At 36.6% G+C, this 72,089-nt stretch overlaps 2 pseudogenes; one reads left to right on the forward strand and one right to left on the reverse strand.

Moving 5' to 3' along the window:
• Positions 1–31,025: 31,025 nt before the first annotated feature.
• On the reverse strand, positions 31,026–32,108 carry LOC138160377 (WW domain-binding protein 11 pseudogene; annotated as a pseudogene).
• Positions 32,109–33,196: 1,088 nt separating this feature from the next.
• LOC138160378 (small ribosomal subunit protein mS27 pseudogene) lies at positions 33,197–34,539 on the forward strand (annotated as a pseudogene).
• The last annotated feature ends 37,550 nt before the right edge of the window (positions 34,540–72,089 follow it).

Consider the following 72,089-nt stretch of genomic DNA (forward strand, 5'->3'; position numbering starts at 1 on the left):
TGACATTGATATTTTAGTATTGTGACCTCTCAAAATAGATATCTGGATGGTTAGGAGCTGGCACACACCTGGCAAAAGTTATACTCCTATGCAAGAGCATGCCAGGGAGAGAGATGTTAAAACATAGCTGGTCAGTGAATATTTGAATTTTAGCAATAGACAGAAGTTGGGAGGTAGGGATGGGGAAGGGAAGACAAGGAGCAGGAGTTATCATTACAAAAGTTTTCATCAGTTGTACCTCCCCCCTTCCCAAAACAAGGTCGTGATCTATAAAAGTCAATATAGTAGGACCTGACACTGGTGATCTCATCTCACTGTTGGTCTTCACACACAGCAAATCATGGTTGAGAATCCTTGGTGGATTCTTCATTAGAAACATTTACAGAATGATGTGAAACACAACCTACTTGCTCATAGTATTGGTGATCTTTTCCCTATTCATCATAGTTAGTGTAGTCCATTTGGAGCATGCCTATTTAGGCCTGGGCCTGGGGTGAAGTATATTGTTTCTGCATTTTCTAGGACAGCAGGAATCCCAGGGGGGAACACAGTTCCACTGGAGGTCTCTGTGGGTATCAGGAAGAACCTAGGGGTCAGGCATGAGTTTAGCAAGTTAAATAAAGGAAGGTACCACTATTGGAAAGTAAGAGGTAGCATGGTATAATAGAGTGACAGACTTGGACTCAGGATAACTTTGGTTAGAATCCAGCCTCACATGCTCTATAACTTTGGACAAATCACAGCCTCTTTGGTCCTCAGTTTTCTTATTAGTAAAATGAGGGGATTGGGCTACTGAGGCTAAGGAGTTAAGTAATATACTCAGAGTCACACAGCCAATATGTTCCTGAGATAGGATTAAAAATCAAGATAGGATTTGAACTCAGGTTTTACTGACTCCAAATCTAGTCTTCTATTCACTCTGCCATCTCTCCCTATCCCAACTTGTTTCCTGGTGAGTTCGACGTACTTTCATAGATTTTTAAAAATAAGATTCACCTAACCTAAGTCTGCTTATAGGAAGACATATATGAATCTTAGCAACAATAATAATATATATTCATATAGAATTATATATAACAATATAATATGTTGTGCATATTATAATGTTATATATAATATTTGTCATCTGGGGATTTCAAAGCACTTTATAAGTATATAAAGTATAAACAAGGGTTTGAGGGAGAGGGAAGTTGCCACTTAGAAATCTTTGTTAGCAAATGTTTCTCACCCATTTTGGTGATTCCTACTGTTGCATGACATGCAGAATGATTGCTTTGAATATCATGTGTTATATGTCACAGGATATTTATGGCTGGTTAATCTGTTGTCAGACCATTTTTATTTTTTTAAACAGCTCTCAACCTAAAAATAGATTTGGAACTTGATTATAATTACAGCTATTTTTAATTATTCCAACATAACAATGGGAGGATTATGCAAAGATTTCTGGGATGTCATCTATTCTCATAGTACAAGAGAGGCTATGAGATAACTGTGATTTTTAGTTGTTACTTACAGATAGGGATTGTAACACTTCCTTTAGGGCTCGAGAGACAACACCAGAGATGCCATCAGGTGATTCATGGCTGAAAACATGGCATTCTTCAACCTAGTTGAGACAAGTTGCTGCTGATTGAAATGATGTGGGCTTACATGCTGATCTTTTGAACTAGGGAATATCTCAGCTTCAGTGTTTTACTGATTGTTGTCTATTGACCTGTTGTTTATCTGTCTCCCTTGGTATCTATCCTTTTGGGACAGGGCTTAAGGAGGTAAAGTCTATTACTCTGTGTCTGTCTATTAGAGGGAACCAGTGGACTGAGCTGATTCCTAGGGGTAGTGACTGGGACTGGTACAAGCTTTAAGTTATGCAGTCTGTAAATAAACGTTTATTAAATGCTTACTATGTACTAGACACTATACTAAGTGCTAGAGAGACAAATGAGAAAAGGAAAGACAAATCTCTGCCTTCAATGAGCTTATAATATAATGGAGGAAGACAGCATACCAAAGGAAAGCTAAAAATCAGAGAAAAGGAGAAGGTACCTGATGTGGGAACATGTGGAGGACAGTCCAAGGAAGGCAGCTCCTTGGAAAGTGAGAGTTGGTTGGTCTGTGAGCACTCTTTAAATGGAGGCTTTGAGAGTTCTTTGCTCCATTCTCCAATCTTCCAATCAGAGGGGCCAAAGGTCCTAAGGCTATTGATGAGGTGTGAATATCAAAGCTGAGAGAATATCTCAGGATTCAGAAGTTTCTCTGGCAGATTTCACTCTCCCTGGTGATTCGGTTTCCTGGGAGCATGCTTATGATAGAATCCAGTCCAAGAAATGGAGCTGGTAGTAAAAACGATCAGGTCACCTTAGGTCTTGTCTGAGAAAGTGACTTTGAGGCTCTCTCTGACTCCACCCACAGAAAATAACACCTGGAAAAGATGATAGGGCATTTGTAGATGTCAGACAGGTTCCTTGTATCCTTATTCATTCCTTTTGCCCTTTGTGTCCAAGTACAGATGTTGAATAATCTTGAGCATTTAACTGGGGCTTTTGCTGTATTTTCCTGTAATCTAAAGGTGAAAAGATGCCAAGACTGGGAAGGAAAGATCCCTCCGGGAATTTGTGTCATACAGTGAATATTCATGGGAAATACAGATCTTTGCAGATGACATTACTCTTAACAGCTGCTGGCACAGAGGAGTCAATAATTTATAGAGACTTAGAATCCTAGAGCTTCAAAGTACCTTATAGATGACTTAATCCAATTCTAACTCTTCTTTTTCCTCCTCTTCTTCCTCTGCCTCCTCTTTATATCACTATACAAGATGTCTCACAGGTCTTAGTGTAATTTTAAGCTACAAAAGCTTAAGGGATAAGGGACAAAGGGTGTCCCAGGGAATTTTTGTCATTTAATGAATATTCATTGGAAATCCAGATTTTTGCTGATCAGTTGACTCCTAGAAGTTGCCTGCATAGAGAAGCTAATAATTTATAGGAGTCTAGACTCCTAGAGCTGACTTCAGGTATTGTCAAAGTATCTTTTTTGAACAAACTCCTGTCTTTTGCCATAGAACATTACCTTTTGAACAATTTAGAATGTAACACAATGTAAAAGATTGTTGTTTTCTACAATCTTCTCATGCCTCAGCATAGCATGAACTTGACACTGGGTCTCTAAATCCTTGCCAGTGAGACACAGCCTCAGGTGCATCCTATCAAGCTGAAATGGTTTTAAGCCTGGACAGGCCCAGTTGCAGTAAACTTTGGTTTAAGGACCAATCTAGATAAGAAAGGAAAGACTTGTCCTCAGAATGTTGGCCACCAGGGGATTTTTTTGAGGGGCGTGGTAGAGCACAGTAACTCTTGAAAGTATTTACTAAGGTATGGAGGTAACCCTCTTCCTTTTTATTGATGGTCGAATTAGCCTGTTCTAGAGAATGCATAAAGACAGACGAATTGCCAAAGTATAGAGGTCAGAAATGATGATGGGAAAAAAGATGGTTGACTCCAGTATGAGAAAACTTAAAAGGCCATTGGATTTTTGACATGACAGAAGTCATGGGGAGGAGATTAGGGAGCAAGTAGAATTCAGTGGGAGAGGGAAAGGGCTTATTATTCATAGAGTCTGAGATGGAATAAGAGTGAATAGCAAGTGGAGGACTAGGGAGGGGCCGTGCAAATTTGTCCTGTAGGATTGAAAAGAAAAGTGGTAAGAAGCAATTTATCATACTAGGTCTTAGGTGGCAAAAAAAAGAGTAGTCTAGAATTAAAGTGTGGTTAGACCAGAGAGGCCTGACAGATGTCAAAGCTTTGAATAGTAGGGGACCATGAGTAGGACATCAGTTAGCCACGTGTCCAAACAAAAGAATCAAAGGATTTGTCCACTTGGGGACAGGGAAATGAGTAGTTGATAGCAGTTACAAATAGAAATGTTCTTGAAGGTCTTCTATATCAGTGTAAGGGTCTTCTATGTCAGTGTAAGCACCAGAGGGGCAGATAGCAAGAAATTAAAGTAGACTAGTATGGTTCAGAAATCAAGTGGGAATTATCAGGAATTTAGGAGTTCAGCACAGGTTTGAAAAAGACCAATAGGTCAGCCTAAGCAGTGGAAGCCACAGGATTTTGACTACTGACCAAAGGCAGAGACCATTTGGTCTCATCACTGGTTTTATGCTCCTGGCTCTTGTTGGATGCGGGCCACATACTGGAAGCCAGGATGAGAGACTTAAGCATCATGGATGCTGATTTCTCTTGGCTATAGTAGAAGAAGTGACTGATCTTCTAAGGGAGGTCTAAAACAGTCAGAGACTGTCAGAGTAGAAATCATGATGTAAAAGATTAGCCTAGAGAAGCTACTGATAAAACCCATTGGTGGATTCCAAAGTGGGAATGGCAAGAAATGAGAAAAAGCTTGAGAATTGCTGGGGGCAGGATAGAAGAAAGAGAGATGAACAGCAAGGTAGTAGAGTGGGGGAAATACTGCAGGTTGTATAGGAAGGCAGAGTGCCATGGTTGAAGTTGAGAATGACATGGGGAAAAATAGCTACAAGCGGGGATCAGGGTTGCGACACCTATAACAAGATCATATATACAGTAAAACTCTTCCTGATTAGGAAAAGGAAGAAGAGTCTTGGGCAGAACCTAGATGTAAAAAGAAAAAAGGAGGTAGAGTTTGTGGGCAGTGACTGTGGGCTCTGACAGTCAAGATAGATAGAATACGGCAAGTAGCAGGCAGAAGATGGAAGGATTATGGGTAGCTCTTCAACTTTCCCTTTATAATATTGGCCTATTCATCAGATGCACCTTATCTTTTCCTCATTTGACTTTCCTAAGAAATCATGTTTTAAGGAAAAAATAGTATTGAGGGCTCCAGGCATATTTTCTATATTTTGATTCTTTTGCTCATATCTCAGCCACCATTTTATGTGAGTTTCACAGTGGAGGATCAGCTAGCAAAAAGATTAAGATCAAAGATTATTCATCTGGGGTGGCTAGGTGGCTCAGTGAATAGAGCACTGGCCCTGGAGTCAGGAGGACCTGAGTTCAAATCCAGCCTCAGACACTTAACACAAATACTAGCTGTGTGACCTTGGGCAAGTCACTTAACCCCAATTGCCCTCCCCCCAAAAAAAGATTATTCATCTGTGGTCATGTTTCCCTACCATTTTTCACTTCTTTTCCCTTTTTGGTTAAGATTCTCTACTTGTTTGGTTTGCTGGACCAAATTTAAGAAGCATTCTGCTTGTCACTCAAAGTGATAGAATTGATCGTGACTTATGTATTCTTATGTTCTCTCTCCCAAATTTTTCTGAAAGTTTTTGTCTTTTTTGGCTGATTTCTACTGTGCTTTCATTATACTATGCCTTGGACAATGCTCATTTTTCTTCATGTTGTATACACCTGAGTAGACAGACCATAATCTCTGTGAGGTCAGGGACTGTGTATTTCATCATTATATTCCTAGCACCTAGGAAAGAATCTCAGACATAATACACATTTATTAAGTGTGAGTTGAATTGAATGACTCAGGCTGTGCATGCATGTTTCTGACCTTGAGTTTGGCAAGTAAGGCTTCATGCTGTGTTAAGATGGACAGTGATGGTTGGAGAAGAAAAGAGGAGAAATCTACTTGAATTATATCTACTCTAGCCATTGATAGCTGGGGATTTTCAGGGTATAGCTTGTTTTAGCAAGCAAGAACAAAAAACATTGAGGGAATGAATCTTGGTCATCTGTGTGATAGTCTACTGAATACCAAGGAAAAGAATGGCACTTCTGTTTTCCCATCTCATCCAGAGCTTCCAAACCATAGAATCTTAGGGATGGAAAGGACTTGAGGGTGAGTAGTTTAATGTCCTCATTTTGCAGATGAGGAAACGGAGTCATGTCTTTAAAAAATGATACTTAACATTTGCATGTAATTTTACAATTTTACAATTTATTAATTGCTTCACATACTTTTCCTTATTTGATCCTCCTCATAAGTCAAAGACAAGGTGGACATTATTATCTTTGCCTTATAGAAGAGGAAGTGAGCCTCAGAGAGGCTCCAAAGTTTTGTCCTAAGTACTGTGGGTTATAATTGATGGAATTAGCATTTGATTACAAATCTAGTGCTCTTTCTACTATGTGATAAGGGAAAAGAATGGTCAAAGATACCCTTGGTGTGACTGGAAAGCCCAAGCTTACTCTGATTTGGATTAGGCATTGGTATTGGGGCAAAGGTATGGAGACAATGATATTAGGCTTGTTGCTCACAGGAAGCTGCTCCTATTTATCTGGAGACTCAATCTTGCTTTAGCAGGGCAGCAAATCTACTAGAAAACACATGCTGCTTTTAAAATTCTTGATTAGTTCAGTCCTTTGTAGAAGAATAATATGTGCACATACATATGTGTGTGTATGTGTATGAGTGTATGAAATTTCTTTCTTATCTTCTGGAGAAATGGAGAAATATGGCCTGCGTGAGTTTGCACAGTAAAGCAGTTGAAAGAAAACATGGATTAAGTTCCCCGGGGCTTGTTACAGCCAAGACAGCAGCGAAGCAAGTTTTTAAATCGCAGACAGAGCCTATCATTACAGAGCATGTGTTGGAATAAAAAGACAGACAGCCTTGTGGTTTGCTGACCACCTCCCCCCGCAAACTCCTTATACTTTGCCCACTCCAGCATGGCAGAAGCACAGACTTTTCAACTTGTTAATCAGCTGTCAAAAACAGGGTAGACACAAAGTCTGGTCTCCTATCTGAATGGCTGCATTACAAACTTGGGGAAAGTGGGAAGAGGTCAGTTGTGTTGGAGTCATGCCACTTAAAGTAACAAATGCAAATGAGGGAATACGAGGAGAGGTGGGATGCTGCTTGGTTTTCAGGCAGGGCTAGCAACCAAGCTAACTTGATTGGCTCCAGTGGGTCACATAAATTCTCTAGATGAAAAATTCTCAGGGCATTTCTCTGGAAAACAAGTGCTTTGCAGGGAAAATGTCCGGAAACAACCATCCTTCTTTTCTCTTGTTTTTAATAAACAACAAGTTTTAATGGTAGCTAACCCCTTAACCCAGAGAGTATCCTGGAGAATTCCTAATAAGCTGAGCTGACTAGCTATGGGCTTCACTTGAAGATCAGCAGTTCTCCATAGGACAGAATTAACAAGGAAGGCAGGCTTTAGATGAGCTAGGTCAGGGGTGGGGAACCTCTGGCCTTGAAGCTACATTTGACCTTGAGGCCACAGATTCCCCACTCCCTGTGCTATGTTTGTCTTCCACGAGTAAGTACTATGAAAAGTGCAGTGGTTTAGGGGTTAGAGTTTCTGGGTTCAAGCTCCAGTTGTTATTAGCTGAATACCTTTAGGCAAGACATTTAAATTCTCTCATCGTCAGTTTCCTCATCTGGAAATGAAGAAGATGAACTAAACTTTTAACGCCCCTTCCAGCTCTAAATGTCTTATGCTGCTAAGTATATAATTTCTTTTAAGGAAATTGCATCATAAGATCAGCTTTGAAACATCAAGAAAATCTCAAAGGGTCCACTGGAAATAAAGAATTTTTTCATGGGTACTTTTGAAAAGTTTTGTTCCGTAATTAATAGGGGCAAAGATGGGAACACAGATTTGTAAAGTCACAGGAACTTACCAGCATCTCTCTTTCCTGGAGGATGATAGGTGTGGACAGAGAGAAAGTGAAGAGTAGAAGGTAGACTGGGAGAAAAAAAATCTTGTTAATCTTAAAGAGTTCATTGTTTCCTCTCTATGCAAGCTCATTAAAGGCAGGGATTATTTTGGTTTATCTTTCCATTCATATTGCTTGGTTTATGCTAGGTGCTTACCAAATGCTTAATAATTGGTAATAAATCTTGTAAATGAAAAGGAATCCCTTCTTCAGACTGACACAAAAAATGGGAATTTTGCTCTTTTCTGGGGGTCATAGGCTAAGATGTTCTGCACTGGATAACTTCATCTGTGTTTATCCTGTGACAGATGCTACATTTTGAGATATGGCCAGAGGGAAGCAATCCAATCTCATTCTGGAGCTAGATTTCCAATACACTCGTTAGATATTTCCTGAGCTAAAATGGAAAGACCTGGGGAAAGGGGGAGGCAACTATCATGGGAGACAGGCATGAAAGACACATTCTCTTTTTGCCTTGGTCCAAAGGGGCTCTCCTTTGCACTCTCCTGTGTTGTGATGGAAGAATGCAGGATAAAATAGGTTAAAATGTTGCTTATAATCCAATATAGTGCATGAGTTTTTCAAAAATGGAATTGCTAGGTATTAGAAGGCTATATATGTGTACTAAAGTTTTGAAGCTTAGTCTGATGGTGCCAGTGTATTCTGTCAAGTTACTAGGCTTGAGAAAAGTAATAACTGTATTTCAAAAAACAGTCATTAAACAAATAAAAGGGGCAAAAAAATGTGGTACAGCAGTGTGGGCACTGGAGTAGGATTTATTAGAAACTTTGTTTCAGATTGAGGTCCTGACCTTTTCTAGCTGTGTGACCTTGGATGAATCACCTAACCTCTATGAACCTCAATTTCCTCAGCTATAAAGTGGAGATACTAATAGTTGTATTACTATGACTTAGTGTTAGTATGGGGTATCTAAGTGGCACAATGGATAGACTGACAGACCCGGAGTCAAGAACAATTGAGTTCAAGTCTTGCTTCAGACACTTATTAACTATGTGACCCTGGACAAGTCACTTAACCTCTCTGTGCCTCAGTTTCCTCATCTGTAAAATGAGGATAATAATAGCACTTACCTCCCAGAATTGTTGTGAGGATCAAGTGAGATAATTGTCACGTGCTTAGCACAGTGCCTAGTACATAGTAAGTACTATATAAATGTTAGTTATTATTGTTATCATTCCTTTGTGGGGTTGTTGTGAGGAAGGAGAGGTAGCATAGAGTAGTGGATAGTGTGTTTAATTTTAGGAAAATCTAGGTTGAAGTTCAGCCTCTGAAGCTTACTACCTGTATGACCCTGGCAAATTACAACTAATCCTCCTTTTCCTCATCTTTAAAATGAGAAAGTTGGATGCCAAAGTCCCTTCTTGCTCTATAGAGATCTATGATCCTTATTCTTTGTCAACCTTAGTGTTATAGGGATTATGGTTATTATTGGTATGCAGCTCTAAAGAATACATTTCACTTCCTACTCACAGTCATCTCATGGAAAGGGTCAACAAAAAAAAAAGTGAGAGGCATTATTTGTTTCTATAGAACTTAAGGGGAAGAAGACAGGTGGATATTACTGTTCTTCTCCTTCTGTGGACTGTCCTTTTTGTAAATTGAAATGAGACTATTGGCCTCCCCCCAGCAATGCTCAGAAGCAGTGTGATTTAATAGAAACATGCTAATTTTGTTGTCCAGTCCTGGCATAAATAGTTACTAACTGAGTGATGGTGGGTTGCTCATTTCTCTATGACAAACTTTCCACTCATCTATAAAACTTTAATACTTTTACTAACTACTTCACAAGGACCTTTTGAAGAAAGTATTTTGTAAGTCTTGTAATTATATAGAAATTGGAACTATTAACACATTTTTTATGAGGTCCCTAGATTTCAATGGTATTATGGAAATCCCAGTTAGAAGACTTGGTACTTTTCCTAGTGCAGATCTGAATCTGTTCTGCCACCTCTAGTTTTAGAGTTGTCTGAGGAACTGAGAATTTAAGTGACTTACCCAGGGTCCCACAGTGATTATGTGTTAGAGGCAGGACTCATACTGAGATTTTCCTAACTTTGAAGCCGACTATCTATTGACTATGTCATATTGACTCTCAATTTATTAAGGTTGACTTTAATAAAATATAGTAATAATGGACTCAGATCTTGACTCTGCTTTTCAATTCAATATCTGAGTGACCTTGGAGACATCATTTAAAGTCTGATCCTCACTCTTTTTTTTATTTAGAAAAAAAAAAGATTTTTATTTCATGTCATCTCAGGTGGGTAATTTGGCCTTTTACAGATCCTTGTGAAAGGCACGAGTACAAAGTTAAGCTAATTACACAGTATTTATAATTCATTCAGATTTGAATTTCACACCTTGAATCCCATTGGTTAGCTTTTTAGGCTTCATTAAATCCCACCCCCTTGACCACCTTCTCTCATTTCCACATGTCAATTCCCCCCTCCTTCTCATTCTCTCATACTTTATTCTTTATTTTTTTGGTCTTTATTAATTTGTTTGTTTACTTTTAGTTTACAAGATTCAGTTCCACAATTCCTTGAGTTTCAAATTTTCTCTCCCTCCCTCCCCTCCTTCCCCCTGTAGCAGCAAGCACCACAGTGTCCCCAAGGTGGCTGCCAACACAGGTTCTTAGATCTGCTTTTCTAAAGGAAAGCAACTCAAAATGGGTTAACAAGCTTACTTTAATCAATCAAACATATATAATTTACCTAGTTCGGGGGAAAAGGTCAGCACCCTGAACTTCAGAGTATACAGAGGTTATAAGCATAAGTTACAAGAACATTTCAGCAGACAGGCTTCCAAACTGTCCAACTGTTACATCCATACCACATCACAATTACCAGAGAGGGAAGCATCAAAATCTGTTTTTTTCAAAGCAGGAGGGCTCTCAACAACAGCTGCCCAGAATTTCATCTGGTCAAATCATATAACACTTCTCAAAGTAAGCCCCGAAGCAAAGCTTCCCATCAGGGCTTATATAGCCTTCTCCTGTCTCAGAGAATGTAACAACCTTCTTGATCCACTGCCCAATAACAAAGTATCTCCTGAAAAACAAGCCTCCTATCACAGGCTCCAGGTGCACTTAAACCTAGGGGCAAGAAAGATCTTAAAAATTTACATTCCCATTACACCTCCCCCCCCTTCCCTCCCCATGTTGGCATACAATCAAGTATAGGATCTGCAAATACTTTCACATTACACATTATTCAGGTTATAAAGAAGGATTGTATCAGATAGAATGAACAATGGGAAAGAGGAAACAAAACCAAACAAGAAAAAGAAAAAGAGCAGGTAATTTGCTTCAATCTGGATTCAAACTCAGTTCTTTCTCTGGATGTAGACATGTCTCTCCATCATGAGTCTTTTGGGGTTGACTTATAACCCTGCATTTCTGAGAAGAAATGTCTATCAAAGTTGGTTGTCACACATATGTTGTGTCTGTAATTGTGTACAAATTTCTCCTGGTTCTACTCTTCTCACTCAGCATCAGTTCATATAAGCCTCTCCAGGTAAATATGAAGTCCATCTGCTCCTCGTTTCTTATAGCACAATAGTATTCCATTACATGCATATACCACAACTTGTTCAACCATTCCCCAATTGATGGGCACTCCCTTAATTTCCAATTCTTTGCCATGACAAAAAGAGCTGCTATAAATATTTTTGTATATATGGGTCTTTCTTTCTCTCACTTTTATGATCTCTTTGGGATACAACCCTAAAAGTGATGTTGCTGGGTCAAAGGGTATGAAATTATAGCCCTTTGGGTATAATTCCAGATTGCTTTCCAGAATGGTTGGATGAGTTCACAACTCCACCAGCAATGCATTAGTGTTCCAATTTGTCCACATCCTCTCCAGCATTTGTCATTTTCCTGTTTTGTCATCTTAGCCAATCTGACTGGTAAGATGTGGTACCTCAGAATTGTTTTGATTTGCATTTCTCTAATCAATAGTGATTTAGAGCATTTTTTCATATGCTTATAGATATCTTTAATTTCTTCTTCTGAAAACTGCCTGTTCATATCCTTTGGCCATTTATCAATTGGGGAATGACTTGTATTCTTATAGATTTGACTCAATGTTTTGTATATTATAGAAATGAGTACTTTATCAGAGACATAGGTTATAAAAATTCTTTCCCAATTTTCCACTTCCCTCCTAATCTTGGTTACATTGAGTTTGTTTGTACAGAAGCTTTTCAATTTGATGTAATCAAGACAATCCATTTTGCATTTTATAATGCTCTCTAATTCTTGTGTGGTCATAAAGTTTTCCCCTCTCCACAAATCTGACAGGAAAACTATTCCTTGCTTTCCCAGATTGCTTACAGTATCAGCCTTTATACCTAGATCATGCAACCATTTAGACTTGATTTTGGTATATGGTGTTAGATAATGGTCTATGCCCAGTTTCTGCCATACTATATTCCAGTTTTCCCAGCAGTTTTTGTCAAATAGTGAGTTCTTATCCCCAAAACTGGGGTCTTTGGGTTTACCTGATCCTCACTCTTTAACGAGGGGGTTGAATTAGATGACTGCTGATATCTCTTCCAGATTTAAATCTATGATGCTATAATCAGTTTTGACAATTTTTTTTCTACATTTTATTGATGTGTTTTGTTTTTATATCTCCTGGATTTGCTCCTGTATCCCTTCCCTTCTCAGAGAACAATTTCAGTTTGAATCTTTTTTTTTTTTTGCCATTTCATACCCCAGTAGTAAAAATATCAATAAGATCAATACTGCCTTCTCATGCCATTGGAAGAACTGAAAGCATACATGTGTGGAGTACTTGACCAATAATAAGAGTTTTGGGTCAAGGCCATTTGTGACCTTGGAAACCATTTTTTCTTTGATATTTCCCCAAATTCCACGAGACTTGTACCTGTGATACCATGTTTTAACCAAATGAACTTAATAGACCAACAAATATTTATTTATTCATTCATTTATTCAACAGAGCTTTGCTGAATACCTAGGAGACATTGCACTAGATGCTGTGGGTAATACATAGATAAAGAAGATATAATCCTTTCTTCCAACAGAGCTTAGTCTAGTAGGCTAATCATCTGCTTTGGTCCCTGCCCCTTATCTTTTGCCCTCTAGTTTGAATATTTAATTTATTTATCTGAATTCACTGTATACTTTGTACTTGATCTGTTTTTTTTTTTTAACATTTTGTACTGATGATCTTGGTAAAATTATTAGCATTTGCTTTTAAGATGACTTTTAGTTCTCCCTTAAAGGTGGTGACACTGAAAGGTCACAGTTTTGACCCTTTTTTCCTCAAAATATTCTACCTATTAATTCCAGTTTCCTTTTTAGCATTCAGAGTCATATAGCCAGAGGACTTAATGAGCTGGCTTTCCCTTGTATGATGAATAGGATGCATCTTTTATTTCAAAGTAGTTATAGGCACAATATACAACACTATAATTTCCTACTATTTTGATGATTCCCTAATTTGTCCAAGAGAATTGTCAGTTTGTCCCCTGGAGTAATGGAATGTATGTGTCTACGTCAGTCCAATTCCTAACATTGTGCCTTTTACTGAATTTGCAATTTGTAGCTGAGTGCTCTGAAGAGGATTGAATTGTGACTCAGAATGGTCCTTCAACCTGAAATCATCAGTTTTCCTTCCTTAGCTTTGTCTCTGTAGACTAGGGTAATTAACTGACAACCTGGGGAACTGAATTCCAGTTTCAAGAACTTCCCTGGGAAGGGGTATTTGCTATGCAAATTACCTTTGGGTGCTAATGTCTAAATTTGTAAGCAATGGTCCTTGAAATTTTCTCATAAGAAGCATAATATATGCATAGATTTAGGGTTGGAAGGGACCTTACTGGTCATATAGTTCAACCTCTCATTTTTCATGAGTGCCTGGGACCTCCAGATATGATGTTACTTGCCCAAGGTCATACAGGGAGTAAATAGTAGAGGATTTGAACCCATAGGATCATAGATCTCAGGCTGGAATGGCCCTAAGGAGGCCATCTTGTTCAATTCCCTCCTTTTACAGATGATGAATCTGAGTTTAAATGACTTTCCCAAGACCACACAGGCAGTTAGTGTAAGAGGCAGAATGTGAACCTAGGTCTTTTGGCTCCAGAGTCAGGGTTCTTTCCATTGTATCACCCTATTCCCCCATGATCTAACAGGTCAAGAAGACATTTTTTTCTAGTGGAATAAGCTTCCTTGAACTTTCACCAATATGCTTTGTTTCTTTGAGAAATTTTTGCTTAGAAAACTCTTTACTACTCTGCAAACAACTGTTGGTTTCTTCCTCTTGATTAAGAGAATACTTAAAGAGATGCATTTTCTGAAACTCATGGTTTTCTAATATGCATATTCCAAAGCCTTTGTCTTTTCTGATTTATGACAGGTTTTCCAGTCGTCATGTTCAGAATTTGGAGAAAAGCAGAATTATTTTATAACCGGGGTAAGAAGGAAATTAATGTATCTTGGGAATGAATAGATGTCTGATCCGTGGATGTTCAGAGAAGGGCACAATGCAGCTTTTAAACTCATAATGCCAGAAGCTGGGATTTTTCCCCCTATTTCTTTCAAACAGGCAGTAGGACAGGAGTAATGCACAAGTCACGTGCAGGAAGAGCTTAAACAAGTTTGAAGAGAGACATAATCAGGATTTGAAGTACCAGCATTTTATCCCAGTGACTAGGATAGCTGATAATTGATATCCAGTCAAAGCTCCTCACAAATAGTTGAATGGTCAGTATTTGCATAAAGTACATAAAATGAATGTAAGACAGTATAATTCAAAACAAGATGCAGACTAACAGGGAATTCAATTGGATCAATATTTATTTAGCATTTAACTGTGTTCAAGACAGCACAGTATAATGGATAGAGAGACAGCCTTGGAGTTAGGGAGACCTGGATTTGAATCCTCCTGGCTTTGTGATTTGGGGCAGGGCATGATTTCTCAGTGCCCTGGGCAACTGTCTAAGAGGTTTTGTTGCTCTGCTTTGGTAGATCAAATTTTTCTCACCAGTAATTCCCTACATCAATGAACTCACAGGTTCAATTAAAAAAAAAAATCAAAGATAGAGGTGAGTGAGATATGTGTTACAGAAGTGAATGTCAGTCCCTTCTCTTAAACAATTAGCAACCTTAGAATTCTAGAATCTTTGGATTGTAGTTGGAGCTAGTCCTAGAAAAATCTGCTCACTTAATCCACCCCTTTCCTATTTGAATTACTGCCCCCTCTAGAACAATCCTGATATAAAATCATTCAGTGGCTCCTTGAAAGTGTTTGACAGTGAGGAATTCATTGACCCTTAAGGCAGCACATTCGATTTTTGGACAGCTCAACTTGGGACTCTTTCTTTTTTTGTTATTCAATCATTTCAGTCATGTATGTGACCTTCTTTGGGGTTTTCTTGGCAAAGATACTGGAGCGGTTTACCATTTCCTTCTGTAGCTCATTTTACAGATAAGGAAACTGAGGTAAACAAGATTAAATGACTTGCCCAGAGTCATACAGTTAGTTTAAGTGTCTGAGGTTGGATTTGAACTCAGAACTTACTCCAGGCCTAGAGCTCTATCCATTACCTCTATAATGAACTAAAAACTTCTTTACTGTAGCTTCTCCCCCCCCCCCAGCCTATTGATTTCTGTTTATCTAGTGGGGGTGATAGTGGTGAAAAAACTTGTACACAAATTAACAAAATTGATTTTGATAAATATTACAAAGAAGTACAAATGAACCAGCACAGTATGGGGAAGGAAAGATAATTCAAAAAGCTGCTGAAGACCTGCTATCAATTAGGCTCAGGTTAACTCAGCATTACTTGTTCCTTGAAAGAATTTGGGTGTCAGCTATTTAGGGTTTAGATCTAATGAAGGGATGGGAGATAATGGAAAAAAGACATATTCAGAACTTAGCTCTAATTCTTAATAGTTACATGGCCAAGAGAAATTACTTAACTTCTCTGAGCCTCGATATTTTCTTCTGTCAAATGGGATTGATAATATTTCTGCTCCCTATCTCACAGGGCTGCTGTGAATCTAAAGTTCCTTATATACTTTAATGCACTATAGAAATTTGATTGATTATTAGATAATATGTCCAAGTTTCATTTGTTAACACATTAAGCAGATGAATCACTCTACCATGTAAAAGTAACCATGGAATGAAGAAAGACATTTTAATATATTCATTCATTCTAAAGTCTGAAGTCATTTCTTTTGGACAAAGGGGCAGTTTTCAGCAAAAGCAGTTTGATGATATCTTCTTTTTGAATTGTAATCCAAGGGACAGAACAGAGGCTGGGCTGGGTAAAGTTAACATCCCTTTCTTTCTCTGTTAATAATAATGAAAAAAAAAAAAACCCTGAAAAATGCTTGTCTCTGGAAAGATAATTAGCCAGTTCCTATTATGCCTGATCTTAGAGTAGAAAGTAACAAAGTAGATACTGAACAAATGAAATTGGCAGAAAGCCTGGAAGGCATTTGTGTTAAGGAATGCAGGTACTCATTCCCCAAGTTATGATCATTTGAGTTGTCCTATACATATAAATGACTGGCTGGTTTTCACATTGCCTTCCCTTATGTCTACATTCCCAGAGGCCATGCTGTTCCTTATACCCCTCAAAACACCTGAGACAGCAACCAAGCTTTCCTGGGTCAATGGTGTCAAGTGATAGCTTTTTCAGAGAAATGTTTGATGTCTTCCCCGAGGCAGACTGGTCACATGTTAGACCTCTACTTTTTCTTTTTCTTTTCTCTCCACAGAGCTCACTTTATTTCACCTTAAGCTGTCCTACTTTTAATGTTCACAGAATCAGAAGAGACTTACACAAGTCATCTGGTCTAATCATTGCCTAAATAGGAATCTTTCTCCAACATCCTAAAAAGGAATCATCAGTCTCTGCTTAAAGACCCCCCCACTGATCCTTCCTTCTCATCTCTTTTCCAATTCTTGCTTTGTTACTTCCTTTTCTCTCTATTTCTATTTCTCTCTCCTCTTCATTCCCTTTGTGGTCCACAAAAAAATGCCCCTTATCATGGCTACTGAATTGCAGAGTAATGCCAATGATTTAAATGTATCAAGGTCAAGAAAAGCCATATGTTTTGAAGTAAAAATATGTAACAGAAAGAACTAGGAAATATAGTAGGGCTGCTTACTTTTTCCTGGGTGTGGAGGTGGTAGAGAACAGCATGTATATAAATAAATATGAAAGAAATACAAAATAATTTTAAAGGTGAACAGCACTAACAACTAGGAATGTTGGCTGTATGGAGGTCAGGAGAGAAATTAGGAAAGGCCCGATTTCAGAGGTGGCACTTAAGTTCCATTAAAGTCAGGCCTTGAGTGGAACTGTGGATACCCAGAAGTGGAGATGAGTAGGAAGAACATAGCTGGAATGAAGGATGGCCCATGTAGTGGCACAGAGAGGAAGACTGTCATGTCTGAAGAACAGTAAATAAGCCGGTTTGGCTGGAGCATAAAGTGTGTGATGAGGGAAAAGTGAAATTGGGGCCACGCTTGGTGGTAAACACCTACAGTTCCTGCTACCAATGAGCAGGAGGCTGGAGGATTTTTGAGCTGGGGGTATTCTGAGCTACAGTGGTCTATACTGATTTAGTGTCTTCACTTAATCTGGCATCACCATGATGAAAGGATGTACAAACATGCCCAGGGCAGAAATGGAGCAGGTCCAAACTCTCTGATCTGTAGCAGGACTGGGTACAGTGGTGCTGGCTTGTACTGTCTAGAGAGATCCAGTTGTTAAATTTTCAATGTGAGCATTTATACCTTAGAAATGAGCAAATGTTAAAAATTAGGGCTTGATTTATTGTTTTGTTAAGTCTAGACTCAAGAAAGTTATGGAAAAATGATAATAATGTAGATTAAATTTAAAAGTTTGTTGAATAATGATCCATATCTTACAGGGCTGCTGTAAGTCTAAAACTCTTTGTAAATCACGTAGAAATTGGAGTGATTATTATTAGGTAACATGTCCAAGTTTCATTTCACAGAAGAAAATATGGAGACTTAGAAAGATTGTTAAACATTTACCAGCATACTTCTGCCTCTATGCTTACATCCTGGGTAAGAAGGGGAGAGCTACTTCTTTTTTTAAAAGGGATTTTAATTTGCATAAATAGGTTGGAGCCAGATTGTTTGGGATAATACTAATAAATACATATATCTCTCTCTCTCTCTCTCTGTATATATATTCTTGTGGGGGAGGGGTCTTCCTCCTGATCTTTTAAAAATACTTTATTTTAGTTTTAATTTATGGAATAAAACAAGCATTTCTAAAATAGTAAAATGAAAAAGGATGATTGCACATGAAACTGAAAATCTATTATGTATAACTTGTTATTCCTTTTTAAATATACACTAAAGTCATCATGAAAATTTATTTTTTCTTTCCTTTTTTCCTCCCCGCACCCCAGAGATGGCCACCATTAGACAAAAATAGGTATGTGTGTATATATCTATATATGTCTAAAATTATTCTATTCATCCTTATATTTATCAGTTTTTTCCTCTGGATGCAGATACTACCTTTCTTTGTATATCCTTTATAGTTAATTTGGGTATTTACAATCACCAAAATAACTTATTTGCTCAAAGTTGTTCTTAAAACCATATTGCTGTTATTGAATGAAATGTTCTCTTGGTTTTACTCATTTCACTTTCATTATTTCATGCAAGCCTTTCCATGTTTTTCTAAGATCGTTGAGCTCATAATTTCTTATAGCACAGTAGTATTCCAAGTCAATCATGTAGCACAATTTGTTTATCCATTCTGCAATTGATGGGCATCCCTGCAAATTTCCAGTGTTTTTCTATCACAACAAGAGCTGCTATAAAAATTTTGAACATATAGGCTCTTTTTCTTTTCCCCTAATAATCTCTGGAAATAGTCCCAGTAGTGGTATTGGCCTCCAGATCTTCTAAAATTGTGTGGTGACCAATTGAGCATGTGGGCTGACCATTGGTTAACTCTCACTTTCACTTGATGACTTGAGCTGTATTATTTCCTATTCAAAATGGGGGTTGATCTAGAACAGAGGTTCTTAACCTGGAGCCTGTGGACTTGCTTTAAAAAATATTTTGATAGTTATAGTTTTATTTCAGTATGATTGATTTCTCTTGTAATCTTTTGTGTTTTATTTAACGAATTAAAAGATATTCTTAAAGGGGTCTTTGGTAGACCGACAAAGGAATTCATGACACACAAAAAAATTGAGAACCCTGAACTAGAAGATTGCTAAGGTTTCATTCAGCTCTAAGGTTTTGTGGTTCTGCAGCCCAGTTCTGAAGTATTTACCTTAGATTTCTTTCTATCCATTGCTTCTACACAGAAGAATTTACTTTTTACTTGATTGAGTCATTTAAAATAAAAAGTGGGTAAATCTGATTTGCCAAAGGAAATTAACAAAAGCTGAAAGCTGATTAAATAAAGGCTGTTTTTTTAATAAAAGCATGAACAGTAAGTCACTTAACTATATTTACTCAATATATTATTTTCACTCGTTTCCGACCATGGTTATTGATTAAATATTGAATGCAATTTATTGAATAAACACAGACAAGTTGATTACATTTCTCATTATTTGAGAATGAAGTGGAATATAAAAAATTAAAAACTTTAAGGTTTTTCTACTTCCAAAATGCATAAGCTGAGGGAGAATTTGAGGAAACTGAATCAGACAAGTATTTTCAAATTCCTTGTGTGTTATAGAAAGAATCTTGCCTAGAGTGTTTGTCAGATGGGGTCAAACCAGATAAAACCTTCATATTAGACAAAAGAGACCCAGAATTATATTATTCCAGGGCTTCCTTAAGTCGCCCCTCCAGAAAAATGTCTTTGGTTGACAGGAGAGATTAACAACAGTGTAGCATCTGACAAGACTCTGCTTTTAACTTGTTGTTGACCCTCATGCCTTATAGCTGATCTGGCTACTAACACATTATAAGAAAACCAACATTGTATAGAAAATAATTTAGTGGAAGACTTATGAATTGAATAAGTGGGAAAAGCAAGATCCCTGACTTCTTAAAGAATTTTTAAACCATTATCTGGAGATCGTCTGTGACCCACAATTTTCCTTTCTCCTTCATATGGGGGAAGTTTGACCCAGTTCCATCTGCTGAATGCAGCTCTGCTTCCAGGACCCCATAGGTTCTTGGGGCCAATAATGGATATGAGTATAATGATCACCAAGCTAGTAACACAAAAGTCTCAGTCTTATCCCACCAGTGTAAAGGTCAATATTTTGTTAAAAATCAATTTAAAAGGTAACATCTGACATTTGTAAGAGTAACTAGAATTGCTCTGTTTGGTCACAAAACAAAGAATGAATGGTAGTGTGTAAAAACTGCAATGTTAGGATTAATGCCAGGAAGACAGTCCTGTAAGTTAGAGTTCTCTTACATTGAGAGGGGCTGCCTCAGAAGGGAGTGAATTCCCCTTCATTGGAGATCTTTCAGAAGAAGCTAGATGACTTACTCTTCTAGACTCCATAATTTTTATTATAACTAAAATGGCTAGATTTTCTCTTCTAGTGGGGATTCTTTTTTTTTTTTTGGCTATGGGCTGTAGATGATCATGGTGTGAACTAACAGAGAAGTAATTAGTATTTTGGATTGACTCCCATTGAAGTGAAGGAACTAAATTCAGTCTTTAGACTTTTTCACTGGCCAACAGAGTGATATTTCCTTGCTTACTAGAGCTACAGCCCAGAAAATAATTAGTAACTTGGAGGATTACTTTGGAGAGTCTACTAATAATACAGCTTTTATGATTTTATAATTAGGACATTTAAAGACTCCCCCACCTCATTTTCTTCCCTTTTCACTCTCATTTACTTATGTACATTTTAAATCTCACCCATGTTTATCTCTTCTTTTGCTTTCCTATCCTTCTAGTTCTCTTCCTCTTTTTTTTTTTGCCCTCTCATTCCTTCTTTCTCACCTTCTTTTCCCCACATATATTTTCCCCCATTTACTTTCCTTTGGATCAGTAAGCACTTAATTAAAACCTTAAAAATTATCAATTTTACACACAGAGGTAGCATCGCTGGTGTCAGGAAGCTCTGGGTTCAAGTCTTATCTCTGATATATACTGCCTGTGGGACCTTGAGTTTAACCTCTTAGTGCCTCAGGCAACTTTCTAAGGCTATGAATTAGAGAAGAGTTGTCCATTTGCTTTAGTCCAGAGAGTTTCCACTTTATATATTCCTTATACTGACCAAGTTATAGGTCATAAAATCAGAGCATCACAGCTGAAATGAAACTTAGAGGCTATCTAATTCAATTCTTTAATTTGACAGATGAGTAAACTGAGGCTGGGATTGGTTAAGTGACTTGTCCAAGGTGACATTGGTAGCAACTGGTACGTTTGATCTTAAATCCAAGTTTGCTTAACCCAAATCTAAAACTCTTTTCACTGCATCACACTTGTTAAGATAAAAAATAAAAAGCCAGCAAAACCCAAACGACAAAAAAGAAATATCCCAGTCACATATAAATCAACCATATTAAATAATTCACAAGTTAAAAAAAGTTATTAGCCTAGGAACCAAAAGGAAGCTATTTTGGTGGGGAAGAGGAATACATGACAGAAGGAAAATATCTCAGGGTTGATCACATCACCATTTAACCCATATTCTATGGGGTATTGCTTAACACTTATGGACCCTTTCCAACTGTAGCCTTATATTAAATAGGACCAGCAGTTTGACTCAGCCATAGTCTGTCTGAAAAGTAGCACAACTGGAATGAGAACTTCAAGGACTCTGCTTGTATTGGCTGTAGAAGGATATGGATGGATGATTTCATAATAGTAATGGTTTTGCCACAGAGAGTTGTAAACCATGATGATGAAATATTTTTTTCTACTAAATATTCTCTCTCTCTGAATCTTTCCCTCTTTTCCTCCCTTCTGCTTTTTCCTCTCTCCCTCTCTTCCTCTTTTTCTCTCTGGCCCTTTCTTTGTCTTTCTGTCTCAATCTGTCTCATTCCCTCATTCGTTCTCTCCTCATTGCTTTCTCTCCCTTCCTCTTTTTTTCCTGTCCCTTTCTCTGTTTCTGTCTCTCTGTCTCTACCTGTCTGTCTCATCATTTAAGCATTGACACCCCAAATGATGTAATTAGATTTGGTCAACACATTTATTTTAAAAATGAGAACATATTGTTCATGCATATAGAATAAGATTACATGAGGATAATTTTTAAAAAATAAAAAATATCATTTGAAGATCTAAGAAAATATCCTCTTCCTCAGAAGTCCTATTTCATCACCTCATTGTCACATGAAGGAAACCCCATGTCCCTCAAGGCTATAGCAGTGAAATATAAGTTTTGGTAGTCCCTTCCAAGGAGGAAAGTTTAATTTCAAATATATATTTATTTTTAATAGGCTGTAAGTATGGCTCTAGGGACAGAATGTACACTTTTCTGGCTTCCTGTGGAGAGGCTCATCATCAGTGTTGGCTATCAGGTAATGCTATTTTTTTTTGACCACCACAACTGACTGACTACCTTCTACCTTATGATCACAATCTGACCGTGGAAAGAGTGTGCACATAAATAGAATTGCAGATTCTTGAGGTTAAGTCACAATGTATCAGATTTTAGGAGTATTTACCTAATCCTTTATCATAGCCTGGAAAATAGGTATTTTTATTAGCCTAGGAATTTTTTTTTCTTCTTCTGTGTGGATAGTCAGGTTTAACTCTTTTAAGTGCTGATAGATTTCATTTTGGAGTCTCTGCCCTGTTCCAGGGCTTAATACATTCAGTACAATTACTTTTTTTTTTTCTTTTTGGAGGGCAATTGGGGTTGACTTGCCCAAGGTCACATGTCTAGTTTTGTGTTGTGTCAGAGGTCGGATTTGAACGCAGGTCCTCCTGATTCCAGGGCCAGTGCTCTGTTCACTGAGCTACCTAGCCACCCATGTACAATTACTTCTAAAGCTAGTAAATTTTGTTACTGTAAATTTGCTCCAGCAAATGTATTTAACCTAATCATTTATTGTATAACCTTTTTAGATCTATGAATGAGATAAGATTATTTATACCCACAGTCAGCAACATTAGAGGACACTAAAAGAAAAATACTGAGGAGCTATAGAGACTTAGCAGATAGTCCTGTTCACATATGGGAAGAATGATTGAGCTAGGTGTTCAGGTATCCCTATTTCTCAATCCTGTTCATTCCTGAATAGTTACTTGAACTGGTAGCTTAGGGTTTAGAGCACCACATGATGATTGCCTAGATATAAAATTCTAGGTAGCTCTTCTAGCCACAAACACCCTTATTTGCTATATAAATTGCTGCTCCTCAGTGAGGGAGAAATAGTATGCATATACACCTGGTTGGAGGAGATCCTTCAAGTCTATACATTGTTCTACCAAAAGAATTTTTAAAAAAGGAGTCAATAAACAATAAGCACAGCAGGATCTCATAGCATATACATGTTCCAGTCATTTGTGTGTTCACTGCAGAACTTTGTTGACAAAAGCAGTCTGCCTATTCCATTTTCACATTTTTATCAAGGGTGTTTCTTTCTCTTTTTGTCTCTCTGTCTTTCTCCTCTGTACAACTTGTTCAATCATCCCCCAATTCATGGGCATCTCCTCAATTTCCAATTCACTGCTACTACAAAAAGAGCTGCTATCAATATTTTTGTACATATAGGTACTTTTCCTTTTCCTTTGATCTCTTTGGGATATAGACCTAAGGGTATGCACAGTTTTATAGACCTTTGGGCATAGTTACAAATTGCTCTTCAGAGTGGCTTTATCAGATTCACAACTCCAACAGTGCATTAGTGTCTCAATTTTTCCATATTTTCTCCAACACTTGCCATTTTCCTTTTCTGATATATTAACCAATCTGATATATGTGAATACCTTAGAATTATTTTGATTTGCGTTTCTCTATCAATAGTGATTGGATATTTTTTTTATATGGTTGTAGATAGCTTTGCTTTCTTTTTATGAAAACTGGTTGCTTATATCCTCTGACAATTTATCAGTTGTGGAATGACTTTTATTCTCATAAATTTGAATCAGTTCTCCCTGTATTTGAGAAATGAGATTTTTACCAGGGAAATTCCCTCCCCTGCCCAGTTTCCTACTTTCCTTCTAATCTTGGCTACATTGGTTTAGTTTGTGCAAACCGTTTTCAATTTGATATAGTCTAAATTATCCATTTTACATCCTTAATGGTCTCTTGTTTGGTCATAAATTCTTCCCTTATCCATAGATCTGATAGGTAAAACATTCCATACTCCCTCAATTTGCCTTTGATATCACTCTATATTGAAATCATGTATCCATTTTGACCTTATCTCAGGATACTTTTGGCCAAACTACTTTCTAGCTTTCCTAGAAAATTTTGTCAAATTGTGAGTTATTACCCCCAAAGCTTGGATCTCTAGGTTTTGTAAATTCTAGATTACTATGTTCATGCTGTGTAATGTGGACTTAATATTACTCCATGGATCCACCACTTTATTTTTTAGCCAGTGCCAGATTATTTCAATGAGTACCTCTTTGTAATACAGTTTGAAGTCTGCTAAGACACCTTCCTTCAGATTGTTTTTCAATGATTCCCTTGATATTCTTGACCTTTTACTTTTCCAGATGAATTTTATAATTTTTTATAGCTCTCTCTTTTTTTTTGTAATTTGATTAGCATAGTAGTGAATAAGTACATTGATTTAGGTAGAATTATCATTTTTATTATATTGACTCATCCTACCCATGAGCAATTAATTTTTTTCCAGTTGCTTAGACCTTACTTTATTTGTATGAAAAGTGTCTTGTAATTATGATCACATACTCCTTGGGTTTGTCTTGTCAGGTAGTTTCCTAAGTAGTTTATATGGCCTGCAGTTATTTAAAGTGGAATTTCTCTTTCTATCTCTTCTTGCTGGGTTTTTTTGGTATATAGAAATGCTGATGATTTATGTGGACTTATTTTATATTCTGTAATTTTGCTGAAGTTACTAATTATTTCCACTAGTTTTTTAGTTTATTCTCAGGATTATCTAAGTATACCATCATATCATCTGCAAAGAGCTCTACTTTTGTTTCCTCATTGCCAATTCTAATACCTTTATTTTTTTCTTGTCTTATTGCTATAACTAGCATTTCTAGTACAATATTGAATAATAGTGGTGATAAGAGACATCCTTGATTCACCCCTGAACTTATTGGGAAGGCTTCTTGCTTTCCCACCTTATAGAAAATGTTTGCTGATGGTTTTACTTGGGTACTACTTATCATTTTAAGGGAAGCTCTATTGATTCCTAGGCTTTCTAGTGTTTTTTTTTTAAATAAGAATGTATGTTGTGTTTTGTTAAAAGCTTTTCCTGTGTTTTTTTGAGACAATCATATGATTTTTGTTTTTGTTATTGTTGTGGTCAATTATGTTGGTAGTTTTCCTATTATTGAACTAGACCTGCATTCCTGGTATAAATCCCACCTGGTTGTAATGTATGATCTTTGTGATATATTTACTTAACAATTTCTATATCAATATTCATTAGAAAAATTGGTTTGTAGTTTTCTTTCTCTGTTTCTATACTTCCTGGTTACATATCAGCACCATATTTGTGTTGCGGAAGGAATCTAGTAGGACTCCTTGTTTGTCTATTTTCCCAAACAGTTTATATACTATTGGAATGAATGAATTATCCTTTAAATGTCTGTAGAATTCACTTGTGAATCCATGTGATCATGGGGATTTTTTCTTACAGAGCTCATTGATGGCTTGTTCATTTCTTTTTCTAATATAAAGTTATTTAAATATTATATTTTCTCCTCTGTTTATCTTGGCAATTTGTATTTTTGTATATTTTCATTTCACTTATTTTGTCAATTTAATTGGTATATTATTTGAAAAAAATAGCTCCTAATAATTGTTTAAATTTCCTCTTCATTGGTAATGAATTCACTATTTTCATTTTGTTACTGGTAATTTGGTTTTCTGCTTTCTTTTTTTAAAAATAAAATTAACCTAAGGTTTATCTATTTTATTGTTTTTTTTTCATGAAACCAGTTTCTAGTTTTATTTACTATTTCAATGGTTTGCTTGCTTTATATTTTTGTTAATGTCTCCTTAGATTTTCAGGATTTCCAATTTGGTGTTTAATTGGGAATTTTAAATTTGTTCTTTTACTTGTTTCTTTGTAGTGGCATGCTTAATTCATTGATCTGCTCTTCTCTGTTTCATTGATGTAAGTGTTTAGAAGTATATTACCCCTGCGCAAGTACTGCTTTGGCTACATTCCATGAATTTCAGTATGTTATCTCATTGTGGTTATTCTTTTTATTTTATTTTTTATAATATTTTATCCCCCTCCCCAATTTCATGTTCAGTTTTTAAACTTTTTTAAAAAAGGTTTTGAGTTTCAAATTGTATCCCTCCTTCTTGCCCCCTTCTCCCTCCATGAGATAGTAAACCATTCAATATAGGTTATATACATGCAATCATGTAAAGCATTTCCATTTTATTCATTTTGTATAAGAAGATTCAAAATAAATGAAAGAAAAAAGAAATAAAGGAAGAAAGAAAGAGAATAAAAGCATGCTTCAGTCTGTATTCATTATCAGTTTTTTTTTTTCTGGAGGCATACAGTATGCTTCATCATGAGTCCTTTGGGATTGCTTAAGATCATTGATGAGCTGAGAATAGCTGTACAATAGCTTTGTACAACATTCTCATGGTTCTGCTCACTTCACTTTGCATCAGTTTTTTCTGAAATAATCCTGCTTGTCATTTTTTATAGCACAATGATATTCCATCACAATTATATACCACAGTTTGGTCATTCCCCAAGTGATAGGCATCCTCTCAGTTTCTAATTCTTAGCCACCACAAAAAGAGCTGTTCTACATATTTTTGTGTAAATAGCTCTTTTTCCCTTTTTTTTGCCTTTTTTTTGGAGGGGGGAGGGCAGGGCAATAGGGGTTAAGTGACTTGCCTAAGGTCACACAGTTTTTTTCCCTTTTTAAAAAATATTTTTAATTTTTGGAATAAAACAAGCATTTCTATAACATAGTACAATAAAAAGATGATTGATTACACATGCAACAGCAAATCTACTATGCACAACTTGCTATTGCTTTTAAATATGCAAAAAAGTTATCATGTAATTTCTTTTTTTCATTTTTCTTCTCCTCCCCACCCTAGTGATGGCTGTCATTAGACACAAATAGGTATATACATGTAAAATTATTCTATGTATACTTCTGTTTATCAGTTCTTGCAGATTGTATCTTTCTTCGTATGTCCTTTATGACTTATTTGCTCAAGTTTGTTCTTAAAAAATATTGTTGTTACCATATACAATATTCTCTTGGTTCTGCTTATTTCTCTCTTCATTATATTGTACAAGTCTTTCCATGTTTTTCTAAGATCATTGAAGTCATCATTTCTTATAGCACAGTGGTATTCCATCACAAATATATACCACAACCCATTTAGCCATTACCCAATTAATTGATGGGCATCTCTTTCATTTCCAATTCTTAGCCATTACAAAAAGAGCTGCTATAAATATATGTGTGTGTGTGTGTGTATACACACACACACATATGCATATATATTTGTACAAATAGGTCTTATTCTCTTTTTTTGGATATCTTTGAGATATGGATTTAGCAGTGATATTGTTGGATCAAAGGGTATGCATAGTATTGTAGCCCTTTGGGCATAGTTCCTAATTGTTCTCCAGAATAGGTGGATCAATTCACAACTCTACCAGCAAAGCATTAGTGTCCCAGTTTTCCCACATCCCCTCTAACATCCTACATATTCCTTTTTTTTTTCTCACATTAGCCACTGTAATGGCAAGCACAGAAGCAGTCCACACTTTGTTTCAGCTATTGAATTAATGCCTTGTTTCAGTTCATGTTTCTTTTGAGCCTTGTATCAAGTCTGTTAAGAAACAGAATGTGTGAACCCCACAACTTGTGAACCCTAGAATGAAATCTTGGAACAGGAAGGGGAGGTGCTAATGACCATATATAAGGAGAGGACTCTTGTGGTGTCAGAGTCAAGAAGGAGAAAACTTGTGGTATCTCAGCACTCTATTTGTCTGTTCTGTCTGTGTTAATGTTTGTGATAATTTGTACAGAAGCCCTGGGACCTTACTGGAAGCCCTGAAAGAGGATTTTCTGTTTGTATGTTTACAGAAGTCCTGGAGGAGGGTTTTGGAGGTCCTGGGACTTTACTGATGATTTGTGCTGACCTCTTGGACCTGGTCTGTGTTGATTTCTATGTTCATAATTTGTGTTAAGTTCTCAGACCTTGTTGGTGGGTCTGAGTTGATTTCACAGGCAGATAGTGAATTGATGATGGTGCCAGCAATGAGTGTGAATATTATTGTGGCTCTGTCAAGCTTTGTCTTCCTAGAAACAGGAACTGTGAAGGACTTGAGGTGGACTGGACACTGTGAACTTCAATATGGAATGGGAATTGAATGAAGAATTGGACAAGGAGCTGGACAAGGAGCTGGACAAGGAACTGGGAGCTGCTTGCCTTTGAACCCAGGTGATAGTTGGAGCTGGGACCATGGAAAGGGAACCATGGAAATTGACAGCCAACCTCAAGTCAAACTGAAAAAAATACTTTACTTGGATATTGTATACTGACTGAGAAGATTATGATTTACTCTGTGATTGAATTAAGGATTTTGTGATTGACTAAATGAACGCACTATGTTTAAAACTATGTGACCACTTTGGTGAAAACTGTGTGGCCATTTTAGTGATAAGTTTTTGAGTTGTGACATGGTAAATGCTGTATTTTGATTTTCTGTGATAAGTTGTAACATTGTGAATGCTGTATTTGGATTTTCTATGAATGTTTTGCTCTGATTTGTTATTGAATAGAGAGCTCACTATACTATGTAATCAGAATCTTGAAAGCTGTTCACAGCTGCAGTCCTCTGGAAAGCTGCTTGTGCTTGGCTTTACAGCCACTCTTATATACTCCAGTAATTCTTAAATTATCTCTCCTCAATTTATTTTCCAGCCAGTTATTTTTCCAACAAGATATTTCACATTTTCCATTTCTTCATTTTTATTGTTTCTTGGTATTCCATGGATTCATTAACTTTCACTTGTGGAATTCTAATTTTTAAAGAATTATTTTCAGGGTGGCCAGGTGGCTCAGTGAGTAAGAGTGCCGGCCCCAGAGTCGGAAGAACTGGGATCGGTTCTGGCCTCAGATACTCGTCATCCACACAAAAATAACTGGCTGTGTAACCTTGAGCAAGTTACTTAACCCCAATTTCTTTAAAAAAAAAAAGAATTATTTTCTTCTCTTTACTTGACCAGTTCTATATTTAACAAGTTCTTTTCTTCTGTAAATTTTTGTATCACTTTTTTTTTTCATTTCGCCAATTCTTCTATTTAAGGTCATCTTCTCATCAGTGGATTTTGTGTCTCTTTTACTATTTGGTCACTTCTCTTTTTTAAGGTGTTATTTTCTTCAATAGTTTTTTGTGCCTCTTTTGCCAAGCTATTGACTCTATTTTAATAATTTTCTGATCATTGTCATTTGTTTTCCCAATTTTTCTTTATATTTATCATTTGACTTTTAAAATTCCCTTTTGAGGTCTTCTAGGAATACTTATGGGATTTGTGTCTACTTCAGAATTTTCTTTGAGGCTTTCTTGCAGCTGCTTTGACATGTTGTCTTCTTCTGAGTTTGTATCTTGACTTCCCTCTCACTACAGTAGCTTTTTATGGTCAGGCTCTTTTCTGCTGTTTTTTTTTTTTCATTTTTCCAGCCAATTTTTTGACTTTTTTCTTTATGTTAAAGGTGGGTACTATTCCCTAGGAGAATGAGGTACTTTCCCAACCTTCAGGCCTTTCTTGCTGCTGTTTTCAAAGATTATTCCAGGAGTCTATAAATGTTAGGTGCTTCCTAGGTGCTATGATCTAAGGAGAGGTGTGGTCACTGTTCTCTTGGCTTGTCCCCTGGTCTTTGTCCAATAAAAGACATTCCCATATAGCTACCAGTGCTAGCACTCCTCCTGGGCCTGGGATTGTGGCCAGGCTCCCCACCATCCTGCAGCTGCAATTGCTAGTGCTTCCCTCTGTTTGGGATGGAAACTAGGTTCTTATTACCCCATTTTTGACCACAAGTAGTAGTCACAAGCAGTCTTATACATTGTGGAGCCACGACCGGGGCCCATCCCCATGGTGACTGCAAGTTCTGAAAGATTGGAGATATTGTGGTCGCATCCCAGAGACTCTTCTTGTTTTTTATTCATTCTTGTAATCTGATATTCATTTTAATCTTTTGTTTAACAAGTCCATAGCCTTTCATTTTGGTAGTTTTGACTCTGGGTTTGAACTGGCATAGATCTTTGAATCTTAAAGATATTTTCAGGGTTTCTAAATTCTCACAGAATTCAGCCATACAGTTAACAAACATGTATTAAGCATGTCCAATGTGATATCTACTATGCTAAGCACTGTTGGTACAAAAAAAGCTAATACTGCTCCAACATTCAAATGGTTCACAATCTAATAGAGAAGAAGAACAGCAAAAATAACTAGGGACATACAAGATACCTGCAGAATAGATTGAAGGTAATTTCAGAGGGAAAGGTACTAGCATTGGAGGGACTGCAAAGGTCCCTAGAATAATAAGATATTTAAATTCAGTCTTGAAGGGTTGGGAATAAGTAGGGATTGCATTCTAGATGGGACTGGAAGGGGCAGCTAGTGCGTGGAATGGAATTAGAAAGTGTAGTGACACATGCAGAGAACAGCAAGTAGGTCAGTGCTGCTGAATCATAGTGTAATGCTTGCCTTTGGGCAGCCCATATTTATATGCATGTCTTAAACAATAATCCTTAAATGTGAACATGTAAGTCCTGTGAATTATACTTAGCCTTCTGGTATTAGTGCGATTGTGTAGACAGAAACATGAAGACACCCAATTTCAGAATTCCAGGGACAAATTACATACATGTCAGACTTGCTTAGGCATACAAAATTCAGGATTTATGAATATGACTGTAAACCTCACTAAACTACAGGGCTATTTATGTTAACAGGTTTCTAGCAGAATGAACATTTAATGATTGTATATGTGAATTGTACTCAGAGAACCAAATTTTCTATACAATGACACTGTTATTTTGAACTCCATTAATAGTATGCCCCAAAACAAAAATTCTAAGGGATATCCCCAATAAAGTAACTATGCTCATTGACTTAGAAATTGCATGAATGATTGAGGGCAGAAGACAAAGAAGAAAAAAAAGCTAGAAGTGTTAATTACATAATTTCTTTCTGCTAGATTATTTGTGAAACATGTAAAACCAGCACTTATCTATGTGACATGAGAAGAGATGTTTTCTTCTCAATAGTGGCTGCACTGGTGTCATCCACTTTGGGTCTCTGGATAAAATTAGGTGGGGCATTTAAAACCCCTGGATTCAGCAAGGGAGCTGGTGGAAAGAGCCCAAGCAGAGCAAGTCCAAGTGGAGGCACCAAAGGTGGGCACATTATATAAGGACCAGGGATAGGGATACCCGGAGGTGCTGGGGAAGGTAGCCTTGGTGGTGGTACTTGTGGATGAAGACCAGAAGAATGACCAGGAGGTGGGCCTAGTGGTGGACCAGGAGGTCTATCTGGTGGAGGACCGGGAGGCAAAAGCCTGGGTAAAGGCCCTTGAAATCCTGGCATTCCAGGTGGTCTTAAGAATGGAGGAGCTCCTGGAGGTAGATCAGGAGGAAGACCAGTGGGTGGCCCAGGTGGTCGTAATGGTGGAGCAGGTGTCAGTACAAGAGGGGATGGTCCTGGCAAGGGATGTGCCTGTATTTGAGCAGGAGGAACAGACTGTGGAGGTGGGTGCTATTGTTGGGAAGCAGGAGATGATGATGCCCCATCAGGAAGAGATTCTTCTTTGTGCAGCTGCTGTGCTGTATCTTCTGACTCAGAGTCATCAGAATCCTCCTCCTCCTCCTCTGAAAATTCCTCCACTTCTCACCCCTCTTCAAGAATTTCCTGACCTGCTATTCTAAGCATCATAGCTTGAAGAGGTGTTAATTCCTTCATGTTCTTCTTTTTCTTTCGTGCTTTTCCAGGAACATCAGCAAATCATGCACTGAGACCTGCCTTTTTGTCCTCATTGTTCTCTCTCTCCTCATCATCACAATGCATGAATTCCTCTCCTTCACTGTGAGCATCTGACCTGTCAGTGCCACTGGTGTCACTGCTGTCCTCATGCTTATCTTGGTCCGTGTCTTCAGGATAACCTTCATCTTTGCTGGTGCTGGAAGCATCGTCATCATGGCCTCAATGAGCAAGTTCTGGACTACATAAAATATCCTCCTCTCTGTGAGGGGCAAGTTCTAGTGCAAAGCCTACCTTACAGCCATACATCTGCAGAACTGCAGCTCCTACCATCAGTCGTTATCTCTTATTCTTTTTAAATTCCCTCTTCCAGGCTTGTTTTCGAGCCTGGTCAGTGGGATTCATGAACTTCCCACTCTTGGTGGATGATGTAGATCTCCGCCCCATTTTCACACGTTATATGTTTTAGTTAGTTAAGGGGGAAATTTTTGTTTTCATTCAAAGCAATACACCCAAACTATTATCAGGAGTTTAGGTTATTCTCAAACTTTTTCATCAAACTGGGTAACATCCACCTTCCAGTTGCTTGCTGGAGCCAGTGAGGGCTGTGGCAGCTCAGGCATCCTCCTCACTCTCCTCGGGCCAGGGGCCAGAGGTCTTCACCTTCTCCTCTCGATGGGAGCCTAAGACACCACCATCTTGAAATCGCACTGCCTCCTGAGATATTTTAAGACAAAAGTGAATAAGATACATGATGTCCTGTTGTATCTTAATGACTAAAACTCCCCCAAATATTCAACATTTGATGAAACTTTCTGAATGCGGCTGTAAGTTCTGCCATATTTTATCTTTTCCTCCCCTTTCCTTTTAGCCATTCTTGTTGCTGTTGCTGTGCATTAGAACTCTTGAAATGACTTTGTTGTCACTTTTTCCATCACTTTTATTCCTACTACTAGATTGGCTGGAAACTTAGTGAATGTTATGGATGTAAGATACTCTTGACAAGTGACTGAGCACAGAATTAAAAAGACATGTTAGTTGCATGAGTACATTTGGTCTGCTGATAATGAGGCTCCTCAGTTCCAGAGGTTTATTTATCTGTCCTGGGCAGAGTTATAATAAAGATGGCACAACCAGAGTTTTGCTCCACATTACCATAATTCTAAGGGAACTAATGGCAATTTTTGACAGGTAGAAGCATGTTAGATTAGTTCCTGATAGAATTAATTAAGAAGAATAATTAGTTAAAGTGTTAAACTAGCACAGTGTGTACTTCCTCCCCCAAAAGCTGCAAGTGAGGTAAGTTCTTCAATATAACCTAACCCTCCCCTGATGTTAGTTACTCCATAGCACCCCCTCAGTGTTCTGGGGTCTTTGTTTCATCCCACTGAGGGCAGTGTTGGGGGGGAATGCTTTTCTCCATGGGGCCTTGGGATCTAAGGTCCAAATTGCCCACAGCCCAGAATGTGGCTCTGTTTCAGTTATCCCTGGCAAGTAAAAGATGCCTGCTCTCTGAAGCTTATGTGGATAGCCAGAAATGGGAAGCAAGAGAAAAAGGGCTTTGTAATCTAGCTGACCTGGCTTCTTCTTTTCCTTTTTCTTTTTTTTTTCTTTTTGGAGGGCAATTGGGGTTAACTGACTTGCATAAGGTCCCATGGCTAGTTTTTGTGTTAAGTGTCTGAGGTTGGATTTGAACTCAGGTACTCCTGACTCCAGGGTCAGTGCTCTATTCACTGTGCCATCTAGCCACCCCTTGACCTGTCTTCTTTAATGGATAGAACATATGAGAAAAAAAAACCTGCCTGTCAGTTCTTTGACAGTTTTATGGTTCGTGGACAACATTTTATCCTGAGAAGAGGTAGACCATGCTGAATATTATCTTTACTAATTTCGTCACAGTCCCAACTGGTGGCACCTGAAAGACAACCATGCACACCTGGATTAGACTGTGCTTCAAATATGGCACACAAGATAAAGCCTTGTATACTCTTGTCAATAAGCTACAACATGGAATTTTCCCAGATAACTTTATATTCAACTTACTTTTGGATTATTTTATAAAGAAAAAAATTATGAAGGTGCTTTATCAGTGGTTTTCCAGGTCATGCTGCAGGAAGACTTTGACATGCCCTCCACCCAGCTGCTCTCCCTCTGTGTTTTGTACCAGCATCTAGCAAAGAAGTCAGAATTCAGCTGGGAGGAGAAGAAAAATTTTGGATCATTCTTGTTACTGCTGGGCCTCAAACAGGAGAACACTGTGTAGTTGAGTTATCAGTTGTATGGCTATGTGCTTCTGGGAAAAGTGGAATTGGGCCAAGGGCTGTCGGCCGTGTTCTGGGACATGCCTTTAATCTTCTGCAGGATACATGAAGTTGTGTAAAGAAGCTCTCGATGCATTGGAGATGGTGCTGACATCTCTGATGACCTCCATTGGACAGACCTGCAGAAAGCACTCAGGAATCTGAGGTCAAGGCCCAAGAATCACAAACAAGTGATCAGTTAGACCGAGAGGAGAGTGAGCAATCCAAAATGCCTGAATACCTGGACTACTCGAACTTCAGGCTCTGGGCAGAGTGGAGACAGAAGCCCTGTTGACCCTCACCACCCAGCTGGTGCCAGAAAAGCTGCCAGCCTGTGAGTCGGAGGACATTCAGAACTCTGAGGAGAAGCTGAAGCAGTGGGGGCAAGAGCTGGTGGAGCTCACTGAGAGGGAAAAGGCCCACAAGAGCAGGACACCGGGAAAGCTGCCAAGGCATCTGCTTAAGCCCTCCCCTCCCATCCTCCCAACATGCTGCTGATTTCTCCCACAATAAACTTGAGTGCACATAATAGTTAAAAAAAAAAAACAAACCAAATTTTAAAAATGTAATGAGAGGGTATTTACTTTTGCTGTTTGCCTCAGGCATTTAAAAAACTTATCTTGGGCTACAGAATTTTTAGTTATGACTCTAGTCATATACACATTTATGATAACTAGAATCCCTTGCCTCCAGTGTCAAACTTGATGGAAACCATCTGGTTGTTCCATACTTGTGTCCAATCCCTATTTTATTCCCGCCTTTCTAGAGCCTGAGTTTGGAGAAGGTGGCAAGAAAGTTGGAAGACCAAAACATGAATTTTAGTGGAGCACTGTGTAGGGTGTAGAGTTACAGACCTTCTCTAAATGCTATACTAGGAGATTTCCTTCACTGATCTTTGCAACTACTGTTCTGTTTTGGTCTATTATGGGGAGTCAGCTTAGTATAATGAACAAGACTTTTGGTTTGGAGTTAGAAGACCTATGCTTGAGTGCTATGACTCTGGGCAAGTCTGTGGACCTCTTTTTCCTCATCTGTAAAATGAAACTAATGATATTATTATTATGTATTGCTGTACTTCTGGTTTTCTTAGACCTATTGGTATATACTTAGGGAGTGGGCTGCCATTTACAAAATAGTTATGCTTTGTGATAATTTGAGGTAATAAGTTTTATGTTATATATTTTTTCTAATTGGTGGGTATTGATAAAACTCATAATTATGATTTATATAATACTTTATTATAAAAAAAACATCTTACATATGCTTTTTCATTGAATGCTCAGATATTATAGATGAGGAAATTGAGGTGAAGTGACCTGCCCAGGGTAATTTGGTTAATAACTATCTAAGGCAGAATTTGAACCCAGGTCTTCCTAACTTCGAGTCCAAACATTTTTATGCAATACTATACTATGTTTCTATATAAAAATGACTCTTGTTTTACAACTGAATTTCATTCATTATCATTTATTAAGTATTAAGTCTTTGGGTTTTCATTTAACCTTATTTGTCAGAGTTCAAGAAGTGGTCATAGTCCAGAGGCCTCTTCAAATACTCCCCTCAATGGAGGAGAAGGTTTTGGTCAGCCTGCCTTAGGCTTAGAGGCTATGTGACTTGAAGACAGCAAAACCTGGGTTAAAATCCTGCCTTAGACACTTAGTAGCTGGCTCTATAACTCTGAGCAAATCATTCTCTAAGCCTCAAGTTTCTCATCTGTAAAAGGAATTGATAATGCTACTTTTACCACAGAATTGTTATGATCAAAAGAAATATTTTAGTACCCTTTCGAAATCTTAGAGCATCAGACAAATTTGAATTATCAACATCCTTGTCATAATTGTCATCATTGTCCTCCTCCTCATCAACAACAACAGCCAAAACTAGGGGACAACTTTTTCATTATTGGCATTTTCCTAGGTGGTAACAGTGCCACAGGTTTTGGAGTCTAATTGCTTCCACAGCCCCAGAGAGACATGACTTGTATCACTCCTCAGAATTCTTTTTTCCAAAGGCATGTGATAGGGGTTTTTTTTTTTTTTTTTTGGTAATTTTTTGTAAAATTTTAAATTTAAATACAGGGTGGCTAGGTGGCGCAGTGAGTAAAGCACCAGCCCTGGAGTCAGGAGGACCCGAGTTCAGTTCCGGCCTCAGACACTTAACACCCACACCCACACACACACACACACAAAACTAGCCATGTAACCTTGGGCAAGTTACTTAACCCCAATTGCCCTCCAAAAGGCAAAAAAAAAAAATAAATACAGAGTGAGAAAAAACAAACATTGCCATGTACACATCAGATCATAAGGGAGGATTCAATATAAAGTATTAAGTTTCCATTTCAAGAAGACCTATATAATAAATAGTATACATTGTTTTCAAAGCTACCCAACTTTGCTTCTTTGTTGGTTTTCTTGTGTTCTTTTCTATGCACTTTTTACTTTATTTTCCCCTCCCCTCAACCTATGAAGGCTACAATTAAATATGTATGTATGTATGTATCTATCTGTCTATCTATCTATCTATCTATCTATCTATCTATCTATCTATCTATCTATCTCTATCTATATCCATCTATATATCTATATACATACATATACATGCACCGATATCTATAAACCCACACATTTATATACATATATACGCATATAGACATACATGTATATATGTATATACATATACATGTATACACATATTTGTAAGACCATACTATGCCTATATCCTCCTATCATCTGTTTCTCTGAAGGTGAATAGCATATCATAAGTCTGAGTCTTTCAATGTTTTTCTAAATCAACCAGTTCATCATTTCCTACAACACAGCAATATCTAACCCCATCACATCATATCTGAGAGATTGTCTATAAAAGTATTTTTCTCCAATTTTCTGTATTCCACCTATTCTTGGATGCATAGGTTTTATTTATACAAGAAAACTTTAATTTAAAATAATCAGTTATCTTTTTTATACTTCAATAATACTCTTACCTTATAATTTAATACCTGATATTGCTACCTCACATCTTTTCCCCCTGGCTTCTTTGAAGTTCCTGATGTTTTGTTATTATTTTTTCTAAATCAGTAAAATAATTTTTATCAATTTAATTTGGATAACATTAGATTAGTAGGTAAAACTGTCGTTTTTAAATATTACATTAGCTTTGCCTACCCATGAATAATAAGTATTGCTTTAATTATTTAGATCTGTGTTTATCTGTATAAAAAGTGTCTTATGTTTATGTTTATATAGTTCTGGTGTCTGTTTTGGCAATTATACACTCCGGTATTTTATATTCTCTAGGTATTTTTTTTTTAAGCAATCGGGGTTAAGTAACTTGCTCAAGGTTACATGGCCAGTTATTTTGTGTGGGTGTTAAGTATCTGAGGCCAGAGCCGATCCCAGGTCTCCCAACTCTGGGGCCAGCGCTCTTGCTCACTGTGCCACCTGGCTGCCCCTTGTCTAGGTATTTTAAATAGTCTAAAACAATATTGAATAATATTGCTGACACATAATGTAGTTTCTCTATTTTTCACTTTTGATTAAATACATTTTAACTCTAACTTTGTCTGAGATCATGACTACTACCCCTACTTCTTTTACATACTAAATTCTATTCTTGCCTTTTATTTTATCTTTGGGCGTATCTCCCGTTTTATGTTTCCTGAAATATTGTTGAATTTAAAATTTTAATTGGCTGTGTATTTCTTTTTTTATGGGTAAATTTATCTCATTCACATTCTAAGCTACAATTCTTTGTTGTGTATTTTCCTCCTTCCTATTTTCCTTCACTATACTTCTCACCATATTTATCCTATACCTCCTCATTTCTTTGCTTTACTTCTACCTGCTACATTGCCTTCTGATTTCTTTAACTTACCTACCCCTCTAAGAGACCCTCCTTTATCCTCTCCCCTACCTTATCCCCTTGTCTTCTTATTTCTTTCTGAATTTAGAAGACTTTTATACCTTTCTGGATATATGTTCTTTCCTCTTTAACCCATTCCCAATGAGAGTAAGGTTCCAGCACTACCTACTCTCTCCCCTATTAGCTTCTTCTGTATCAATTTTTCCTTTTATGTCTAACTTGTATGAGATAATTACTCCTTTTTATCTCTCCCTACACAGTTTTATTTTTATTTTAAAATCATTCCATCATGCTAAGCTCAGCCCATATGTCTCATTCAAACTACCCAAATAATGATGACAACCATAAGGGTACTCCTAATATTTTCACATATATGAGGTAAATAATTTGACCATATTTGATCCCTTAAAATTGGTCTTTAATGTTTACCTTATATTTTTCCTACATGTTATATGTTGATTTTTTTCTTAAGTTCTGGGGTTTTTGTCACAAAAACCCGAAAGTCTTTGAGTTCATTAAATATCAATTCTTTTTCCATTCAAGATTATACTTTGCTGGGTAAGTTACCCTTGGTCATAATCCTAGCTCTTTTGCTCCATGAAATATAGTATTACAAGACCTATAGTCCTTCAATGTAGTAGCTGGTAGGTTTTATATATTCCTAACTGTAGCTACATGATATTCAATTGTTTTTTCTTGTTGTTTCCAATATTTTCTTCTCAACCAGGGAAATTTGAAACTTGGCTATGATATTCCTATACATTTTCCTCCTGGGATCTCTGTCAGGTGGTGATTGCTGGCTTTTTTTCTATTTGTACTTTGCTTTCTTGTTCTAGAACTTCAGGACAATTTTCCTTGATAATTTTTTGTAATATTGTATCAAGATAAATTTTTTATCATAATTTTCAGGTATTCTCACTATTTTACATTATTTCTCCTTGATCTGTTCTCCAGACCAGCTATGTTTTTAATGTAATGTTTTGCTTTCTCTAGTATTTTTTCATTCTTCTGATTTTGTTTTAAGATTTCTTGGTGTCTTAGAATGTCATTGTCTTCCCTTTGCCCAATTCTATTTCCAATTGGTTGACTTTCTTTTCACAACTTTCTTGATTTCTTGGATTGCTCTTTTTTTTTCTATTTTTTCCTTGACCTCTCTTATTTGATTTTTAAAGTCCTTTTTAAGTTCTTCCAAAAACTCTTTTTGTGTTTGGGATCATTTGATATTTCTTATTGAAAACAGTTACTTTTTTTAGCTCTATTATCTTCTTCTGAATATGAACCCAGATTTTCCCTGTCCCCACAGTAACTATCTTTGGTTAGGTTCTTTCTCCTTTGCTTGCTCATTTTATTCATTCATTCATTCATTCATTCATTTGTTTATCTGTTTGTTTATTTATTCATTCATTCATTCATTTGTTTATCTGTTTGTTTATTTATTCATTCATTCATTTATTTATTTATCTATTTATCTATTCATTCATTCATTCATGCATTTATTTATTTATCATCTATCCATCTATTTACTTATTCATTCATTCATTCATTCATTTATTTATTTATCTATCTATCTATCCATCTATTTACTTATTCATTCATTTATTTATTTATTTATTTATTTATTTAACAGCTATTAGTGTAATTAAGTTGTAGTCCTGAGGTATGGGGAATGATGCCCCAAACTTCAGGTCCTTCTTGCTCTTATTTTCTGAGATCTGCCTCAGGGCCCAACCTTGGGCCTTCTTCTCTAATCCTAAACCACAACTAGGGCCCCCAGCCACACTGTCCCACAAATGATCTTGTTCCCTGTGGTCCCTCTGGTGGCTGAAAACTACAGCTATCCTCTCTATCCAGAATTGAAACCAGGGCCCCTGCTCCCCTGCAATGGCCCACAGTTAACAGGGCCATTGCCCTTTGCTACTGCACTCACCAGGTGTGTGTTAGCTCCTTCTCCCCACAGCTATAGTGTGAGATGCCTCTAGTCACCTGTACTTGGCATCCCTTGACAGTAGAAGGTCCTTCAATATTTTCCTACTCAGCTATCAGACACCCATGCTTTCTGTGAAATGAAAGTTTCTAAGCCTGAGGCTGACTCTCAATCCAGATGTCCCCAGGACTTGTTTATTGATTCTGCCTGGAGTGTATGCACTTCACTCAGGCAAAACCTTTCCCCATGGAGGTTGGATCTTTTCTGGAGCCTTCTCACATTATGTTAGGAAGACAATATCTTTACCCTGTGTCTATTTCTGTTTCTCTGACGTGATGTTCTGTCTTTTTTCTGGTGGAAATTTGGAGAGCCAAAAGTTTTTTGACCTACTCTGCCATCTTCCCAGAATCCTCTCCAGCATGTGATATTTCTTCTTGTTATCTCCTGATTTATGCCACACAAATCCCAAGAGGCCAGAAATTCCACTCATGTAGGCAGGAGTACGGGACCATAATACCATAGAAAGAATGTTGAATCTGCAAGCAGAGGGACTGGATTAAAATCCCAGTTATGACAGTTGCTAAGTTTATGACTATGGGGAATTCATTTAACCTCTCAGTGCCTTAATTTCCTCATCTGACTTCAACTCTAACTCGACTCATTCTATGAACTTAACTTCCTCATGTCTTGACCTCTGGTGGTTTCCTTCCCTAAGTAATGGATATGTATATATATATATATATATATATATATATATATATATATATATATATTAGAGAAGAAGAGAAAAAAATTAGGATGTCCTCAAGGAATTTTATGATACAGTTCAAGAAAAAACTGTGGTGTTTAATATAGCTCTGGTGCCATGGGCCTGTCTTTAAGCCTTCTTATTTTATGTCTTCTTTATATTTTTGCTGAGTGTGAAGTTTTCTTATTTTTGGTTTCAAGTAATCTCTTTTCTTTTATTTGGTATCTTTATTTTTCCCCAATTACATGTAAAACAATTTTTAACATTTGTTTTTAAATTTTGAGTTCTCCTTCCCTCCCCTATCCCCTCATTAAGAAGGCAAGCAATTTGACAAAGGTTATAAATGTGTATTCATACAAACATATTTGCTTATTAGTCATTTTGTAAAAGAAAACAGACCAAAACAAACCCCAAGAAAAATAAAGTTAAAAAAATTATTTGATCTGTATTAAGTTCTTTCTTTGGGGATGGAAAGCATTTTTCCTTATATGTCCTACAGAGCTATCTTGGATCATTGTTTTGCTGAAAATAGCTAAGTCTGTTATGGTTGACCATCACACAATATTACTGTCATTGTGTACAATGTTCTCCTGGTTCTATTCATTGCACTTTGTATCAGTTCATGTAGGTCGTTCCAGGTTTTTCTGAGAGGGTCTACATTGCTCTACATGATGGTTGAATCAATTCACAACTTTATCAAGGGTGCATTGTGTCTCAGTTTTTTTCCACTTTCCTTTCCAACATTTGTCATTTTCCTTTTCTGTCCTATTAGCTAATCTAATAGTAGTGAGGAGGTATTTCAGAATATTTTTAATTTGCATTTCTCCAATCAGTAGTAATTCAGAGCATTTTTATATGGCTATAGATAACTTTGTCAATAGTGATTCAGAGCATTTTTATATGGCTATAGATAACTTTGATTCCTTCATCTGAAAACTGTTTATATCTTTTGTTCATTTATCAATTGGAGAAATGGCTCTTATTTTTTATAGATTTGACTTATTCCTCTATATATGTGAGAGATGAGGCCTTTATCTGAGAAATTTGCTCCAAAATTTATTTTCACAATTATGATTGCTAACTGTATTTCCCTTCATCCTATTCTCCCCCTTGTTTATTTTATTCTGTTTCCTTTCACCTTGTCCCTCCTCAAAAGTGTTTTGCTTCTGACTACCACCTCCCACAATCCACCCTCCCTTCTATCACTACTCCCCTATTCTCTTATTCCTTTCCCCTCCTACTTTCCTGTAGGGTAACATAGATTTCTATACTCAATTGAGGATGTATGTTATTCTCTCCTTGAGCCAATTGCAGTGAGAGTTCAAGCATTCTCTGCCACCTCCTGCATCTTCCCTTCCACTGTAAAAGCTTTTTCTTGCCTCTTTTATGTGAGATAATTTACCCCATTCTACCTCTCCCTTTCTATTTCTCCTAGTGCATTCCTCTTTCTCTTTCTCTTTCCCTTAATTTTATTTTTTAGATATTATCCCATCAAATTAAACTCACACCTGTGCTCTCTATTTATATACACTCCATCTAGTTGCCCTAATGATGAGAAGCTTCTTATGAATTACAAGTATTATTTTTCGATGTAGGAATGTAAACAATTTAACCTTATTAAGTCCCTTATGATTTTTATGTTTACCATTTTAATGCTTCTCTTGAATCTTGTATTTGAATATTAAATTTTCTATTCAGCTCTGGTATTTTTTTTTAAACCAGGAATGCTTGAAAGCACTTTGCTGCATTTAATGTCCATTTCCCTCCTGAAATACTCAGTTTTGCTGGATAGGTGATTCTTGGTTGTAGTCCTAGCTCTTTTGCCTTCTGGAATATCGTGTTCAATGATAGTCTCTGATCCTCTAATGTTGCAATGGCAAAGTCCTGTAATACTTATTGTGGCTCCTCCATTTTTGAATTGTCTCCTTCTGGTCATTTGGAGTATTTTTTCCTTGACCTGATAGTTCTGAAATTTGGCTATAATGTTCCTTGGAGTTTTTATTTTGGGATTTCTTTGCTGTGGTGATTGGTAGATTCTTTCCATGCCTATTTTGCTCTCTGGTTTCAGGGCAGTTTTCCTTGATGATTTCTTGAAAAATGCTGTCCAGGTTCTTTGATTATGGCTTTCAGGTAGTCCAATGATTCTGACATTGTCACTCCTTGATCTGTTTTCCAAGTCAGTTGTTTTTCCTATGAGGTATTTTATATTTTTTCCCACTTTTTCATTCTTTTGAATTTGTTAGATTGATTCTTTTTCATTATGCTTTTCTTTCTTTTTTCCCCCTCTCTTTATTTTTTTGTTTATATCATTCATTTCCACAAGATTTTGAGTTACAAATTTTCTCTCCATTTCTCCCTACCCACCACCCTAAAATATCGATCCCAGAATATCCCCTACCCCAATCTACTCTCTCCCATATCTTCCCCCACACCCCCTTCGACTTTCCATTATGGCATGATGGATCTCTATGTCCCAGTGCCTGTATATCTTATTTCCCAGATACATGTAAAATAATAATAATTAATAATAATAATAATGATATGTGTATATATTTTTAAACATTTGATTTTAAAACTTTGGATTCCAGATTCTTTCCCTTCCTCCCCCATCACCCACCCTCACTGGGAAGATAAGCAGTTCAATATAGTTTATACATGTGTAGCTATGCAAAACATTTCCATAGTGGATATATTGTGAAAGACTGACTATATTTTCCTTCCTCCTATCCCACTCCCCACTTGTTCTATTCTCTACTATTATCCTGTCCTTTTTCAAAAGTGGGTGCTTCCAACTTCCCTCCCTCCCAGCCTGCCCTCCCTTCCATTACCCCCCCTCTCTTCCCCTTCTCCTCCACTCTACTGTAGGGTGAGATACCCTATTTAGTGTGTATGACATTCCCTCCCTAAGCCAAATTCAATGAGAGTAAGGTTGACTCATTCCCTTTTGCCTTCCTGTACTTCCCCTCCATTGTAACAATTTTCCCTTGCCTCTTCTATATGAGATAATTTACCCCATTCTATCTCTCCCCATCTCCTCTCATTATATTTCTCTCTCACCTCTTAATTTGACCTTTTAAGTATCATCCCTTACTATTCAATTGGTCCTGTGCCCTCTGTCTATGTATACCTGTAGACATATATATATATACACACACACACATACTCACATATGTATTCATATGCACATATACTCTCCTATATAGACATATATATGTTTGTATACATACCATACACATATATACATTTCTATTCCCTTCAACTATTCTCATACTTAGAAAAGTTTCATAAGTTACAATTATCATTTTTCTATGTAGGAATATAAGTAGTTCAAATTTGAGAAATTCCTTATGATTTCTTTTCCCTGTTTGCCTTCTCATGCTTCTCTTGCTTCTTGCATATGAAGGTCAAATTTTCTATTCAACTCTGGTCTTTACATCAAGAACATTTGAAAGTCCTCTATTCCTCTGAATGACCATATTTTCCCCTGAAACATGATATTCAGTTTTGGTGGGTAGGTGATTCTTGGTTTTAATCCCAGATCCTTTGACCTCTGGAATATCATATTCCAAGCCTTTTGATCCCTCAGTGTTGAAGCTGCCAGGTTCTGAGTTTTCTTGATTGTGTTTCAAGAATATTGAAATTGTTTCTTCCTGGCTTCTTGTAATATTTTCTCCTTGATCTGGGAACTCAAGAACCTGTCTATACTATTCCTAGGAGTTTTCTTTTTGGAATCTTTTTCAGGAGGTGATTGGTGTATTCTTTCAACCTCTGTTTTGCCCTCTAGTTCTAAAACATCAGAGCAATTTTCCTTGAGAATTTTTTTGGCTTTATTATTAGAGGGCAATTGGGGTTAAGTGACTTGCCCAAGGTCACACAGCTAGTTTTTGTGTTAATTGTCTGAGGCTGCATTTGAACTCAGGTCCTCCTGACTCCAGGGCCAGTAATCTATTCACTTCACCACCTAGCTGCCCCCTCCTTGAGCATTTCTTGAAGGATGATATGTAGGTACTATTTTTGATCATGGCTTTCAGGTAGTCCAATAATTTTTAAATTATATCTCCTGGATCTCTTTTCTATTTAAGTGGTTTTTCCAATGAGATATTTCACATTGCCTTCTATTTTTTCATTTGTTTGGATCTGTTTAATAGTATCTTGATTTCTCATGAAGTCACTCATTTGCTCCAATCTAATTCTGAAGGAATGATTCTCTTCAGTGAGCTTTTGAGATTCTTTTTCCATCTGGCAAATTTGGCCTTTAAGGCATTCTTCTCCTTATTGGCTTTTTGAGACTCTTTTTGCCACTTGAGTTAGTCTATTTTTAAAGTCTTATTTTCTTCAGTCAGGTTATTGACTTGCTTTTCATGATTTTCTTGCACCATTCTCATTTCTCTTCCCAATTTTTCATCAACTTCTCTTAATTTGGTTTTCAAAATCTTTCTTATGCTCCTCTATGGCCTGTAACCAATTCATATTTTTCTTGGAAGCTTTTGGTGCAGTAGTTCTGGCTTTGTTTTCTTCCTCCTCTTCCATGCTTTGATCTGTTTTGTCCCCAAAAAGAATTTGGTGGTCTCTTTGTGCTTCCTCTGCTTGCTCATATTGGCAATCAATTATTGACTTTTGAGTTCCTTCCCACATTAGAATTCTGCTTCTTGAGAGGAGAGCTTCATCCCAAATCACTGGGATTTTTGCAAATGTCATCAGAGGTCTGAGGAGGGCATCCTCTCTACAGAAACCACACTGGCAAACTGACATTTCTCACCCCAGGACCTCTGCAACTGCAGCCACCGTGCCTTCACCACCTCTCACCTGGGGGGTGGGGAGGAGGCAGGGGCCGAACTGTGCCCTTCCTTTCCAATAGAGTTCCCAACTGACCTTTTACTTTCTTTTTGGTGTTGATGGATTGAAAATTCTAGAAACTGCCACAGCTGATGGTGATTCAGCCTCCTGAAGTCTGCTCTGGCCATTACTGCTTCACTGGAGCCAAAACCATATGGCTCACACGGGACTGTGCTAGGCTCCCAGAATGCTGTGATGAACCCTTCCTGTCAGCCAGCCAAGCTGCCTTCAGCAGGAGATTATTGTCTCTCTTCACTTTGTGGGTTTTATAGCTCTAAAATTTGTTTATAGTAATATTTTATAGGTATTTGAAGTGGTTGTGGGGGGAGGTCGTGGAATTTCCTGATTCTACTCTGCCATCTTGGCTCTGCCCATCACTTTTCTATTATTAATTGTCTTCACTTCCCCCCTTCACTTGCCTTGTTCTTTTCTTTCCATCCTGGCAATTAGTTAGTCTTAGGATCCTAGATTGAGACCTGGAATGGGCCTTATAAGTCTTCAAATGTTATCTCCTCATTTTTCAAATGAGTAACTTAGTTTCCATTTTAGCTTTACCTCTAAATTTATTTATTTTAGAATATTTCAAATATTTATTTTTCAAATAAGATTCCAGTGAAATCCATTGGATCTTAGGATCATAGATCTAGAGTGTGAAGGAAACTTAAGGGCAAGTGATTTCACCCCCCCATCTTTTGATGGATAAGGAAATTGAGGTACAAAGAGGGTAAATTAATTTCCCAAGTTCTCACAAGTAGTGCCAAAGGTTGGATTTAAACCTAGGCCATTTGATTCCAAAGTCAGTGCCCTTTCCATTGTAACAAGCTTCCTCTTTTTGCCCTTTTCAATCTTGTCTTGTCGAAGACTTCCATATGAATCTCTTTTCTGTCTGTCCTACTGTTTGCAATTTTGAATTTGGGTTTCTTCATTTTTTTCCCATCCAGTTTCTTGAAAAACTCCATTCCTATTTGTAGATATATTTCCCAGAGGGTCAGAGAATGCTGTGGGGAAGATCATAGTGATTAAGATTAAGATAGTGGTGAGGATTATAGGGGTTTATTGGGTCATAGTTCAATTGAAAAGGTCTTGCAGCAATTCTATTCCTCAATTCTTTACACATCTCCAATTTTCTATCATTGTCATGGTCTCTTAATACCAGAAAGAGTTTCTTGGTAATGGTGCAAATCTAATTTTCCCTTATTTGGTCAGTTGGATCTGTCCTTACGTGCTCCCTCTTCTTTTTGGTCAGAAGGTTGATAATAGTACATATTTAGTTATTAATTGCTGATATTCAAGTGGAAAAGAAATTACATAATCAAGACATAGAAATAGGGCTTTGCCAAGAGTCTCCAAGGCTCATTTTTGAAATTAAGTTTCAAAGTGTCTCCTTATCAAACCCTTTGACAGAGCTAATAGAAAGAAAATAGATACATTTTTATTTTTTCTGTTCTATAAGTGAGCAATGAGATTGACTAAAATTCAGGAAAATGAAGAGCAAGAAATAGTAGATTAAATCATATTAAATTCATCTCTTAAGAAACTGTCTTTTGATAAGGAACAACTACTTTTTATTTCCCCTAGAAACTTGAGGTCATCTGAATGATAGGAATAAGAGGGAAGTTTTTGAAAAAGTATGGAAGCAGAAGAGTAGGAAGAAGTATTATGCTGATGGTAAAATCCCTGATTCTTGTAGGTTCATAAAATTAGAACTGCAAGGTGCCATAGAATCTGTTGAACTTAATCTCATAACTTTACATATGAGGAAATAGTTAAATTATTTGTCCATCATTTCCCAGTTATGGTAGTAAATGGCAAGGCTGGGATTTGAAATCAGGTTCTCTGAAACCAAATATAACACTCTTTCCAATGCATCACACTTATAGAGGAATAAGAGATAATATGGCCAGGGGACTTACTGGAAATTTGGCAAACCTAAGAGCAGTATATGGCAAAGGAGAACTTGATGGATATAATGGGCTTAGAGATCAACCAAGTGAGGTTTCAAGATTTTTTGGTAGATTTTAATTTCATAATTGGGTACTGCTACATTAGAAGCTCTTCTTTTTGAAAATTGAGTCCAAGATATAGTTGATTCTTTATCTAAGGAATTATTGATGTTGTAGCCTATTCAAAATGTGACATTAGCTTCACACATGTATCTTCAAAGACAAATTCTCCACAACAAAACAATGATAAATTCCATGAAAGTTTTTTGTAGTCTTCTCTTGTTTAAATGCACTTCATCAATACTTCAGTGAATTTATGATCTCAAAGAGTTGTCATTCTCTCCAGTGGTATTGGTTATATCGCATGTGTATTTCTCCTTATCCTGACTATATTTTTTTCATGTTTTTCACAGGGAGGTCCACCTAATGTGCTTGGGGTCTTCCTCTAATTTTTTGACATTACATTTATCCCAATTTAGCTTATAGGCTATCTTTCAGTTATCTCTTGGTCTTTCTGTATAATTGGCATACTTGCTTTTCTGCCTTTACTCCTCTTTTGTTATGTCTTTTATAGTACTTTGTACAGATGTCTGTTGTAATGCCAAGCAGAGGCAACTTCCAAAGTTTGGAATACCAGCATAGTAACTCTCTATTTTATTCAGTGACAAATTAAGGCAAAACATTCACAGATCAGAGAAAAATCAAAATACAGCATTCACCAAGTGTGATTCAATAATTTCCAAGTACAACTCCACCCCTGGAAAGTACATTCATTTAGTCCATCACAAAGTCTCTCTTCTCAAATGGAGATTAGTTTCTAATCATAAACAAAGCACATTCATTTGGTCAGTCACAGAGCACAAAAAAAGTCAAAAGTTTCCCACCCCTAGATCATAACTGAATTACAAATTATCATCAGTTAAGGCCAAGTACCTCCTCAAAAGGGGCAGTGGAGAGCACAAAGGCCATCTACCCCTGAACAAAAGCAAGGTTAAGATATCATCACAGCATTTAATACCCAAAGAGAGGTCTTTTCTTCATCTTGACCTGAGGCAAGTTCTCAGAAATCTCTGTTCCTGGGGAGACAAAGCTTAACAAAGCCACAAAATACATTGCCAGTGTCCTCATCAATTAACTATCTGCCTGCAAAACAGTCTCAGGACCCCTGAAAACATCAGCAAGACCTTCTTCCAGCATTTCTGTAAAAATACAACAAGAAAATACTTCTTTAGGGCTTCTGAACCAATAGCAAGGTTCCAGGACCTCTACAACAACAGCACTGTCCTTTACCAGCAGATGAAGCTGGCAAACAACATAAAAACAGACAGACAAAATACCAGCATCACAGCCATGTCTCCTCAGTCCTTGGCAGCTCCAGGTGGCAGCTCTCAAAAGTCTTAGGCAGGTCGAACTGGTCCTCAGCCACTCTCTCTCTCTCTCTCTCTCTCTCTCTCTGCCTCCATAATGCTGCTCCCAGAAGTTCTTCTGCTCTCTCTGCTTGGGCCTTCCCTCTGCTTGTGCCTCTCTAAATCCATGGTACCAGCTTCTCCCAGTTCAGCCCTTTCTTTTCATGTCAACAAGTCCATCCCACAAGTGGGATTCACAAGCTCTGGGTTTCAACACTCAACTTGAAAACCAAGCCAATACAGGGGGATCTTTAAATTCCATTATTATTACACTGTTAGTAATATAAGTTATATGCCTCTTGATTGAACTTTGTGATATCCATACTTTCGATTTTTCAGAGATTATGGTATTTATTTGTAGTCATTTAGTCTCTCCAGGAAAAAACAACCAGTATAAAAGATATTTTTTTATGTGATGATTATTTCAAGGTTTTATGTATAAGTATTTATATCTTCCTAATCTGTCTGCCCAACATTTCAGGAATCCTCATTTAGGAAGAAAAGACACATTCAATATTATTCTTATATTCTCACCTCCTCCCACATTTCTTCCTTTGAATTTTGTTGCTGAAACCTGAGAGGCTAAACCCTCAAGGACACATATTGCTCTGCATTGTCATTCTTTGAATATTACTGGTGCCTATTCAGAACTTGATTGAAGAGTTTAAGAAAATGGATTTTGTCTTGTCCCTTACATGATCCCAGTACAGAACTGATTCAACCAAGCAGAAAAATATTAATAGAGCTTAGAAAGGGCTAAATGAAAGCTATAGTTTCCAGCTACTTCCCCAAGGGAGCAGAAAACATTAGTTGGTGGTATGGAGGCTCTAATTCTGCTTGCTTTGACTTTGTCAAATGTATTTGATTTCTCTTTGCCTCTCAGTGGATGCTCCTTTACCAATCTGTTGTAGAATTATTTATATAAAGGAAATGTTACAGCATGTACTGCAGTCGACAGTATGTGCCTGGATAGCCAATGCTGTCAAAAGCACTCCAGTGTAATTTCATAATGGCTCACATCAATGACAAGAGTTTTAAAAAAAATATTTGTTATTTTTATTATGGACTGCTTAGCTCTCTCATAGGCTTGTCTTTGATTTAGGATTTCAAATAGAATTTTATCATGAAAGAAAGCTGCATGTACCCAGCCAATCCTCTTGAAAGCAATTGCCTTTTATATCCCCAGGTTCCTAATCGCTCCTTCAGTCTGCCTCTGCTGTTTTATTCCTTTTTATGTTTGTGAGCAACATGTAAATAAGCAAGGGCCAACCTCTGATTATTATTTAAAGGAACTATAAAGGGAAAGTGGGAATGAACCACTTGTTTTAGATTTGATTGGTGGATGAAGTCAAGCCTGAAGGGAAGGGGCAAGGTCCCTGTTCTGGGAATCAAGAAATAAGAATACCAATTTACTTGTCCACTGGGTGACCTTCTATGCTTCAGTTTTGAAATTTCAAAAGGAGAATACTGTGTTGAGTAATAATAGTACTGATAGTTTATGTTTTGTGGTTGTGAAAGTTTTAAATATCCATCACTGCATGTGACCCTTATATATAATCCTGGAAGGTAGTACAATTATTACTATCCCATTTTCATACAAAGGACAATGTTCAGACATATTAAACAAGTTGCTAAAGGTCAGTTAATAAATGGCAAACTAGATCCTAGCTCTTTGGATGCATTATTACACACACACACACACACACACACACACACACACACACACACGCACACACACATATACCATATGGTATCTACAAAAGTCTTAGTGCAGCTTAAAACTATATGTATACACACACATCTCTCTGTCTCTGTCTCTATATATCTGTATATACACACATATCTCCTATACTATATTATAAGCCCTCTCTTTCTCTTTAGATCTCTAGTATTATATACACACATATATGCTGTGTATATATATATGTATATATACACATACACACATATACATGTATACATTATGCCTTCGTGCAGTCTCTCTTCATTATAATGCATCTTTTGCATAGCTGTGAAAGTGATTTTCCTTAAGCATAGCTCCAACAATGTCACTCTCTTACTCAATAAACTGCAGTGGCTCCTATTGCCTTTAAGAGAAAACATATGACCATGTGTTTGGCTTTTAAAATTCCTTTCAAATTGTCCCCTACTTACCTTTCCAGCCTTATTAAATTTACTACTCATTGTGTACTCTAAAGTCTTGTCAAATTGACGTTGCAGTTTCTCACATGTCATCCTCTATTCTGCCTCCACGCTTTTGCACTGACTGTTCCTCATGACTGGAATGCATACTTTCTTCCCTCCCATCTGTTTCCTTCAAGGCTCAGCTTAAGTACAGCGTTCTACTTCCCCTAACTGCTAATATCTTCCCTCTCTAAACTAAATAGATAGAGCATTTATTAATAGTTTACTAAGTGCCTGACTTGATGACAATTACAAGAATAAATACTTGAAGGCAGTCCCTGACCTCAAGGAGCTAATGTCCTTATGGCAGAAGAGAACATATAAAGTGGTGCAGGAATATTGAGTAAAAAATACCTGCCCTGGGAGCATGAAGTTGCATGAGACCTGGTTCCCAGCTAGATAAGAGACTTAACTTTTTGGTATGAAGGAAAGGCTAAGAATGGAGGTATCTTTCCAGTGGGGTGGAGTGTAAGACATAGTAAATCGTACTGCCTTCAAAGAGCTGATCTAAAGACATGGATAGGCTGAGCTAATATAATAACATTGACAACTCTACTTAAATTAATCTACTTATTCAGTGCCATACCAAACTACCAAAATATTTTATAGAACTCAAAATAAAATATTAACAAAAGGTCCAGAATATCAAGGGAATTGATGAAAAGACATGCTGTACCAGATCTAAAACTGTATTATAAAGTGGCAATCATCAAAACTACTTGGTACTGGTTAAGAAATAGAGTAGCAGATCAGTGAAATAGGTTAGGTACACAAGCCATAGTAGTTAATCAATATTGTAGTCTTCTGTTTGATAATCCCAAAGACTCCACCTTCTGGGATAAGGACTCACTATTTGACAAAAACTGCTGGGGAAATTGGAAAATAGTATGGTAGACACTAGGCATAGACCAACATCTTACACCATATACCAAGATAAGGTCAAAATAGGTACATGATTTAGACATAAAGAATGATACTATAAGCAAATCAGGAGAGCAACAAATAGTTTACCTGTCAATGGAGAATGGAAGACTTTAGGACCAAACAAGAGATAAAACATTATGAAATGCAAGATGGATAATTTTGATTACATTAAATTAAAAAGGTTTTGCACAAACAAAGCCAATGTACCCAAGATTAGAAAGGAAGAAGAAAGCTGGAAAACAATTTTCATAGCCACTGTATCTGTTAAAGACCTAATTTCAAGTTAAATTTATAAGAATACAAGTCATTCTCCAATGATAAATGGTCAAAGAATATGAATAGGCAGTTTTCAGATGAAGAAATTAGAGCTATCTATAATCATGTGAAAAAATTCCCCAAATCACTATTAATATGAGAAATTCAAATTAAAACAACTCTGAGGTACCACATCATACCTATCAGGTTGGCTAACATGGAAATGTTAGGAAAATGATAAATGTTGGAGAAGATGTGGGGAAATTGGAACACTAATGCATGTTGGTGGAGCTGTGAAATGATCCAACCATTCTGGAGATCAATTTGGAACTGTGCCCAAAGGGCTATAAAACTGTGCATACCCTTTGATCCAGCAAGACCACTACTAGGTCTGTATTCTAAAGAGAGCATAAAGAAGGGAAAAGGACTCATATGTACAAAAATATGTATATCAGCTCTTTTTGTGGTGGTAAAGAATTGGAAATTGAGGGGATGTCCATCATTTGGGGATTGGCTGAACAAATTGTGGTATATGAATATAATGGAATACTATTGGGGATTTCAGAAAAACCTGGAAAGACTTGCCTGAACTGATGCTGAGTGAAGTAAGCAGAACCTTGGGATCATTGTACACATTAATAGCAATATTGTACAATTATCAACCATTATAGACTTACCTCTTCTCAGCAATGCAATGATCTTAGATGATTCCAAAAGACTCATGATGGAAAATGCTATCCACATCCAGAGAAAGAACTTAGATTGAAGCATATGATTTTCTCTTTTTTTTCTTATCATGGCTTTCCTCTTTTGTTTTGATTCTTCTTTCACAGAGTGACTAATGTGGAAATACATTTAATATGATTGTATATGTATAGCTTGTATCAGATTGCATGTCATCTTGGGGAGGGGGAGAAGATGGAGGGGGGAAATTTAGAATTTACAATCTTATAAAAGTGAATGTTATTTTCTTCAGTATTTTTTGGGTCTCCTTTAGCAAGCTGTTCATTTTTCATGATTTTCTTGTACCACTCTCATTTCTTTTCCCAATTTTTCCTCTACTTCTCTTACTTGATTTTCAGACTCCTTTTTGAGCTCTTCCATTGCCTGTGACCAATTCATATTTTTCTTAGAGGCTTTTGATGGCAGGAGTTTTGACTTTGTCTTCTTCTGGTTCTATGTTTTAATCTTCTTTGTCATCAAAAAAGGATTCTATAGTATAATTTCTTTTCCTCTCTGATTGCTCATTTTTACAGCCAATTACTTGACTTTTGAGCTCTTTGCCATAGTAGAACTCTGCTTCCAGAGTGGAGAGTGCTGTGTCCCAAATTTCTGGGGTTCTGTGCAGCTGTTGTCAGAACTACTTCTGGACACCTGCCTCAGAACTGTGAGGGGGACTCCCTCTCCACAACTGCCCCAAGCTCTGCCACTTCAGCACTCCTCCTCACCCTAGGAGTGCCACCCAAGACTGCAATCCAGATCCAAGCAGGGCAAAGCAAGAGAATCCTTCCTCTGTACCAGCAAAGATATTCCTTCAGTTGCCTTCTAATCAGCCCCTTAGTTCCCCCACCATCTGTGGGCCTGGAGTTCTGGAAGCAGATGCTATTGGTACTGCTGTTGCTGTTGCTACTGCTATTGCTGCCACCTCTGCTGCCTTGGGGGTATGGGCTGGACCATGCTCTTTTCTCACCCAGGTCCAACAGAGTTTCCCAAATGACCTTTCACTTTGTCTTTGGTGTTTGTGAGTTGAGAAGTCTGGAAATCACAACAGCTTCCAGTGAGTCAGTCCCCTAAAGGCCTACTCCACCCAGTCTGTGCCCAGGTCTGTGCTGGCACGGCCCTCACAGGACTGTGCTCTGCTTTTAACCCAGCATGATAGACCCTTCCTGTCAGCCTGCCAGGTTGTCTTCAGTGGGAGATTTGTTTCACTTTGTCATTTTATGGGTTCTGTAGCTCTAAAATTTGTTTAGTCATTTTTATAGGCGTTGGAGGTAATTGGGGGATTGAACTCAAGCAAAGTCCTGCTTTTACTCTGCCATCTTAGCTCTGTCCCTTATAGAAGTAAATTTTGAAAACTAAATATAACTAACTGAAAACAAAAATCTTATCTATTTGGGAAGATACAACACTATCTGTATTTTACCACTTATGAGTCACCATAAGCTAAGTGCCAAATGAGTGGTCCTGATAAACGATGTTATCAGAGTTCAGAAGCACTTTGAACTTAGGGTGGCTAGGGAACATAAATTGGGGACTCACTCTTGCTCTTAAAGGAAATATATTCAGATAGATAGGAGGAAAACATTTCCCATTTTATTGAACAGGCAAAGTTTGAAGTACTGAAAAATCAGAATCAAAGAATAATTTAAATACAGTGTAATTCCTTTATGATCATGTGAAATAGTGTAACTATATAGAGGTCCTATTGGGTTTGGTTTACTCAATAGTCAAGAATGACTCATCATTGATGCATGGATGGCATGTCAATGATGCTGCTAAAATACTAGAAAATGGTTCTTTCCTCCTAAATGTAAGTATTCTATTGCCACCTTCCTTACTCTTTCAATCTTCTTAGTTTTTTCAGATAGTGCAAAGGTAAACCATGACCTCATTACAAATATAAACTTTCTGGAATTGTGAATGATTAGAGTTTGGATAAATGGGGTATCACTGTACTTTGTAATCCATGTAAGGCAAGCATTCATATTTATTTGTTGAAATCTTTATATTACTTCATAGTAGAGCAGATGTGTTAACTCTTCTATTATGTGTCCACTCAAGCTTCCAGCAGAAAGCTATCTCTCCCATTTTATATATCTTATAGGACTAGATTTCTTTTTTGCCTTTAACACATTCTACCTTAACTGACTAATTTGCTCTTATAATGCATCATAATGCCCTTACTAGATTGCTGGGTCCTAGAGGGCTCATCCTATAGGGTACATTATTTTTAAACTATCCCTAGCACCTAGCATAGTGTCTGAAATATAATGTTAATTTAAGAATTAGTTGTTGAATTAAAGTCAAATTAAATGATCGAATATAAGTTGGGTAGATTGTTTCCTTCTATTCAGTAGAATCTACTATAATTTATTGCTCAATGAATTTTTTTTTGGGGGGGTAACCCTCTATGGGTTGGGAAGAAAGGTATTTCCACTGAAGTCAGTTTTAGCATGTGCTTATTGAAAGTACACATATATATGGATCCTGGTTCAGAAGAGACATGTCTTGTCTACTGTACCACTTAGAGAATGAGATTCCCCTAGGATTACCATTAGTCTTATATTTTGGGAAGTTTGATTCTGGGCCTTATTCTGAGTCATGACACTGGGAATATGGGGGAGGAACAGGCCTAGAATCAACGACAAGCTAGTCTGCATCTGAATGTAGCCCTGCATCACCAGGTTCATTACCCCAACAGTAGAGGGAAAACAGAACTGGTCACAATTGGTCGTATTAATCAACAAAAAATGTGTGAAAAAGAAATAGTGTATTACAGCAGAAAGAACATTCAGCTTAGAATGAGATGACCTGAGTCTACATAACTTTTTTTTGCTACCCACCCTAAACTGTTCAGTTAATTATAAGGAATTTTGGGTATGAAGTCTTAGGAGGAAAATTTCATTTCTAGAGGCTATATATTGTGATTGAAATATATTAGTGATGACAAACATCACATAGTACACTTCAAATATACCATATCACTAAGGTGAATATAAATGCTACAGCTCCTGAAGACTCAAGAATAGGAATTTTGTCCCTGTCATATTTGATGATATAATAGATATAAATTTCATTCTAGGTAACTTAGGATTTAGTTGCCCTCATATTAATAGAAATTATGTTCTTGCTTGGAGGGAACAGGTGACTCCTTTACCCCACTATTTAAATTTTGTATTCAGTATGAGCTTATGAATAACTGGAGGTATAGATTACTCTTTTGTCCTAGGCACAACTTCACAGAATGTTAGAGCTGTATGGGATGTCAGAGATTATCTACTTCATCTCCCTCATGTTGAAGATGAAGAAACTTAGACCCTAAGAGATTTGACATTTTATATAAGCTCATACAGTAACTGGTAGAGCCAGAATTCAAACCCAAATATTTTGAGTCCAGAGCTATTGCTCTTTCTATCCCACTTATTGTTTAGCCCCTTTGCATTACCCAATATAAGAGGTTTACTAAATCAGTTCACCTGCATCTCTGTAATTGACTCCATTGGTCACTCATTAGATTGATCAAGGAGATAGGATTATTCATAAGAATATCTTGCATTTAATAGTTTAACTTTAGGGTTCTAAAATTTCTTTCATAGATATTATCTCCTTTTGACAAATAAACAACGTGTTTATTAAGTGCCCATTATAGGATGTCACTGTAATAGATCTTGGATACAAAGAAAAAAATACATAACTATATCCTCAAGAGGATTATGTTCTCATATTATCCTCATAAAAATTTGTAGAGATAGATAGTACAGATGTTTTCATTTCACAAGTAAGCCAACTGAGCATCAGAGAAGTGAAATGATATGTATAAGACAAAATGCAAACTCACAGTTTTGATCCTAAGCTGAATGTTCATTCCTCTATCATTTGCTAATTCTCTTATACAACTCTTTATTTGCTGCAATTAATTATTTTCCCCCTTCTGCTTGTTCTCTCTATTGTCAGGACAATACTTCAGAACCTGGTGATTCAGGTATGAGTCCATATGCAGATTACATTTTATGTCCATGCCTTCCTCCCCCACTCCAAATCCTAGTGTCCTGACCAGTTCACCCTGAGCCTCTGAATCCAACTTCACAAAATATAAGCATAGATTTGTGGAAATCATAGGGAGAATCTCATTTTCTAGGTGACGCAGCAATCCTTAGGAAAGTGTTTTCATTGGCAGCTAATTTTTTAGGGCATACGTCCAGTGTAATTGCTTTGAAGATAATTCCTTAACTAATTGGAAAAGCAGCAGGTGTCAGTATAACTAATATGGTATAGGGCATGGTAGGGGCCTCAGCTGTTTTGTTGGGACTGTGACTTCATTGAAATTACAGTGATCGCAATGCAGAGGTAACTTGTTTACACGCTCCTTTTGTTGTTTCAGGGAACTTAACTAGTTCTCAGCTTTTACCTATAAAGGAAGTTTCAGGACCATGGACAGTAACTAGTTTGTCCTAGAGATATTGCCAGTTTTGTAAAGGGTTATAAAACATCAATCAGGATGAAAAGGTTTCCTGTATACCCAGTGGAGCTGTTCAGGCAGTTTTAGAGAAAAGTCACAGTGAAATATGCTATTTGGAAATCTTCTAGAAATATGTGTTGTGGTGTGTGTGTGTGTGTGTGTGTGTGTGTGTGTGTGTTGTGTATGGAAGAGTTAGTGGAGCTAAGTGTATGGAGTTTTCAGGGAGGACTAGTACCTTTGATGTGACCTTTGGTGTCTACCTTGACCCCAACTCTTTCCAGTGACTCTAAGAAATTGTAGCATGCACAGCAGTCACATAAAACCATTTCAGCAGATTGGCTAATAGAGAAGATTGTGATTCGACATTGACAGGCCTCAAATAAGGTCCACCCCAAGCATGTGAAGACCTCTCTAGGTGGAATGGGTGGATGAGAACAATTTGCTTCAGTGGCCACGAAGGCAACTGATGCAGGCATTGTGTAGTGCTTAGACATTAGTCAGACATTGAAGAAGCCAAAGCTATCCAATGCATCATGGGCCATTGCCAGTTGTTCTGACTTTTGTCTTGCCACTGGTCTTTGATAATCCTAGAAGAGAGTGAGGCTGATAACTTTGCACAACTTTGAATCACTTAAATCCATTTCATATGCAAGTCAATATATCACCCCATGATATCACCACTACCACCAACCAGACTTGGAGTCAGAAAACACCTGGGTTACAATCCTGCCTCTAAAATGGTAGACCATGGGCAAATCACAATCTCCATTGAACCTGAATTTTTCTCATCTTTAACATGGGGATAATAATGGCTTTAGGTCCTCCTTCGCAGGTTCAAATGAGATAATGCAAAATGCTATGCAAACCTTGAAGTTCTATATACCTCACCTATTAGTATGATGTAGGAAACAAAAAGAAAAGCACCGATCATCTTTTCTCCTCATAAATAAAATGGATACCCACAGATCCTATAAGAATAGACGTGACGATGAACATATTTTAATAGACTCCCAATTTAACTAAGACAATTATAAGACAGACTATAAGCTCTCTCCCTGTACCCTGGGTGTGATGATCTACTCAATACTGGCATGAATTCTGCGTAGAACTGACCTGGATGAGAGTGAGTGCCAAATATAGCTTACCACTCTCTAGTCACTATTCTGTCAATCCCTTCCTTGACTATCAGGCAAGATCCAAGGACTGGACATCGGCTTTGCAATTCCACATGTACCTCTTCCTCTTTCTGCTGCTGGATATATCTTTCTTAGAGATTGAGAATCAAAATGACATTAGTTTTGCTATTATGAGGGGCATGCCAATTTACTGCCCTAGTGGTCCACTTGGAATCTCTATGATCAGTTGCAGGCTGCCTACAGAAGCTCCATTTCTTGACCACTACTCACATATCCCTCATACCTATCCATGTCATGTTTCTCTTCTACTCTTCCACACATTTATACTCTGCCTTCTGAAGCCCTATTACCAACTAATAGCCATCACATTAAATGTATGTTCTCCTCCAATAAATTACTTTGTATGTATTTTTATTGATTGATATGAATACATACATTTCTCTTCCTTCCCCCCATCCCCCAATAGAATGTGAGCTCCCTTGAAGTTAAGTACTTTATACCCAAAGCATCTGGCACAGTGACTGGCCCATAGTAGGTTCTTAATAAGTGCTTATTGAATTTAATTGCAACCATCACTCCTTAGTTCTTTCACTCTCTTCTATAACCATTCATATGATCTTTGGACACAAGTAATTTGTGGGGCATATAATTGTATAAAATTTGGAAGTTCTGTAGGTTTTACATGGTGCAATTAATTTATTAATAATATCTAGTGATGTGATTCTCCCACTGTTGAATATCTTCCAAGCATATCCTTATTTCTATGCTTTACAGATCTCTCATAGACTGATACAGTAATTAGATTAAATCATATACTAATGTATCAATTAATTTGAAATGTAGCAGGTTGTGCTATATTTCTGGAACAAGATTTTTTCATTCCCCAGTGGATTCTTTAAATCCAGACTGTTTCCATGGGTTTTGTATAATGAAATATATCAGAAAATAAGGTAATATTTTGCTCCTAAAAACTTTGAACTTCTATATCTATTTCAGGGATCATATGAAGGGAAAGATCTATCATTAACAGCTAACTTTTGAGGAAATTTAATTTGCCTGCAGCTTAATTGGACTAAGAAATGGACTAGGTTCAGGAGAACTTGATTCTAGTCTTGAAATTCTCTAAAATTTCAGGATTTTACCTTAGAAAAGTTATTTGACCTCCACTGGTCTTATTTTCCTTATTAGTACAATGATATTGGACTCCACATAAGACTTTGAAGTCTCTTTCAGTTCTAACACTCAATACTTGAGAGGAGTTCCAGGTAAATATCTACTTGGAAATTTTGGAACAGAGGTAAAAATGAAATTTTGTAGGAAACAGATATTTTGTATTTTCTTTTAATCAAATATACTTATAATGTCAATGGGAAAATGTAATTTGGGATTCAAAATTGTAAAGTTTTGGAGGTTTTGATATGATAAAAAATGTGTTTGTGTTGAATTTAAATATTGTGAACCATGTTGGACTTAGTAGTTCATAGTTTTAAACCATAGTTATAACAGGATTTAAAAGCAAAAAAGAGACTTTTTTTTGCCTCAAAATAGAAATCCAATGCTATCTACATACTGTTTAGCAAGCCATTCAGTTGATATTAATATTAAATATCATATAGACAGAGTAATTGCTTTATGAACTGCATTACTTTGCAACTGTATATGCAACTTAAAAAAATAGAGCACTCCTTGTTCTTAAACACTCTTCATGTTGTATACTGTACACTACTCTGCATATTCTTTGCAGATTACTTTTTCTGAATGAGGTACAATGCCCAACATTTTTAGGGCTCTCCACTTCTCTACTATGCAAATGACTCCAGCCTTCCTGTGTCTTGAAGATACTTACATTTATTGCTTTCCTCGCTATCATTTTCCATCTTTTATTCTCTAGTCTTCTTCCCCATCACCACACTCAATCAAAACACTTGTTTCCTTTATTTTGACTTGATGGCATTGGTTAACACCCTATATTTATGTGTCTTTCAATGACAACCTTTCAAATGAGTGTTCTATACCTGTTACCTCCATTTACTTTTCACTTAATCCTTCCTTAACACATCAGACTCTGGTCTCTGTCCCTATATTATGCTCCTGAAACTGCTGTACTGAAAGCCTGTAATAACCTCTTTAATGTATAGACTTTTTCTGTGTATTATTTCTGTGCATCATGTGATACTATTGTCACCTCCTTTATTCTTGAAACTTTCTCTCACTATCTTTTGTGCCATTGGGATAGATTGTATCTATTCTTACCTCTCTAATCTCCTTTAATTATTCCTCCTATTCCCCTTAACATGCATTTCTTTACCTCTTCTTTGTATCCTTTTAATAGCTGATAATTTTTATGACTAAATTATTACCCTGACTAAGACCTTAATGATATCTCATTATAATATGGAGATGACTTTGGGTTCTCATGAGTTTTCATTTGAACATAAGATCCTTAATGTTCCACCAGGCTGGAAAGTAACTGTCACTTCTAAAGTTACAAATCTCAGATTCTTATCTTTATACTTTTGCCAAACTTCTTGTTCTATATCCAAGTGTCTAATGAGTATATGTTCTTGATTTCTTGCTGTCACCTTAATCTTCATTTAAAATTGAATCTATCATCTGCCCCTATGATTCCAAGTTTCATATATAACAAGGATAGCAATCAAGGTCCTTCAAACAGTCAAGACTGTGGGGACATATGCCTACCAATTATCCTGCTCCTGCCCCTACAAACTATATCACCTTATCTCCATGCATCCTATGTAAAAATATGTTACTCAGTCTGAGCTTCAGTCCCTACTTCCTTAGCTACATCCCTTCATTTCCCTTCCTTTATTCATTCACCTTCATTCAAAGTCAAAATTTAAATTCACAGTTGTTTAGATTAGCAAAAGGATAAACATTAATTATAGTAATGGACCTCATAGTCCATTCAGTCCTCAAATCCAACCTTTCTCAAAGCAGGAACCTCATTAAGACTAGGGTCCTTTTCTCTTCCATTCTTTTCCATGTACAGCCTAAGAGTAGAGAAAAGAGAAGATCAGCATCTTATAATAAGATTATGAAGGACTTATGTTGAACAGACAATGATTTTGACATGGTTTCATTTTGTGACATCAATGATCATATGTGTTCAGCTAACACTAAGATGACTCAGATTGTATGACCTTAAACAGATAAAACTGGGTTGAGCAAGTTTCTCTACTTTAAGTAACTTGTTTTCAGTAAGTTCTTTTGTGTACTGGACTTCATGACATAATGTGATTCTTTACTCTCTTTTGTTGTATTTTAAGTCATATAGATTTTTAAAATTGATATTATTCCTAAGAAACATGCAAACATTATATCTTTTTGTTGATTTTTATTTTCAGTACCAAATTCTCTTCTTCCATCCCTCTATGACCCATTGAGAAGGCAAGAAGTATGAAACTTATTATATATATATGAAATCGTGCAAAACATGCTTCCACATTAGCATCACTGTGAAAGAAAGCAAGACAAATTAAATAAAAATATGCTTTGGTCTGCAATAATAGTTCATCAGTTTTCTTTCTAGTGGTGGATAGCATTTTTCATAACTAGTCCTTCAGATTACTATGGATCATTGTATTGTTCTGAGTAGCTAGGTCTTTCATAGTTGATTGTTTTTACAATATTGCTATTGTTGTGTGCAATGTTCTCTTAGTTCTGCTCACTTAACTTTGTATCTACTCATGTAAATCTTCCCAATTTTTTAAAATAACCCCCTCATATTTTTTTTTTACAGCACAGTAGTATTCTACTACAATTATATAGCACAAATTGTTCTCCAATTGATGTCCATACCCTCAGTTTTCAACATCTCTTTAATTTCTAGCTCTTTGTCACCACCAAAAAAGGTGCTAAAATCATTTTAATGCATATCTGTCCTTTTCCCTTTTCTTTGATTTCTTTTGGGGGGACAACATTCCTACTAGCAATATGGTCAAAGTATATGCATAGTTTTTAGCTTTTTGAACATATTTCCAAGTTTTTCTTCAGAATGCTTGGACTAGTTTACCATTCCACCAACAGTGCATTTGTGTACCTCTTTGCCCATGCCCTCCAGCATTTGTCATTTTTCTTTTCTGACATGTTAACCAGTATAATGGGTATGAGGTAGTTACTCAGTTATTTTAATTTGAATTTCTTTAATTATTAGTGATTTAGAGCACATTTATGTGACTACTGATAGCTTTGATTTATTCTTCTGAAAAATGCCTGTTTATAGTCTTTGAGGATTTATCAATTGGACAATGGCTCCTTTTTGTTTTATAATTTTGGCTCAGTTCCCTTTATATTTGAGAAAGGAGACCTTTATCAGAGAAATCTGCTCTGAATCCCCCATTTCAGCTTCCTACTTTCCTTCTAATTGTGGTTGCATTAATTTTGTTTGTGCCAAAAAAAACTCTTTTAATTTAATGTAATTAAAATTATCTATTTTGCTTCCCTCCATCCTATCTGTCTTTTTGATCATGAACTCTTCCCTTATTCATAGATGACAGCTATATTTTCCCATAGTCCTTTAATTTGTTTATGGCATCAAAGGGTATGCACAATTTTGCAGCTCTTTGGAAAGAGTTCCAAATCATTCTCCAGAATCGTTGGACCAGTTCATAGCTGATCATAAATCTTCATCTTGAAGGAAAAGAAGAACCCTATGAGGTGGAGGTAAGAAGGGAGTACCTTCCAAGTATGGGTGATGGCCAGTGAAAATATAGACTAGTGATGGAGTGGGCTATAATTAAGATCACTTTAAAAAAATAGACAGGTTGCAGTGGATAGAATCCTGTACTTGATCTTAAGAAGATTTAAATTTGAGTCTTGCCTCATACACTAATCACTGAGGTAGCCCTGGGCAAATCATTCAGTGTCTCTCAGCTTTAGTTTCTTGATCAGTAAAATTAAGATAATAATTGAGCCTACCTCATGAAGTTGTTGGGAAGATAAAATCAGATAACATGTGAAGTGCTTTAGAAACTTTGATATAATTGCTATTAATTGCAGTGTGACAAAAGCATGGCTTTGTCATGAAGAAATAAAATTTATGTCAAAATCTTGTGAATTCTACATTAGTGTAAAGTATGACTTCAGCAAATGAACATACTGCATATGAAAAGATTTTCAAATATGTAAAAAGTTGTAACATTTATTGTATACATCAATGAATTTTAATTGCTTCTAGGCCATAACTATATAATGAAAATGACAATATTACCTAAATTAATTTGCAGTTTTAATGCTATGCCAATCAAACTATCAAAGGGATACTTTGCATAACTTGGTAAAATAAAAATCATTTGGAGGAACAAATGATTAGACTTTTAGAACATTAAAGGAATTAATGAAAAAAGGAATGAATGGGGAGTGGGTGGGTGGGAGAAGGAATAGCACTACCAGACCTCAAATTATATTATAAAGCAGCAGTAATCAAAGTCATTTGCTATTGACTCACACAGAGAGAATAAGATCAATGGAATAAGCTAGAAGAGGGAGAATCAGAAATAATGAGACTTAATAACCTAGTGTTCAATAAACCTCAAAACATAAATTACTTAGGAAAGAACTTCCATTTCACTCAAAATTTTTGGGAAAACCAGAAATTAGCCTGGAAGAAATTAGACTTAGACTAATACTTTATGCCATATTCTATAATAAATTCAAAATAGATACATTACCTGAGTATTAAAGATCAGACCATAAAAGAATCAGAAGAAAAGCAGGTCCCATACCTTTCCCAGGTTTTGGTAGGAGATGCATTCTTTATCAAATAGAAGATAGAAGCAATTATAAGAGTAAAAATCGTAATTTTGATTGAATGAAACCTAAAAATTTCTTCAGAAAGAAAAGTGCATCTCTTAGAAGAAGGCAGGCACTGGAATGGGAAAAAAATCTTTGCATCATATTTCTCAGAGAAAGGTTTGGCACCCAAAATGAGTAGACTAATAGATTATATAAACGTATATGTATACATACATCTTTTTGCATATATGAACAAAATCATTTCCCAGGAGATAAACAGTCAAAGGAAATGTACAGATGATTCTGAAAAGAAGAATTGCATAATATTAACTACCATATATAAGAATGCTCCAAGTCACTAACAAAGAAGAGAAATACAAATAAAAAACAAAACAAGCCCCTGAGATTTTACCTCACAAATTGTAATTTGTCAAAAAGGACAAAAGATCACAGTAATGTTGGAGGCATTGTGTAAAGATAGGCACATTAGTGTATTGTTGATGGAAATGTGAATCAGTATAGCTATTTTGGAAGGCAATATGGAATTATGCAAACAAAGTGACTAAAGTGTCCATAGCCTTTGACCCAGAGATTCCATTGCTAGGCATATATTCTAAAGAGTTTAGTGGCAAGGAGAAAGGCTCTACACATATAAAATATAATTTATATTTCTCTGTTTATATGTATGCATATATACATAAATATTTGTCCCTTTTATGATAACAAAGAATGTGAAACAAAGTAGATGCTGATTAATACCTTATGAAAATGGCCACATATGTTCCTTTATCTATTTTGTATATTTTGGAATTTTAGAATTCATACTTATTTGAACAAATCATTTTAGAGGTATTTTAATTGCATACTATATATTTTTCATCTTTATTCTTTTAGGGTTTACAATTATACTAATTGGTCAGTCTGTAGGGTCATAAATGTATTTGGGGGGTATATTTTAGAGGTCTTTTAGTTCAAATCTCTCATTTTACAAGTGAAGAAACAGGACCATTGAAATTAAATAGTTTTCACAAGGTCACAAGGGTAGTAAATAGCAGAATGAGGATTCAAACCCAGATCTTCTGACTTTTAAAATTTAATATATGCTGTTCTCTTACATGCAGACAGGTAAATCAGAATTGTGTCCTACATTGATAAAACCATCATTTTTTTTTATCATAACCTTCTAGTAAATTTAAATATTTTTGTGATATCATTCGATCATCACAAGGGACTGAGTATATGTATATATACACCTATAAATTTTTATTATACATGCACATAGAAATTAATATTAATCCCCAATGTAGGTATAAATATTAGAGAAACAGTTTCTGAAAGAGAAATTTTTTTCCCTTAGAGTGATTAGAGTATAATGTAAACCTTCTAAGTGGTGATAACTTTGTGAAAACAGTTAAAGTACCCAAAAAATTTCTCAAAAAATGTCCTATCAGAGACAAATAACTTACATATTAAATGCATCCAATCCTTTACTTAGTAACATTCTAAGGATTATATGGCTGGAAATTATCTAGCTCAATTCCCTTATTTTACAGATGAGGAAATAGAGGATCTGGACACTTAAGTGGCTTTGTTAAAATTATACATCTAATTATTAGTAGAGCCAGTACTAGAATCCAGTCATTCTTATACTTCAGACCAATTATTTTTGCACTGTATCATACAATCTTTCCTATTCTCTGTCCAACCACAACACTTGGTTTATAATTCTCTTAAGAAACTTGTGATATACCCATTCATGCAATCTCATAACCTCATTAACATTTGTCACTAATCTGAGCTATCCATGACAGAAAGACTCTATATTCACCAAAATATTCATATAAATATGCTGTGTGTGTGTATGATAGCAAAACCTGGGAAAAAATGAATGTCCATAGCTTTGGAAATGGTTGAAGAAGTTTTGGTATATGAATGTACTATAAGAAAAAAAAAACCCAAAATGATTGATTTAAAGAAACATGGTTAGCTTTGTATGAAGTGATAGAGAATAAGGAAAGCTGAATCAAGAGAAAGCAGAATACACAATGACAACAAAATGATAATTAAAAAAACCCAGTCAAACTCAGGAATTATAATGCATTCTCTTCCAGGATGGAGAATGAGTGAGCCTGCATACCATAGCTGTTCACAAGTTAAAAAGAGAAAAAAAAGTTAATTTTTAATATACTACCTAAGAGGCTAAAAGCAGTTATGATGTACTTCAAAGAAAAAATATTAGCTCTGAATATGCAAGTAGAAAGGATTATAATATGCTCTACTTAGTAAAAGTGTTTCTTCTACTTAGTAAGAGAATTTTCCAGAATGAGTTTTGTTTTTTCTGGTGGGTTTTGATAAACAATAAGCAATTGATTGATCTAATCCCACTTAAAAGTTTGGTCTATCTCATAGGCTTACTTTTGCAAATAGAAATTCATACATCAGGAGAACTTGGAATGATTCTCTGGGTCACAGCAATCACATTTGGAACCAACTAATTTTTTTTAAAAAAGGTCACCCTAGAAGACCAGATCATTCCACTAACACCAGTTAACAGATTAACAAGCATTTCTTAAGCATCCACCATATTCCAGGTACTATATTAAGTGTGTGCTGGGGATACAAATAAAGGCCCCCAAAAAAGAGCTCACATCCTAATAGGAGATCCAACATATAAACAACTATATAAAAGCAATATATACTCAAACATATACACACACATACAAATATGTATATATATATCCACAAGTATGATAAATTGGATATAATCAGCAGAGGAAGACACTAGCATTAATATGAATATAGAAGGCAATTTTATTCTCAGCAAAACTGAACTATATTCTAAACCCTTAACACCACTTTGAAAGGCAGTGTGGTATACCAGATAGGGAGCTGGTCTTGGCCTTGATGTTAAGAAGACCAGGCTTATTTATAGATAGATGTGGCTGAACCTATCAATGGTGTAATCAACTCTCTAAGACTATTAATTGTGGAAGAGTTGATGACTTACATGAGCAGAGACCTATATGCTGGGAATTCTCTACCCTAAAGAAATAACATGTCTGCAACTCTCCCCAAAACCTGAAATTTATAAAAGTTTTTTTTTTATCTATAAGAAAATACGAGAGCTCTTGCTTTAGGTGTGGGGGTTGGGTAAGGGAGGGAATGAAGAGTCATAGGATGGGTTTTCATCCTACATTGAGGTATGTGTTGTGTATATGTGTACATGCATGTAAATGTGCACATATGTGTGTATGTGTGTGTGTAGGGGACACTTCTGTGAAATATGGTATTCAGCAGAGAGAAACTGGTAAGGGGTGAGTAAAGTTTGGGGCAGTTCTATCTGGCCAGTTATGATCAAATGTTGAAATAGATGGGGTGAGGAGGTCCTTTGGCAGCAGAGTTGGTAGATGAGTGATAGGTTTGACAATGGAGGAGAGAATAACTTCTGTGAAAGACAAGATTTACCCTGGCTGTTGGATAGACTGATCTGATGTGGAGGATTGGAACAAATAAGGTAAACTCCCATGCTAGAGGTGAAGGTATTAGTGTCATTAAGATCCATATAGCCCAGTAATGACATGGGGTTGGTAGTGGTAAGGATAAGGATAAAGAAGTGATCAGGGGCGGGGATGGTGGTAGGAGAAGGAAGAGTTCTTCCAATCATGCCGATCACGGAGGTGAGTTATAGTAGCTATTTCTTTGTCAATGGTATTGCTATGTGAAACATTTTTAGAAGGGTACTTCTTTCAGGACTACTTTAAAGAAAATTTAAAAAAAATACAATTTAAAAACCCTTCTGCTACATACTGGCATCTTTTCTTAACTAATTTTTAACGGATTTTATTCTTTTTGTTCCTTTAAAATCCACACACAATACTAGAGCATCAAGGTTTGTTGGTGTTGTCATCTTCAAAGTTTTACTTAGTCTTAAATCCTTTGTCTTTCTCCAGTTCTGTTTTTGACTTTCTTCTCCTTAGGAAACATGCCTACCTTTCTTTGGGAAGACATAATGCTTCTACAGTTCTGAGAAGAAATGTCCCATGTCTACCTTCCCCAATAATCAGGAGGAGCTCCTTTTTTGTTCTCTACTTTTCTAGAAGAGAAGCAAACAACCCTTCTCCTCTGCTATTTTCTTACACTGCCTAGAATAGCTTTTCAATTATTGACTTAGCCCTGCATAGCAGGTTTCTGTAGAAATGGTGTTTACTTCTTTTTTTAAAGTCACAGAATATAACTTAGAATAGAACAGAAAACTGAATATGATTTTAGCTTGTTTCACCACAGAAACCTAAAGATATGACAAAAGAAACAAGAACCTTCCTTTCCCCCCAGTTCTCACCTTTACCTTTCAAGTAAAAGTTGTATGGGAAAGGGTTTGGGTTTGCTATCTTCAGGTTAAAAGTCAGGGGGGCAGGAAAATCCATGCAAATAGGGGAGGGGTATCTAAGACTCTTTAATAAGTTGTTGACAGTCATGACTGTCATCAATGTTTCTTGATCATGGTCTAAAGGTAGGTAATGTAGGCAACTTCACTGGATGCAATAGGTAAGGGGAAAAATTGAGATGTCTTTTAGTACACAATGTTCCCTTTCTCTCTCTTATATATATATATACATATATATATATATGTGTGTGTGTGTGTATACAAATATATGCATACATTTTTAAATAAATGAACATATTTAGTGTTGGAAAATTCCATTCTTCTAGGCACATAGGTATTTCTTTTGTGATTAAAATGCATATGTTTCATTGAAGTCTTCAGTACACAGTCACAAGCAATTTTCAAATGCAGGGACAAACAAATTCTCAACCTTATCCAAGGTACACAAATATTTTGTCATAGCTCTTTACATATATAATCATAAAGTATTTTCCCTATTACTGGGAAGCAACATGGAATAAAGAAGAAAGACAGCAGAGTTTGGGTTTGAGTTTGGGTCTTGACTGTACCCCTTACTAGCTTTGTGACTTTGAGTAAATCACTTAACATCATAGACTTATAAGCTTTAGAAGATCTAAAACTTCAAGGTCTACATTTTACATCTTTGAGAAGGTAAAAGAGCCAGAAGGTCACCCCAATTGTCATAGCAGAGAAACTACTGGAAAAAAACCCAAAACAGAGAAGAAATTCTTAGATTGACTCAGCATAACTGTGTCCTTCAAGAGAATGGCAGGAAGAGTTGCATATAGAAGGTACAAAGAATACTAGACAAGAGAATAGTGAGATATTCTATGTACAGGATTTTGATCACTCTGAACATCTGATATTAGAAAAGTAGGTAATCAATAGTAGCCCATTATAGTTTTATGGTCAACTGTGCTGCACTCCAATTAATGAGGACATCTGTACCATATAAAGGAGTGTATCTCTCTTTGTATCTGTAGATAGACCAAGTCAGTTCCTTTCCCTCCCCCTGAGTCTCCTAGGGAGAGAAGGGAGGAAATCAAGATTTGGAAAGGGAGGTATTACTGCCATAATTTGTGAAGCTGGTAGACCTTTGAGTCATAGGGACTTGAAGGAATGAATAACTGCTGCATATTTAGCTCTAAAAAGGGCACTAGTTTCTTTCCCACTATAAGCCTGCCTAAAGGTATATAGAAAATCAGGGGGAGCCAGAACCTCTGGGATTGAATTTGCTACACATAAATGCAAATGTGGTAAAATCTTGAGCTGTTTATTGAACAAGGAAGAGTGAAAAGTCAAATGAGATCTCTATAGTTAAGGAATGTGGTTGTGGAGTGCTCTTTGTTTTGGGTGGCCTTTTAATGTGTCTGTGTGGATCTCTATGTTGTATGTGTCCCTGGAGAACTCTCATGTGTTAAATTGTGTGGTGAACTACCAAATGTATTGGGCACAGACAATTAAAAAAATGACTTGGCACATGATGAGTCTCTGTCAAAAGATCAGAAATAGCTACAATCTTGGCAACTAGATTTTCTGAGCCCTTCCCTTCACATGCCTGTGCTACTGAGTAGGTCTATGGCTGCAGTCAGTTTGACTGACAGAATTTGTTAAATTAGTGGCAGAATTTGAACTTAAACCTTTTCTCCCAAGTACTGTATAGAGGTGTGGGAGGGGAGGGGCACAGTGAAAGGAGCTATAGACTTAGATTGGGAAAACTTGGATTCAAGTTTCAGATTTGACTACCTAGCTCTGTGACCAAAAAAAAAAAGTTTATTTACCTTTTAAAGCTTCAATTTTGACATCTTTAAATTGAGGTTAATACATGCACTATGTACTTACTCCACAGGGTTGCTTGAGAGGAAAGCATGATGTAAACTTCCTACAGGATGTCCCCAAAGCCTTAGTGTACTTTATACTTTAATAGTTTTAGTAGTTCAAATTACACTAAGACTTTTGGGACATCCTGCATAAGGATAATGTATTAGTATTGCAGTAAGACTTTTTTCATACCTGTATATGGGCAAGTTATTATTATCTCTGTTACACCATGACATTTCTGACCACAATACTCTCAATTAGTGCAAAGTAAACAATGAGTATTATAGTATAAAAGAGACTGTGTGTTGTATTGGAAAATAAAGATCTAGAAGTTAGGTTATGTGAGTTCTAGTTGTGTCTTCCTGCCCCTAAAATCCTGCAGAATACTTGATCTCTCTAGGTCTCAGTTTTTTTTCTTTGAGGTAGTTGAAGTCATTGACCTCTGGGGTTCCTTTCAGCTCTAACTCTATGCACCTATAATAAACTAATCTACAAGGTCTCTTGAAGTGATAATGTTCAACTAATCTACTTTTAGACAATTGAAGGTCCTTAGCACCACTATATTTTATCTCTATGTCAGATTTGTCAGACGACAAAGCCTTCTCTGCATTGTCTGCCAAGCAATCTCTAGTATATTACTACAATAGTATGATTTTTGTTCTCTTTTTACTCTTGCTCAATATATATTGTCATATTCAAAAGGTGCATTCTGATGGTGGTAGTTTCAGGCTTGACAGAAGTGGAGGGAGATACCACAGATGGTCCTCTGATGGGGAGAACTCTTTTTGATCTGGTGAAGCCAGATCAAAAATACCATTCAGAAGTATCAGAAGTACCGTTCCTTAAATCAGAATCAATGTGTGAAAACTTTGTCTACCCATATATTCAGTGATCCCTCAGCCTGGATTTTCAAGATCAATAGATTGTCAAGTCCACCAATGCTCCTACTGGGCCAATGAGAAAATATTGCTTAAAATATTACAACTTACCCTCATGAAGATCCACAATGTTGCCTAATTGCTAAATGCACTTAGAGCATTAATGAAATGAATTACATGTGTGAAAGAACCCATTCTATTAATTAGATTTCTTAATGGAGTTTTTGGAAGCCTTGAAGGCAATTAATCTCTATGGAAACATAACAGTTGTCTGTTACTGTGGGATTCTAAATGCTTTTGTACCTGGGTTCCTTTTTTCCCCTCCCCCCTTCATTTTCCTATTCTTATCCCATGATGGTTTTTTTTTTTTTTTTTGGTTCTATTAATTATAAATCGCTAAGGGAGTTTGGGTTTGGAGTTTTGGTGTTTATTGTTTCAGTATTTCTTTTCTTGTCTTCTCCCCTAATCCTCTCCTATATGTACTCTATGCTCCTGTAACTGAACTTGTTTCCTGAATTTACTCACTTTCCCACATCTATTCCTTTGACATACTGTTTCCTCTTCCTTAAATGTCCTTCCTCTGTAAAATCCTACATATGTGTGTGTGTATGTGTTTTAGGACTATGCCAAATAACCCTCCCTTCATGAAACCTTCCTTTCCAAATGGATGTGTTTCTTTCTTCAGCTGCCCCTCCTATAATACTTTACTTATAATATCCCTCTTATGGTCCTAATTATATTCTGACCTTTAGTGTAA

Source organism: Petaurus breviceps, unplaced genomic scaffold, assembly GCF_028583685.1.
Source record: "Petaurus breviceps papuanus isolate PSGF00001 unplaced genomic scaffold, PetGlider_PUasm1.0 181, whole genome shotgun sequence".
NCBI lineage: Eukaryota > Metazoa > Chordata > Mammalia > Diprotodontia > Petauridae > Petaurus > Petaurus breviceps.